The 67814-nt window shown below is 45.8% G+C and overlaps 11 protein-coding genes across 12 annotated transcripts; 6 read left to right on the top strand and 5 right to left on the bottom strand.

Moving 5' to 3' along the window:
• Positions 1-8621: 8621 nt before the first annotated feature.
• Positions 8622-15439, top strand: LOC128726508 (RNA-binding protein 1). Of its 2 annotated transcripts, none has more exons than XM_053820323.1 (4): positions 8622-8714; positions 9002-9270; positions 9338-9427; positions 14232-15439. In XM_053820323.1, exons 2-4 carry the CDS (start codon positions 9062-9064, stop codon positions 14305-14307), a joined length of 375 nt encoding a protein of 124 aa, XP_053676298.1. In that variant the 5' UTR covers positions 8622-8714; positions 9002-9061; the 3' UTR covers positions 14308-15439. The 2 variants fall into 2 exon arrangements, with proteins under 2 accessions (XP_053676298.1, XP_053676297.1); XM_053820322.1 differs by having other exon boundaries at positions 14208-15439.
• A 318-nt stretch (positions 15440-15757) lies between these two features.
• LOC128726124 (anaphase-promoting complex subunit 15B) lies at positions 15758-16567 on the bottom strand. The gene is made up of 3 exons (XM_053819914.1): positions 16369-16567; positions 16178-16274; positions 15758-16106 (listed from the first exon to the last, which is right to left on the bottom strand). Exons 1-3 carry the CDS (start codon positions 16486-16488, stop codon positions 15955-15957), a joined length of 369 nt encoding a protein of 122 aa, XP_053675889.1. The 5' UTR covers positions 16489-16567; the 3' UTR covers positions 15758-15954.
• Positions 16568-19862: 3295 nt separating this feature from the next.
• Positions 19863-62860, bottom strand: LOC128726868 (putative uncharacterized protein DDB_G0271606). The gene is made up of 6 exons (XM_053820710.1): positions 62782-62860; positions 38474-38669; positions 38160-38217; positions 37579-37739; positions 36878-37505; positions 19863-20357 (listed from the first exon to the last, which is right to left on the bottom strand). Exons 1-6 carry the CDS (start codon positions 62858-62860, stop codon positions 19863-19865), a joined length of 1617 nt encoding a protein of 538 aa, XP_053676685.1.
• LOC128726875 (uncharacterized) lies at positions 21513-22209 on the top strand. The gene is made up of 4 exons (XM_053820718.1): positions 21513-21654; positions 21725-21816; positions 21892-22012; positions 22094-22209. The coding sequence occupies exons 1-4, from the start codon at positions 21513-21515 to the stop codon at positions 22207-22209; spliced, it is 471 nt and encodes a 156-aa protein (XP_053676693.1).
• Positions 22806-23557, top strand: LOC128726874 (uncharacterized). Its single transcript, XM_053820717.1, has 4 exons — positions 22806-22959; positions 23034-23125; positions 23201-23345; positions 23427-23557. The coding sequence occupies exons 1-4, from the start codon at positions 22806-22808 to the stop codon at positions 23555-23557; spliced, it is 522 nt and encodes a 173-aa protein (XP_053676692.1).
• Positions 29220-31542, top strand: LOC128726869 (uncharacterized). The gene is made up of 4 exons (XM_053820712.1): positions 29220-29379; positions 30803-30894; positions 31080-31224; positions 31298-31542. The coding sequence occupies exons 1-4, from the start codon at positions 29220-29222 to the stop codon at positions 31540-31542; spliced, it is 642 nt and encodes a 213-aa protein (XP_053676687.1).
• On the top strand, positions 31681-35362 carry LOC128726877 (uncharacterized). The gene is made up of 2 exons (XM_053820719.1): positions 31681-31888; positions 34342-35362. The coding sequence occupies exons 1-2, from the start codon at positions 31778-31780 to the stop codon at positions 34603-34605; spliced, it is 375 nt and encodes a 124-aa protein (XP_053676694.1). The 5' UTR covers positions 31681-31777; the 3' UTR covers positions 34606-35362.
• On the bottom strand, positions 39545-40498 carry LOC128726870 (uncharacterized). The gene is made up of 3 exons (XM_053820713.1): positions 40224-40498; positions 39991-40135; positions 39545-39914 (listed from the first exon to the last, which is right to left on the bottom strand). The coding sequence occupies exons 1-3, from the start codon at positions 40449-40451 to the stop codon at positions 39748-39750; spliced, it is 540 nt and encodes a 179-aa protein (XP_053676688.1). The 5' UTR covers positions 40452-40498; the 3' UTR covers positions 39545-39747.
• LOC128726873 (uncharacterized) lies at positions 40572-41727 on the bottom strand. Its single transcript, XM_053820716.1, has 3 exons — positions 41598-41727; positions 41223-41453; positions 40572-41135 (listed from the first exon to the last, which is right to left on the bottom strand). The coding sequence occupies exons 1-3, from the start codon at positions 41725-41727 to the stop codon at positions 40993-40995; spliced, it is 504 nt and encodes a 167-aa protein (XP_053676691.1). The 3' UTR covers positions 40572-40992.
• Positions 43053-44002, top strand: LOC128726871 (uncharacterized). The gene is made up of 4 exons (XM_053820714.1): positions 43053-43212; positions 43282-43373; positions 43437-43578; positions 43665-44002. Exons 1-4 carry the CDS (start codon positions 43098-43100, stop codon positions 43841-43843), a joined length of 528 nt encoding a protein of 175 aa, XP_053676689.1. The 5' UTR covers positions 43053-43097; the 3' UTR covers positions 43844-44002.
• LOC128726872 (uncharacterized) lies at positions 44225-45179 on the bottom strand. Its single transcript, XM_053820715.1, has 3 exons — positions 44981-45179; positions 44664-44903; positions 44225-44577 (listed from the first exon to the last, which is right to left on the bottom strand). The coding sequence occupies exons 1-3, from the start codon at positions 45108-45110 to the stop codon at positions 44423-44425; spliced, it is 525 nt and encodes a 174-aa protein (XP_053676690.1). The 5' UTR covers positions 45111-45179; the 3' UTR covers positions 44225-44422.
• Positions 62861-67814: the final 4954 nt, after the last annotated feature.

Below are 67814 nucleotides of genomic sequence, written 5' to 3'. Positions count from 1 at the left end.
TTCACGCATGTACCGTTGCGTGCTGATAAGGGCGCGAATTCGGTGCAACCCAATGGAGGCGCATGGTGGTTGCAAACGATTTGCGATTCACCGTGTGGTTGGTAATTTTTGCGTCAAAAATCTTCAATCCGTGAGGTGCCAATCGTTTGCACTGAGTAGCCGTAATCATGTTCACGATCGTGAACTTCAACTTCGGCGGGTAAGGCTTGGTATTTTGTTTTTCTTTCCTTTTTTATGTTGCTCTACCACCACACCGACGTCACAAGCGACGCCCATTCGAGTGGTTGGCATTCGCCTTGGACGCCGCCGCCTCGGTTCAGCGCGTTTCAATCTTATCTCGGCTGGGAACGCCGCTCCCTTCGCTCCGTTTCATGGCCAGCGGCCGGGCGTAGGGGGCGCGTTGCCCTTCCGCTCGGTGTGACAATCCGCTATCGGCAACCGTGGGGTGAAGGATACTCGATCAGCAGCACGGTGGGATGCAAACGAACGGGAGCCCTTGGAGGTGGCCCTTGCCTGGCGCTGAGTGCGAGAAGTGGCTCGCGTTCAATTAGATAATTACATTGTAATCGACGTTTAATTCTGATTCCGATGCATTCCGACGTGATGGCTCTCGAGTCGGTTGGTGTAATATTTCGTCATTAAATTGGTAAGATACAGCTTAAGCGTGTAATGTGTGTGCACATTGTGTTTTGGAGGCAATCAAAAAATATTATATCATCAAGGTTATCGGTACACTTGTTTTTTACGAAATGTTCATATATTTAAAGATAATTGGTGTATGAAATGGATTTAAATAATTGATGATATCTTTTTCAGGTTAAATTTCTATTATGTAACTGTCCGCAAATTCGACCTGATCAAACCTGCGTTACATGCAATTGCAATTACCCTGATGTTATCACGTGGTATGATCCTGAAAAGAAAAGCCTCATCAAATCGATCATACACGCTAACACGCATCACGAATGGCAAGAGGCACGAATGGCACGGTAGCTGAAGATGAGAAGAAAACAACCGTGCACTTTCCAATTTTCAATTGACTGCCATCGCAAGGGAAAAGGTCAGCAAACCTGGCACCGAATAATCCATCTTCCTGACGCGTCACCCCATCCAACCTCACGGGGTTTTGCGGTGAAAATGAAAACTTAATACGATAGACTCAATCCTCACCTCGATCTAAGATCTCACCCCTTGTCCAACCCGCACGCGGAAATGTACCCTGTCATGGGCGCAAATGTGCCCCGAATGCGCATCAAACGGGTGCGATTGGTTGTCCGAGTTCGCAGGCCGAGAGTTCGTCGGAAACTGGCAATTTGAGTGGAGGCTCCTCGTTCCCGGTGGAGCTCGCTCCCTTTTCCACCCGCGATGGGGTCGGTTTGGACTTGCAGATTGCAGCTCGGCACTACGGGGCCGGTTCAATGCACTCGCACAAACCCAGCCCGGTGACGGTGACGTGAGACGGCGATGATGAAGCTGCGGCTCGACACACGATGCGGCAACCGCAGCAGCAACAGCAGCATAGGCAACATAGGCAGCATTGAAAACGACATCACTTGCTCCCCCGTGGCCAAGGTGGGGAAAATCTCGCGCGAATCTAAGCACGTCGCGAAAGCCGTCGGTTGCAGCGAAAATGCAAGAGGTTAGATTTCACCATGTAGGGGAGATTTGGCTCTCTCTTTTTCTTATCTTACTTGCAGTTCATTTTTTCATCCTCCGCTCTTGGTACGCGATTGCGATGGATGCCGTCTCCCCGGACGATCTTAGCCGCACGATCACTGATCTATCTCAACACGTGCGTTCTCGCTCGCTTCTCTCGCAGCTCTCACTCTCTCGGACAGCGGACACAATTTGACCGCTTGCATTTTCGAACCATTTGACGGCCCAGAATTCATGTAGAGTGGTGAGGTTGACGCGAAGAAAACGCGGCATTACCATTTTCTAAGTTTGCTTCACAGGCTCCTCGCGGTGCTGAAGCTGGGTGTTTTTTGTGGCCCGCGACATTGACTGTTTCATTCGAGGATTTTTTCTTACCGGTAGGAATTTCCGGTAAGAAAACTAATTCGTGACAAATGTTCTGTAAGGTCTATATACAAAATTGGAAACAAACCGAAAGCGACTCAACAGAGACTCAACTCATAGGTCTGTTTTGTTGAATATGCTGAATCAGTTTGTTCGTTTTCATCTTTGCTTAGGCGCGTCTCTGTTGTGCTATTCTTTCTCGAAAATCCTTCGGCAAAGGATCATAGGCAGACATGCGTTTCTGGGCATTTAACGAAACGAATCGGATCAAACTTGAACAGAATCGCACCGATCCGAGCTACCAAAAGGTGGCCCAGGCCACGCGGATATCAACCAAAAGAAAATGGAAAAAATCACCCCACACCAAGGGGGCTCGCCCGTTCGTGCAGGGCAACGTTCATTAACCCCGGTGCAGCCGAACCGTAGGGCTAGCCAATGGCCGACCAGTGTGCAAGTGCATCGTTCGAATGCCATTTTCGTCACCACTTTTCCTGCCTTCATTTCAGCTTCGGTAGCAGGTTTTTCGGTAGTGGATATATACGTTTTCTTCGTTTTCTTTCGTGGATCCTCTTTTATGTAGATCCCTCTACCTCGGTCACTACACATTCCAGACTACTCGCAAGCGAACGAACGTTCGGAACGGTGTAAGTATTCGGTTCGACAAATCAGTCAACTTATAATGCACGGATCTACACACGACGATGACCGGATCCGGCACCATTCCGTGTTTGCGTTCTGCGTGATTAACGGCGGAAATTACTCATGTTGACGTTTCGGGTGACAGCGAATTAGCGTTACAAGATTATGCTAGAGCGATCGCCCGAACCAACATGTGCTCTGGTACTCAATACGCTGGCACAAAAAATTTACCAAATCAAACTAACGCGATGTAAGGAAAACGTATTTTTTCAAACCGAAACTTTCAATATATGGCTCGCTATGGTTGGCCAAAATATATTCATAATTATGCTTCAAATCAATTCGTTAACTATATAGAATGTTTTCTATATATCATTGTTAGATCATCTTATTGGTACAGAATAAGGTTCGAAAGGAGTATTTATTAACATTCGAGATATGCGTGACAGATCGATATAAAAGATAATAAAAGTAAGAAAATTCAAACTGAGCCGATTAATTAAAATATTTGTAATAAAATGGCGTTTTTTCATGCTCAATTCTTCCACATCTGACAAGAACATTCCCCGTCTTATTGGATGGTGTGGAGATGGGACGAAAACGAACAGAAAACATCCATCAAAGAGTACAGGCAAATCGACAGAAGACGCGTCACGAACCCTCGGGCAAGATGGCGCGAGGTTCACGAGGGGTCGCATCCAACGTTCACATTTTTCTCCCGAACCATTTGCTTTGAACTATTTCCATCCAGCCACCCAGCCATCGTGAGCCAGCGGCCTTTGCCTCCGCCCGACCGTGCGACCATTGCCTCCAAGTGTATCGTGCATCACACGCGGTGAACGACATTCCGAACCACCAGTTGCATCGGGCGTTGCATCCCACCCCAAATCGGTGCACCAATCGGGTTGGTTCCGGTGGATCAGAGGTGCCCGAAGCCCCCTGGAAGGGGTTGCATTTCCTCTCCGGGCCGGGTTCAACGCTCCAGATTGACACGCTTTTCGATCGCACTGCACCGCAACACCACGCTGCTAATCCGTTGGGCTGTAACAGAAAGAGAGATACAGAGAGAAGAAGAATGAGTGAAATAGAGAGAGAGAGGCAAGCGAAAAGGGCCCGTTGCCACGGCGCCGTAGTGCAATTTCCAATGCAAATTTTCTTTCTCCTGCTGCCTGGCCGCCAGGCAAATCCGATGGCCGATGACTCGGAGTTAGCGACCAATGGTGGCAGGACGTAGCAGTGGTTGAGGAACCCTGCCCGCCACCATCGAACGATGGCTTCGGGAAGACTTTTTGATAACATACTATTTGTTTTTAATCGCTTCATGCTGCATTTTGAGCTTAAAAACAGGTATATCGTTTTTTTCCTTCTTTTTTATCGCAGCTCATTCACTGAACCGGCATCCGTAAAGCTATTACCTAAACCAACGCGCGTACGAGAGGGCAAAGACACTGGCAAAGAGATCACTTTCATTTTCCATTCAAAGCCACAAAACGTACCACCCGGCACAATGGGAAGCGGAATGGGGCAGAAAAATGCCTCCACTCTCACACTCACACAAGGGAAAAAAACGAGTCAACCCCACTGGGCTTCCTTCTTCGAGGGGGTAGTGGAGTGGCGCCCAAGAGCACCACAATCACAATTACGCTCGCTGCAACGAGAGCAAATGTGAGAATGACGGAGGAAAATTGCGGTACCAAAAATTTAAATCATCCACATCCGGCGGGGTGGCCCATTATCGGGCCAGGCCTCTCCGATTTTCCGACCCCACGGACGGACGTGGAAAGTGAAAATGGGCGCAGTGTGATTGAAAGTGAAAATTTCGATATCGAACCAGCCAGCTCCGAATAAGCGCACCCCCTGTCGTGGGTCATTCCGACTGTCAGCGGTCAATCAGCATGCGGGTGGGTTGTGGGTGGTGTGAGCGAGTGGTAGGCGAAATGGCTTTCCCGCAGTTCTGGGTCGGTCAATAAATTTCCGTGCCGATTCATGCGGTGAATTTCAAGCACTTTGGTCGGCTGATGGTAACATTTTATGCTCAGATCCGATGCACCGATGCAGTTTTGACCAAGGAGATGCATTCCGATGATGGTGGGATGAGGGGAGGTGATAATGAAAATGCCGAAGAGAAGGGTAATTTGGAGTGGTTCTGATATTAAAGGCAACTTTCTTGCAGTAAGAATTATTGGCTCACATTTCTGGAAAATCTAGTCCTTAATTCACATTTATCTAAGGGCAACAAACATTCACATTTATCTGTGCCAACAAAAGTTTACTGTAATTTTTTCGATCTATGTTAACAAATAAACCAAGGAACTTCGGACATCCGTTTGTGTCTATGCATGCCCCAAGGTGGACGACCTTTTCCTCTCGCACTTCAAATGCACCGTCCTGCTCCTGCATAACGAGGAAAACGCATGAAAATCGCACGAATCAATCTCGCAACGGCGGGTAATAAGAGCGACGCGCAACGCAAACTACCACGCATAATGAAGAGATGAGCACGGCGCTAATAACGCACATGTTGAATGGGAAATTAACCCACCCCGATGGCACCTAGCTTGGCAGCCAAACGGACTTCACTTTCACCCTCCCGCTGGTATAGCCACGGATCGCGATCAAATGTGTCCCGATAGTCCACCGAGTGCAGAATTCTTGAGCGTTAGTTCGTTAGGGTGACTGCCTGTTTTTTAGCTCCCTTCAGACCCATCCATAGACATGATTCATCCGCCCAACCGTGAGAGTCCTATCGGGCGGTTCTGGCTCAGTCTAGGACCCTGCGTATGGCATGATAGGGTCGCTGACAATCGAAAGTGACAGTGACTGCCGGGACTGCTTCTCGCGACGCGATCCGTTGCGTTTCATTTGCGGTGGATACTTTCTTCGTGATCATGCGCGTGCGTGTTTGCGCTTGGCGCACTTTTCCGCCCGCGTGTGGACCCCCACGCGGGAAGGGATGCGGTCCGTTCCTTGACCGGTTTTTCACTCGCAACTAGCGCGTCATCGTGGGCCGGCGGAGAAGAGCGCAATGAACATGTTTAATTAACATCGGAAAATTGCCTCCTCCTGCCTTGGCCGCTCATGATCCCCTTGTTGGACGGAGTCGTTGGAGTTGATTGAACTGTTACTCGGTTTGTTGGGGCTGAAAAGTAAACGTGAGGCGGTTAGCTTGCGTGCTTTTTTCCTTTCTCTCTCAAGCCCTTCACGACGTCATGATTGTTGCGGTAAAAAATGTTAATGTAAAAAATGTGGAGCTAACATTCTGGAGATCGTTGTGGTAAACATTTTCTGCCTGCCAATATTCCTTTAAAAGGACGGCACGTTTCAGCTCATTGTAGTTTCAGGAAGAAATTTTGTTTCCAAACAGGACTAAAATAAATAAGTTGAAAAAAGAACAAATTAATAACCCGTTCAATCGCGATCAGCACGCAACCGTCGCAGCATTCCAGTAGTGTCAATAATACCGAACCTGGACGCAACCTACTTGCAATAAATAATTTCCCTTCCCAACGGCCGATCGGAACGGGAAGCTGAGAGAGCTCAGAGGTTGGAGGGGTGCGATGAAATATGCGCTCCAATATGTTAGTATACATTCCTTTCCTTGACTGCCTATTGCGTGAGTAGGCGAGATGTGCACGCAGCCCCTGAGTTGCGGTTTGAAGGATCATCGATGCGGCCTGGAAGGTGAGCACGAACGGGCTACAGCGTCCCGTCGGCAAATTGAGACAACTCCATTAGCAAAACCGAATCCATTTCATAACGATCAGTATCCATTTTGGTCGCTTCCGGTGTCGCTCGGAAGAAAAAGTAAAGGAGTTTAGTTCAGTGAGCTACTGCCGCAACGAGCGAACGAACATTTTAAACGCCCTTTGAGCCGCTGACCATTAACAGTATGTTTAGTTGATGAAGTTAGATTTCTATCCGCATGAAAAATTGTATGATCAGTATGAAATTGTAGCTATTGCACAGATTTCTAGAGCTGTTTCTTGCACCTAATATTAGACGGTTATATGTATTTGACTATTGGCAAAATTATCAATCTCATTCGAATCTTGACGCATCGTTCGGTCAGTCTTCCTTCCCAGGCCGACTCCGTGGGTCATCGATCTTTGTAGAGCGCTGACTAACCATAGCACTTGCTGGCAAACTCTTGCAACTCGGTGGAGCTGACAGATGGGACCTAATGAGCAGTGAAATGCACTTTCGCTTTGCGCATCCGTCGAACAATGCTTAGGTGAGGTTGGATCTTTTAATATACCTCCTAACATCGTCGCGGTGATGAACCGGGTGATGCCACCGTCTAATAAACGACGCCGATTTCGATGGGCGTTGATAATGACGACGAAACTGCCATCGAATCGGCGGAGCTGATGGTGTGTGTTGCGTCACATCATGCATTTTAACCGGGGACGGGAATGTCGAGCGAGCCCTTGGATCGGGCTAAAGACGGCGTGTAGCCCTGAGCTAGACGTACGCCAGTGCGCTAAAAATAGCGAGACGAATCCGATGCGTCGAATGCAAACGCGCGTCCCGAGTCCTGGGGGGGCTTCGAATTAGGGTAGGTCGTGAAATCTCTCTCCCTTTCTCTCGGCCACGATGCTACATTTGCATAGCTGTGTGCAGACACTAAAATAGCCTTTTGCGTCGTCCGTCCGCCCGGCTGTCGTCCGTCGGGAGCGGTTTATTGCGGTAGGCCAGGGATCGGTCGGTCGCTTTGGAAGATGGTTTCGATGGGCCATTTGCGTCGGTTTGAATCAACGGGCCGCGTGACCGGTGCACGCGCGAACGATAAACCAACGGCCCAGCTAGCCGTGCTAGGACTCGCCTCGACATGTACCATAAACCAGCGGGATCAGAAGACGCAAGAAGATCATCCCGAATTGAACAGATTCGCCGGTTTAGGCATCGTTGGTGCAACTAGCCACTCAAACGGCACTGTCGCACATGCATCTTCTCGTCTACCGCAATGGCAGCGGCTGGTTGAAGAAGGATTGATCTACGATTCCTTATTTAATGTTGGGATAGGTCAGGTGAACTCTCGATTCGAGTTTATAAATAAATGCAGCAGGCGACGGGCTGCGTTACGAAGGACTGCATGAGTCGGGATCCCACAACCAACAAAATGTACGAGCTCGTGTGCGATAGGTGGCTCAGCCATAGAGTTAACGAGAAGCCGAGTGTTGGATTTTATACAAATCAAGACATGGCAAGAGGCGTAATTGTTATATATATTTACTTACTAGAACGCAACAAACATAGTTGATGGTTTTCAAATAATGCATGGAAATTAAGCTTTGAAAAATTTATGAACAGTGAAAACTAAAATATTTGACGTTGTTAAGTTAATCTTACATTAATAGTTCACATCATAGTAATCTTACTTTAATAGTTCACATTTAAGCTTAAGCAAACAATCATCTATTTCAATTCAAACAAACAGTATGAAACAATTTTTCACACACAGAGGGCGCTAACGACATCGTAGCGATGCACATTTTTTTTGTTCGATCCGCTTACAGGATTACAGTTCTTAGAAACTGCAAACCTGTATTTGATGGAATATATTTCAAAAAATATGTTTTTATTCTTTTTCATTGTAAATTGAATTCAATTAAAAATGCAAGTAAATAGATTACAACACATGACGTTCCAAATCAACATATGCATTCGAGCTAAATTCAGATTGCATGATTAATGGAATCTTCAATTAATCTTCTGTCATATATATGTATTTATCAATGAAAAAAAGTACAAGTCGATCATGTTATGATAACTTCAGCAGTTTTTTTTGCTGGTTTTTATAGTTGAAACTCTAGCACTGTGTTTTATAAACCAACGCCTGTGATTCCTACAGATAAATTTGTTTGCTGGGTCTTATACCAGAAAAATGAGCTGTCATTCTGATAGTCGAGCATGTCATAAGAAAAGCGACAAAATCTGGTGTATCAAGTTACGTTCAAGGCGCTCGCTTGCAATTCGGCTAAAAATCTACAGTTTTAAAGCTCCAATTCTACAAAAAGTAGATACTATTTCTAAGTGCTAAACGTGTGCTTCACGCTGTGAGTATTTATTTTAGATTTCGATCAAATTCACCCAGGAAAAACACATGAATATTGCTGACGACGCGCGTTGGTACTATTTGAGTTCGGCAGCCATCTTGAATAGCAGCAAAAGAGAAAATTGAAGTGAACCAAGAAAATCGTAACCGTTCCGAATTTTTCGTCCAAGGCCACGAATTATTTAATTGCGCCGCAATTTTGATTAAACAGCACAACGTTTCAGCACCACGTGTTTCTCCTATGACTGGTAGCACTTATATACGGTTTGTGCATTCTTATTTTTATAGGATTCCAACTTTTTCGCGGCTAGCTGTGGTAAATAATATAAATCAGCAACCCTGGATAAGATGGCGCGTTACCGTGAGTGGGACCTGCAGTGCAAGGTTTACGTGGGCAATTTAGGATCATCGGCGTCGAAGCACGAAATTGAAAGTGCGTTCGGCAAGTATGGACCCCTACGGAATGTCTGGGTTGCACGAAACCCTCCCGGTTTTGCCTTCGTTGAATTCGAGGACAAAAGGGACGCTGAAGATGCAGTTCGTTCCTTAGATGGAACGTATGTACCGTTGAAAAAAGACAAATAAATTAAGTATTGAGCTTAAAACGATATTTTCCCTTCTAAGGCGGTGCTGCGGAACTCGCATCCGTGTGGAGATGTCGTCTGGACGGTCCCGTCGGGATGAACGCACACGCAGGCCTCGCCGCTCATACAGGTAAGTCGATGTCTAGCGGATAATAGTGATACCTGATATCAGAAATATCAGTATGTCTCTACCGGTGTTTACCGTAGCGAATTAGAGTTGATCCTTGCTAGCGACACATCAATAGAGTTTAGTGCACACGTTCGGTGTGTGTACGGTTAAGATTCTCAATGGTACAGCTTTTGACCCGCTCAATGTTATCATATTTAGTGGAAAGCCAGTCTTAATTCCCGTTTTGTTGTTTTGTTTTTGAGTGTGTTTGAGAGTGTGTGGAAGCCAAAACATAATTCAATGAAACTAAGGGTGGTCTGCTTAGGGACATTTCCGCCTCTTGAAGAGATGAATTTAGAGCATGCGTTAAAGTGTTTGGAATACCGCCTTGTGGCAGGACGAAAACTGAGCCTGAGAGTTCTTCATATATACGTTAACAGATCGTGAAAAAGTGATTGCTGCAGTTAACGCAGCCATAGCTTGTACTTCATATGCAGTTGCTTTCGGTTTAGGAATAATGTGCGAGCGTTATTTTTTTAATGCTCCGTGTTACTTATGTATAACTGAGAACGCCCTCAAACGATATCCGTATGTAACGTAGACGAAAACAATCTAACCAATGGTTGATCAAACAAATTTCAGGGCATACTCTTCTATGATACTACTCCACGACAGCGACTTCCGCCACAGATCATCATCTTATCCAAATTTTGCTAGTAGCGCTACTAGTGTTAAGTCTACTACCGCAACCACCATCATCAATTCCACCAATTTTACCACCACCATCACAAGTACCACCACCAAAAAACAACCACTACTACTTCCACCACCACCACCACTACTACTTCTACTTCGAGCCAGAGCTCCCGAAGCAGCGGTTCGGTATCTCCTAGACTCGATCATTCGTCCTCCGGCGGCTACGTGCATGCGTGCGTGCTTCTACTTTCATCTTCGCAATGGCCTGCGGCAGCATTGGCATTGGCAGCGGCAGCAGCAGCAGCAACAGCAACACTGCGCTTCCATTTGTGACGGGCTTCAGCAACGGCAGCGGCCATCCAACCCGTCGGCCGCGAGTACTGCAGTTTGCTTCCTCTTCTACTACTGCCACTACTACTGCTACTGCTACTGCGCCGTCACCTTCCTCCACGCCCTGTCGTCCGCCGAGTGGGCAGTAGCGGCCGCCGCCTCAGCAGCGCCAACAGCAGCCTCAGCGATTCCTCGCGCCGCCACACAACCGGCGGGTGTCGTCATCCATCCACTACCACCGCCTTCCCCGTGGACGTTGTTGGTTCCAACTTGAGGCAACAGTTTCACCGCGACCGGGCTATCATGCTCGAATGTCCCTCGCGTGTCCTAGCTAGCTAGCACGGTTCTGCTGATGATGAGGGCAATCAAACTTGCTTCTCTACCAACCGCCATCCAAACATTGGAGGCGCTGTTCGACTGGCCAATGGGCTACGACAGTATAGGAAGCACATTCAGGACGTAATCATCGTCCTTTTGGATCAATCCAAATTCGGAATGGAACTCACGAACACGTACACATATGCATACACACACGTACACACATACGCAACATGTTTGCATTTTGCAAGGAAGGACGCTCCCTGCGCCTTGCTGCCGTTTATTACGGTGCCCACGCTCGAAGTACCTGCAATATCTTCAACTCTACACTACTCCTTTGGAGCGAGCTAGAACGGACCGGAGAAGGGCAGGATGAAGCCATCGAGAGCAAAGACCGCGCTGCCCGCAACACACTAGTGGCAATCCTTGTTTCACCATGTGTGGTGTGTCTTCCCACAAACGTACTTCGCTTTCGCTCTTCCTCCTTCTCCGGACACGGTTTCTCTCTTTTTTCTTTTCTTTTTCTCTGTATCTCTTTCCCAGCGGAGATCATCCTTCAGTCGATTGCGCGGGTTCCGCGCATTCCTCCCAACGAGCGTTCTCGCTGCCATATTTATTTGCCGGCCTCGCGAACGTGAACACCTCTCATCATCATCCCTGGGCTTCGTGCTAGACTTCTACGATCTTTTTTGCACCGCCAACTATATCACCACCGAACTACTTACCATCTATATCTACCGACCGTGCCCTGCTTCTGCTACTACCGTAACCACTCACCTCTACTGTACTACCACCTACTGCTACTACTTCTACTACCACCACAACTGCCTCCCGTGCACTGCTACCATCACTGCCATCAATTGCCAGCCCCCTGCCAAAAGGCGTCCTTGCAAGCGAGTGACAACATTTGCCGGCTCCTTCTCGACAATATCTCCAACGGCTGCAAACGTGCTTCTTCTTCTTCTGCTGCTAAGATCACCGCTATGCTCGGTGCTGCCTACCCCGTCAATGCAATTAAAGGAGGTCCATTCTGCTAGTAGCGAATGCCTCCGGAGCTCCCGAAAAACACGCTAATCCTCGTAATGCGCCAGTCGATTTAGGGCTATTTTATTGCATTTTCGCATCGGGTGAGATTCGCCAATAAGCAGTGCGCTGGTTGGCTACTTGAACAAAATTTTCAACGCTCGGTGCTAGGACCGTTGCCACGCGCCAAGTGCAACTATCGGTTGTAACTTGATGCAATATCCTTGCCCTTCGCACTACTAGCATATACTGCAACAGTAACTGCATCGCAACTGTAAGTTAATTCGATTCATTCCTTTGCATTGTGCGTAAATAATGTATCTTCAAATCTAGCAGAGCCGCGCAGCGCCACAACTGCGCGAATAACTTCCCCACGTTGCTAGTTTATCAGCCCTTCTTGTCGACATCACAACCTTCCTACCACAAACAACAACAATCACGACCATCTCTCTTCACCACAACAAACAACGTTTGACCTCTTATCCAACGTTTGATCCTTCCGCGTACGATCATCACCACCACCATCATCATCATGCCAATTCATTCGTCCGCTATGGCTGCTACCAACGGCTAGGTAATTTGCAACTTTTTGCGTTCGGAAATTCCCGTCTGTTCGTTCCACGACGTACGATAGCACCTTAGCAACTCGACGATCGGAACAACTTAAGACAACCAACATTCTCCTGAAACTATTGACAAACGGTGATGCTCTCTTCCAACGCGACAACGTCGTCTCCTTACCATTTGATCAGCACCGGTCAAGATAAAGGACATACCAGCAACGCCGCACCATGAATTAGAGTGTGCTCTTGGAACTTATTTGTTGTTTAATATTGCTGTCGGCAATCTATCTTGATTGCTCCACATAGCCAGGTTTCTCCAACGTGCTTTAGAATTTTCCTTTCAAAAACCGGCGCCATCTACTTCCCGTGAAACAGCCATCTCCGTACAACTTGTGCAGCCGCGATTTTCGCTTCTACTGAGTGCAATCGCGTGAGGCAGCTATATCCCAAAAATGATTGCATTGGATCAAAAAAAAATATTTGCTTTCTTCACCACACCACCACCACATTCACCATATAAATGCTCCACAACGCGCGCGTGTGCGCTCGCTTTCTCTTCTCATCTCTTCTTCCGTTACCGGAAAAGGTAGGATGTGTATGTATGATTTTTTGTTTTATTTATTTTTTCTATTTTCATGTACACTTTTGTTGTTGTAATATTTTATGAGCTGCAGAAATGTGGATAAATTTATCTTTCTTTTCATTGATTCCATCGTTGTCTAAAAGCTTAGCCTCATTTTTATGTATGAAAATGGCTATATTAGCTACAGTAACTTTTTGCAGCTGATCTGTCGCTGTACCATGAACAAGGATAGTAATGTTATTTCAGTTTAAATGCCTGTAAATTCCTTTTTCACGTAGCTGTTACCTGCTTTTATACGTAGCATCTTCTTTTGTTTCTGTCTTTGTTTTTTTGTTGTTGAATCATACGATCATTGGCAGAAGGACCGCACTCGAACTTTTCTACTATTTTTTATTCATTAAGAGCATTTTCCTTTTAGTCACAAGGTCCGCACATGGCCATCGCATGCTGCTGTTTTTGTGACAATATTGTAAAGATGTAAAGATCGATCATGGAAATGATGCGAAAGCCTTGCTGCTCCATATAATCGATTACTATACAATTGATCTGAGTTAATCAATTTTTCGTTGAGTTTAGTTAGAAATATAATGGAACGATTATTTAAAAAGGAGCGGGGCTTAACTACTGCTCAAACAAATCTTGGCCATTTCAACTAACGAACGAATGTTTTCATTGAAATATCGTTTGTAGCTTATAAATTAATAAGAAGGTTAAGTTCGAAATACAAGCGAAACTCTGCCGTAAGTGAAGTAACCTTAAACCGTGATGCTTAGAAAATAACATGTAGCACCAACAGAACTTGCCCGCAGATTCACACATAAACTATCCAACCGCCAAATGCATCATTCGGACAATAGGAACATTTCGTCCTGTGACGTCCACAGCATTGGTCAACCGTTGTTGCCGTATCAAAAACGAAAATGATTAGAGTAGATCGTTTGTATTTTCGTAGCTACGGATTTTTGTTAATTAACCCAACTCTATCCACTTGCGTAGCTTAGTCTGAAAACGTGTACCAATTTTTAACATAAGATAGTTTTTAGGAACCCATGAGTACTGTGGTATGCGATATTTACGCGAAGGCAAATGATAACGAGTCCTTTGCAAATCTGCCATATTCGTCTCTCTCGAATCACAAACAAGTGTAACAGAGAATAATTGCGTTATTTTCAACAAAAATGATTCCCTCCCATTTGCAACACGATCACATTGCCATCACCTCCTACCACTACCTTTTGCCGCCGTCCGCCGTCCCTTCCGGCTTCATTCTCTTCTTTCTTTTATTCAGATCTCGATCACCACGTCGTTCCAGATCACGCAGCCGCAGCATGAGCCGTGAGCGCGACCGCGATCGTCGTAGCCGCAGTGGATCGCGCGATCGCCGCTAAAAGGGTGTACTGGTCGGTGAAAGATGACGTCGGCCCCGAAGGAGACTATGATAGGTGACCAAGGAATGCTAGTGTAAAGAGAGACAGAGCGAGCGAGCAACCTATTCGTGCGGATCTGCTAGCCGTAAGGATTTCGGCACGCGTGAGTTTTCTCGTTTTCCGTTATTTTGTCATACCACGGATTGAAATAATCGGAATTAGACGATAAGCAACGACGATGGACAGAACAAACAAAAGCAGAAGCAAACCACTCCCACTCCAGTAGAACTGTACAACTAATACCCCCAGCTTTATTAAACTGGGCGGAAGAGAGACGACACCGTTACGTTCGTTGACGTAGGCGAATACCTTGGAAAATGGTAAACGGAGTTTTAGTTGTACGTAAGTAATGAAGCAAACGTCACTGAAGAAAATCTTCTCTATTCCGAGAAGGACAGTTATCACGATATCTTAAAGTGTGCGGTATTCATATTTTACAATTATCCCTTCTTATAAAAAAAATTCTTCTGGCAAAATTACGGCTTGAGGAGAATAATCTCGATGATGTGCCGGATGGCAAAGTGAACATGTACCCTACATTTATATTTTATTTGTGAACGGTTTCGTATTTTTTCTTTATGCCGTTACACATCTACCAGAAATATTAGTAATTTTTGATAGAAAGTATATGAACTACTTTTATTGCAAATTGCGAGCAACGCAATACTGCAAAACGCATTTTTTATTGTCTGCAGATTTTGAACATTAACACTTGCCAGCCAATAGACTAAAGGGCGAGAACGAAAATAGAATTTATGAGCACAGTCATGCCCCATGCCCCTGGGAGGAAAATCAAAACGCTATATTTTCGATTTTGAGTATTTTCTCTCCGTACGGTTTTATTTACGTGGCGAACTACAAACAATAGTAGAAAGTAATTTCGACGGGGGAAATGCAATGGTGTATATCGTGCGTGAGTGTGTCTGTATTAATAGGAGCTTTGCCCCAAAGGCTTCCTCATTTGGCTGCTTTGCCGAAAGTGCGACGCATCCCCATAACATCTTTTTTTCTCTCTGGAATTAAATACTTATTTAGCGATTTAGAATTTAAAACTAACGATATATGGTGAAAAATAGACGGTACAGGAAGTACAAATATACACATTGATTTTCCACTTTTTGGCAACATATCACTATGATCAACAATCTAAGGGTATTTAGATGACAGAGAAAGAAATCGAAATGATTTTAGGTAGCACCTGGCTAAGAAAGTTTTAGAATTTTGAACATGCTGTTGGATTTATACGTAACTCCGCGAATTCGTTTTATCTGGCTGACTGGACCATTAGTTGTTTTTCGAGTTATCATCCCAAAGCGTGTCATTCGATGATTAGTCCAAACTGGATCGGAGTATGAACGCAGAACGTCTTTTACGTTAATAAGTTATGTATATTGATTGATGTTCTGTTTAATTTATTACTTTAATACTCTGTCAGCGGATTACAACGATTTCAAGATTAAAAAGCAAAAGTTTCATCAGTTTCGGGCAGCCAAACGGCCTGATCCTGTGTGTCATCGCCAGTTATTAGTTGCTTTACCCTTAGCTTTATAAATAATTTGATTTGATTATCTTTAAGTTTGAATAAACATGAGCAATTAAATGACATTTCTACAACGCTCCCTCGGTCTGTAGCACGTGCTCGAGGTATCCTCCCGGTACAATCGATAGTCTGTCCGGATGATTTCCGCGCGTGTTATTCAGATCGTCCATATCATCATCGTCCTCGTCGGAGTTGTCTGAGTCATCGCTTTCGTCATTAGCTGCCGCAAAAGGAGTTCGTTTTAATTATAATGTTTCCAAAGGATATCTGCACGCAGCTCCACCGTCTTACCATCTTCGTCTTCGGTATCCATATTTTCCGTATGCTGCTCGTTAGAATTTTTACCTATTGGTGTTAGCTCTTGTCCAACGAAAGAAACTCGGTTTAGCTGAAAACGAATGAGAAGGAAACATATTTTAATATCTTCAGCGATTCAGTAGTAGAGAGCGCTGCTTCAAAATTACCGGCGCTGTTCAACTTACGCATTCAGTGTGTTCTGTTTCCAAAGCATTTACATCGGTATCGTCATCATAAGATTCCTCCACCGAAAACCAATAGTTGTACGCCGAAGACGGCTGCACCGATGGGTAAAACGGAATCATATTCTTCTTAAAGCCGCCGAAAATGGCAGTAATTTGAGAAAAACGAAGTACAGCGTTAGAAATTAGTCGACAATCTACGTGATACGCGAACCAAAGCCCAGCAAAACTAACTTATTGGCTGGCTGTGTGACAGTAAAAGCGTCAAATTTGCCAAACGTCAAAATAGCAAATTTGAATGAAGGAAAAGTCACGTTTATATTCACGTGACTATCACGTGGCGTACCGGCACAAATTTTGAAATTTACCGCGAGTCACTAAATTAGTGATTCTAGAAAGCTAATGAAGCTTCCCGGATTGTATCTAGATCATGCTTGGTATGATATTCAGTAATGACATGCGATGTAGCATAATAAAAAATAATTTTCCTCTCGTGTATTGTTAATCAGTTTATTCTTTTTTGTTATTGAATTTCATATAGTTTTTCAATTATTTTCTCTATCGATTTTCTCACGGCTTTGTACATAGTCGGATTTCATAAAAAAAAATGAAAACATTCACGACATTCATTCTCCTTTCTCTCGATTACAGCATCCGTAGACGTTGTGTTGTTTCCGGCTTGTTGGCATTGTTGCTCTAATACACTTTTCATATTACTTTTATGCTTTGTTTAGCTCTTTGTTTTAACGTGCACTTAAAGGGTTTTGCCAGAATCGGAAAATACGTTTACTTGTGTGTGGATGAATGTTAGCGTTTTGTTTTTTTTTTCATTTTTTTGACACTGAACATCTTAACCCTACTCTCCTTTACTGTTGCTATGCTTGATGAAATAAATGTTGCTTGTTCTCTGCTTCTCGTATTTTACTTCGGTTTGGTTTATAGCAGCACCACATGACTGACCGGAACTTGGGTGCAATTTGTTCCCGATTCACGAGTGCAATGTTTTAGGTTCTATTATGTATTAGCTACGAATTATCAAGAACTAGCAGGACAATACTCGAAGGGCACTATATTTTAAGTACAAAATCACTAGATGAAACTTAATATAGTGCCGACCGTAACACTCTGTAACCTAACCCTCACCTCATAGACTCTTTTAACGTAAAACGCATCAGATGGTTTCGCCTTTGAACGTGCTCGTGATGTGATGCAAGGAATAAATCAAAGAGAAAAAAATAATCAGAACTAAAAAGCGTCATAGAACATCTATTTTCTCGAGAGCAAACGCTCGAGAGCCGTCGACATCTCATCACTAAAGCTTCTTTGGGGCCATTTCACTTTTCGAAGGTTCCGATCGTTCGGCCAGTTGGCCGCACCATAAATCGAAGGTCCACGATTGATTGATTACACTTAGCCTCCTACGGGTGACTAGAATTTATTGAACTGAGTTAAAATTTGGCTAATTTTGTAACCGATCGCAACACACATTCTCTTTTTCCGTATTTTGTCCTTTACCTTGAAAGGCTCGTCCCGCACCCAGTTTCTTTGTGTTCTGTTTCTTTTTGTTTCTGCAAAATAATTCGTTTAGCCTTATCCAGTCATTCACACATGAGGATCAAATGCTCTGAATTTTCAGCTTTGCTCGATGAACTGATGATTTAATTCCTGTATTCCACCCCTGCCTCCACGTACATAATTGAGTGTTATTTTACCTCTACCGTAAACTATTAAACAAATAAAAACAAGTATGGCAAATAGAAGAAAAATAAATATTCTAAACAATCGCGAGCCAGTGATGTCGTATGCATTGCAGCAGAAGCTACTTTGGCTATCTTCTAGCAAGAAGGCTGCTACAACATTATTCTTATGATTAGCTGTCCCCACGGCGTCCTCTGTATTTTTGTTCTATTTTGGCATTCGAATTAAAAATAAATGAGCCGCCGAAAAACTAGTCTTGTTACTTCTCAAATGAATCCTGTTTCCTAGGCACAACACACCAATGCTTCACTATCTTTGTCGTCTGCCTTTTACTGCTTATTTCTAACTGGTTGTTCGCTCATTAACGTTGGTTATGAATCGGTTTGTTGGTTTTTGTTGTTGAAAGATTTTACCCTACACTACAAACCATTTAACTATAAACAGATTTTCCCCCATCGATTGTAACTGGCGGGTGCGACGAGTACCTCTGACATTTGGAGCGTCCTTCTGTGGTAGGATGAAAAGTGTATGTGGATGTTTGGTTACAAGTTATTTTCCTCCGGTTGATGAAATTCCATTACGAGTGTCACAGCACACAGTCAAACACTAGCTACAGTTGATAATAGTTTCGGTCACATCAGCCATTGTCACGTGTGAGCGATTGTTCCGATTTGTCTTTGTGTGTGCATCCATGCACACCGTACACGTCCTTGTTCCTACGCCGTTTTCCATGCACATTGCACTCGAAGGTTCGCCCTCTATCGGGAAAAGTAAGCAAACAGCAACCCTACATACTGTGCCCTTCGAGCGACTCACCCCTCCGTCCATTTCGCCTAGTATCTAGTGGTGAATCTTGTTTTGTTGGTTTGTTTGTTTAATAGTTAGCTGCTCCGTTAGGTTCTCTCGCTTAACTAACGATGTAAAAGGTGGGAAGAAGTAAGACCGTAAGCCGCATCTCGACACAGTAACCTTATCCCGAGGGTCTTCGCATGGCCTGCTGCTTGTTTTCTTGCTGTTACCATGTTGAGTTACATTTAGTAATTTATTATTTTAATTTATCTTCTTTCCGTTCTCTACTTCATAGTTAGCCTATTTGCCCAGAGTTTGATGGGGAATCTACTTTTTTTGCTTCTCCTCTACGGCTACACGTTTGTCTTTCGACAGACTGCATCGCTTCCAGGACGTTCGAAATTGACGGTGCCGGTTTGACGAAGATTTCTGGAGTGGATGTGCTTTCAGGGTGGAATCGGCGAAAGTTTAGGTTACGATACATATTTACCATCCTGCATCCTCAACTGGGCTTCCCCCAAGAGAGCATGGTTGAGGTGAAGAAAGTGGATGAGAAGGGAAAAACACTCCCGTACGGCGGCCTGGTGGGTGGTTCGGTTGAATGATGACATCGGCACCTTAAGATGCCGCTGTGTGAACTAGATATGAAGTGTTGCAAGTGACGCCAATCGCAAAAAATGCCAACGAAACAGTCCTCCACGTGTTTGGTATTGGTGACCTAGATGGGTGGTACAGAGAAAGTGATGGCGGTGGTGGTCTTTAACATCACTCTTTTGATCGGTCCTGACGGGTCCTTTGGAGAGGAGGCTTTAAAAAACCGCCACACTCTTGCTTCGGAAGAGTAGCCTTGTGTTTCGAGGCGTGATCGGGATACAGTGGATCGGATTGTTCGAGTGTGCGGAACACGGTGGTGCGGCGAGGGTGCACCGGAAGGAGTGACCCAAAATCACCCCCTGACGTGCCTTCACCGTGCAGTTGTTAGAGGAAAGCTTTCACTACTTGTCTAGATATCACGATAGTTCCTGCGAATACTGAGTCTCGAGCGTTGGCCGGCGGGCGGTGGCCCGGGACAGCACCGCCCCCGGACTAGGTCCCGTTCGAAGCGGAGTTCCGGTGGGACCACCGCCGGCAGTAGCGGCAGTGACGGCGGTTGGTGGACCTGGACTTCCGTACGCCGAACCGTACAGCTGCGCGCACGAGTCCTTGATGAGTTCCTGCGTTTCGCGAAGCTGCCGCTGAACCTGGGGCGCCAGACGCTGCACGGCGATGGCGGGTGGAAACCGGGGCTCTGCGGAGGCCATTGAGAGAGGCAACCCTCCCACGCTACCGCTTGTTGTGCCGGATCCGGAGCCAGACCCACTGGCCGACGCTACGGCCACAGACGCGGACGCCAGAGAGGCCGCCACCGAGGACGAAACGTTCGAGATTCCCACCGACACCGGTTGTGGTTGTTGTTGGGCTTGCACTTGCTGCTGTTGCAGTTGAAGCTGCGTCACTGGTGGAAGCTGGTGAAAGAAAGCGAGAAAGAGAGATAGTGAGTCGTCGTTAGAGTAATGGAAACAATGTGCAAAGTAATGGGCAATAGGGAAATCCCTTTATTTCCTTCCAAAAATTGTCCTAACATTCTCCAGCTCTCACATGGTATTACAGCGAGACTTTAATCATTTTATGATCGTTCTAAATCGAAACGACGGATGGGCAAATATATGATTCAGGATCAACAATCTGCTCTCGGTGGTCATAAATTCCGGGGTAACCATTACTTCAGCCTTCAGTGAGCGTAACTTTGCATATAACTTTTTTTTTGTTCGCTTCTAACTCACCCTCGTAGGTTAAATGAGAAAAAGAATTAACATACAAAGGGCAAAAATAACAAAACCAAGATGCCCATCCGGAATCGCCAGACTGGCAGATGTCCCAAAAAAAACAAAATTGCTACTCTTCGAATTCCCTTGAGATTCAACGATTTTTGTTCGCTGGAAAGATGATCTTTGTTGCTGCTTTGCTGTGCCGGCTGATTCATAAAAAGGCACACGAAGCAGGTAGAAAAGAGAACTGGTAGGCTACATTCATGGTTCAGAAACGAGCACGAACGTTCTTATTGTTCATGGGAATGATCTTCTCGACGAAATGAGGATCTATACACAGAACCTGTGAACGAGCCCGATAAAGAAAGAGAAAGAGAGATAGTAGGAAAGCGACATAACGTTCGTTGAACGTTTGAATGGTTCAGCAGGCTCCAAAACGACCTTTGCGAGTGTCTGAAACAGCTGGTATTGAGAGGAAAAGGTCGTGCCCTCTTTCCGCGAACCGGCTGCCCTTGCCCTGCCACCGAATGGCGACTTGTTGGAATGTGAGGGCTATGATTGCTTTACAACCACATCCAGTCCGGGATGGTTCGTTCATGGATATAAATGAGGATTTTCCATTGAAGGCATCCCAACGTGTGTTTCTTAGTTCTCAAATATGTTTTGTTTTCCTTCTTCACGCCGCGACCAAACTCGAGCGCTGATTGGACGCTCTTCTGATGAAGGACAGGTGGTCTCATGAGATGTGCTTCCATCGTAAGGCACAACCTTCATCGCCTCTGGCCAGACAGCATCCGCTCAGTATCCTTCCTTTACTGTTGGTAACCGGTTTTCGGGATAAAAATCGCCACGATGAGCCTGTGCTCGAACATCAAATTCCACGGATACCTAATCGTGGTGTTTTCCACCCTGCTCACTGTCACGGTGCTGATCAGTTCTATAGCGCTTAAAGTGATCTACTCCAACCAGCAGGATGCCAACATTCCCAATGATCGTAAGTTGTCAGAGAACTTCAGAGAGATGCCTTTACGGTATTAATCAGTTGATCGCTTTACACTTTCCAGTGCGGGACCTAATTGAATACGGGTGGTACGATTTCGTCGGTGACATCGTACATTTGATCGCGATCGGAGTGCTCTTCTACGGTATCAAGAAGGTACGTCAAGAAGCGATCGCTCATGCTAAAATGACGCAACTGACCAACGATCATTTTTCCTTCTCATGGATGCAGGAAAATCGCTTTTGCCTCATCCCATTCCTGGTGTCGATCGTGTTCGACTGGATAGTGTACCTAATCGCGAATACACGCCGCGGTGCCTCACTTCCATACCAGGTGTGGCTGATCACGACAGGTTAGATTCGGTTACATTGCGTTGTGCAGTTCGAGCAATTCTCACGCATCTTTTCGTTCTGTTTTCCCATTTCCGTTGCAGCGCTATTCCTGTACGTTTTCGTGACACTTATCGGGCTTTACAAATGCTTCCAGCTGAAGCCCAAGGAGGGTGCATCCAACAGATCGGACGAGTTCAATAAAACGATGTGTTTGTGAATAGTCCTTATCCGTGTTTGGTGTCCTTCGACAGCATATCAAATGTTCGGTAGTGAATGTGCAAAACATGAACAAGTTCCAATCCATCATCTTACATTGCGATTATTTTAAAGCTATCAAAATGAGGAAGCTGATTGTGGCGATGGGTACTGTTGTGTTCCCTACCGTAAAAAAACACGTTGCCGTAGATCAGAACTTCAATTCCGGGAAGGATGAAAAAATCAATCGGAGTCTAATATGTTTGCCTGTAAGAAGCTGCTTGAAGCGAGCAGCATATGTCGACGATTCGTAACACGTAACATTCGTTTGAAGATACGGATTATGTTGCTAGAAGTAGAAACGCGTTATGACCGCGAGCCACAATCTTGTGATTCGGCTGACCGACCGAAACGAACTGAGTTTTTGTGAAGAGTTTTCTCACGTAAAAAACGTCCATCTTCGTACCGATAAGAATTGCCACCGAAATGAAATGCGTTTGTTAGGCATTATCACGATCGAGTAGAGCATTCGAGCGCACCACCATCCAGAGAACAGAGGTATCGCCAGAAACATATTGTGATCGTTGCTAGAGTACAGCGGCTAGATTGCTCTCCGCAATGACTAAAGGACGAACGTGTGGATGGCTTTGGAGCCCCCGTTTTCATGGGATCGTGGTTGGATTACTCGCCTTGGCCAACGCCACTTGTTCCATCATGGCTTCGACCTATCTAAGGATAAAGTTCGAGGATTTCCAGAAAGTTCCAGATAATCGTAAGTTTGTTTGAGTGATCTTGCATGTTCTCTAAGACTCTTCAACAACTTTTACTATTTTTTTTGCTTTGCAGTTTCCCTGTACTATCGGTACGCCACGATTGATATCATATTCGTAGTTATCATAGTCCTGGTGGTTATCGCCTACTTTATTGGCATTGCCAAGGTAAGACATCGTCATCACTGAACGTTGGAACGCACGTAGGTATATACAAGTGCCTTTTTTGATGTCAAATTGCAGGTTAATGAGTACTACATCATACCGTTTGGCATTCTGCTGTTGTTGGATTTTATGGGCTTCGTGGCGACGGAAATGGCCACCACGCTCAACAGCAATACTCCCGAACTTTTCCAGGGTCGAACACCTGGTACCCTACTCGAGATGGGTATGCAAACTTCTGCCAAAATGATTCTGAGTCTTTTAACGCGTACCTTACACTCATCGCGCCTTTTTTCTTTGCTTGCAGGTGTGTTTGGTTATATGTTCGTGGTTGTTTTTTACTTGTTCCGGAATCTGCAGCGCGACCGGCGAATGCACGAGGAGCGGTTACGTGGATATCGTAGTTTGAGCAGCAGCGCCGAACACATTGCAATGTGATGGAGGAACCTACGGGATCGAGACGGATGCGGCGGTTTCAGTATCGACGCTTATTTATGCTACCGTAGCCAATGTTATTTGTATCCAACTGTACATGTTCTATTAAGAATCCGATCGCGATCAACATAATAGTTATTATAGAAATAGTATATGCATAAGAATAAAACACACTTGTTCCGCAGAAAACAAACCATAACTTGAAAGCAATGGCTCTGTCGTATGAATACGACGCTAAATAATCAATCTTGAAAGCTTCATGTTGAAACCGCTAATCAGCTCGTTTGATAATATTGCAGCATCTTGTCGTTACTGACGATTCTAATGGGAGTATTTTTCGGAGGAAAAAAACGTGCGTACTATGATCTTACAGGATGATTCATCAAGAAGAAGGTTAAATGCTATCGCCTCGTTTTGAAAAGCAGGCAGCATCTGAAACACCATTGAACACCGGAAGCAGCGTTCCTATTCTAGCATGTACCCATGGATGGTAGAAGAAACATAAGCATAACACCTACGCGATAAGCATCAATTTAGCCAAGCCGCATTGGGTTGGAACGCTTTGCTTCAGTCGGTGCCCGAACAAACACGCGGAAACACCATCCAGTCAGCTGCGTGCGAACCGTTTTTGGTAGTTTTTTTAACCAATGGACAACACGATGACGCTGCGTAGCTTTTTTGACTTCTCCGCCTCGATTCGAACCCATGCCAAGGTCGTGGGTTGTATAATGATGGTGGATGCCATCGTCTCGCTGTTGATAGGAGTGTGGTGGCCTGGTACCCTAGAGCTTCCGATCGAAGGTAAGATATCAAATCAGGATAAGACGTCATCTCACAGCACTCTTTCATATCTCCTAATCGACGGTGTTTTGTGTTGCAGAGAAAATAGCCGAAAATGTGAAACTATCGCTGCTTGCCACTGGCGTTCTCGTCCTGATCTTTACAATCATATATTGGGTCGGGTTCCTTAAGGTAAGATGAGTTTCCTCCCGTGACGTTGCCAAAGAGGGCGCCGTTCTGGATGGTGAGCTTTAATGCAAACTTACTGGTCTAATTTTCCAGCGGCAACAATGTTGTCTTGCCGTCTGTCTGGGCTTTCTGGGCGTATGCATTACGCTACATTTCATCGGATTCCTCGCTTTCTTGCTCGAGCTGAACATCAAGAGTGCCGGCATCATGATAATCGTGCTAGGTAAGTTAAGATGGAATAAAACTGTTCCCAAACACGGTAACCGCAATTTTCATCTCTTTCCATGCAGCTATTAACGGCTACTCGCTGCTGGTGACATATCAACTACGCAGATCATTCTTGAATGTAGGAGAGGATATTGGCATTTCCGTTCACATGTAATAGTTTCATTTGTTTACTAATTATATGCCGTTCTTGCAAAAGACGGTCCAAAAAGAGTCGGAGCCAAAATGGTAGGCTATAAAAAGCAAAAAATAAAGAGAAAAGCTCGCCCAAGCAAAAAGCTTTTTCAGTTGCGCTTATCTGGAAGAATTTGAGTTTTCTCCAAAGATTGTCGACAGGATTTTTATAGAATCACGGTATTCAAATGTTCCTGATTCAGTATCGATTACAGATGAGTACCTTATTACCGATTTGATCGTGTATGAATCCACTCGTTTTGCTATTTTATGCCCAAGTATAAAACGTGTAAACATCTTTTACTGATGATTATTTTATATGAAAACAAATCTTGCCTAGTGAATCAGGGAGTAGCGGGGAGACGAAATTTGTATAGATTCTGCCCAAAACAGAGCATTGTAGACACGAAAATTATAATTATTTGATGTCTGAGCTGACAGGACAAACACGATAAGTAGACGATGTTTGAATTTGTTCAGTGCGATACTGTTAAGGATATTCAACGTGAACTAGTACTAATAGTGAACTAAAGAACATTCGTCATCCATATTTGAGTGATGCTGCGTCAAACGTGTTAAGCGGTCCGTGTGGTCTCACGCAGAATTGCAGCAAAAGTTGATTGGTGTTCAATGTGATAACAAGAATAAGCACAGCTGCTCTTGCCCTAGTTTATAGAGATAGGCAGCATTTAAAGCATGGTCGTGCATCGGAGGTTACTTTCTTATTCTAGCATAGTAGATAGTAGTAGTAGATAGTAGAGGAAACATAAGCATACCACACTCAATGGTTGCCATTTATTTAGCCGTATTAGTTAGGTTAAAACACTGCACACAAAACACATGCCCCCGATTGCAAAATCGTGGTTGGTTGGAACGCTGTGTTCCAGTCAGTGCCCGAGCATAAACGCGGAAACACCCTTCAGCCGACCGCGTGTGAAACTGTTTTTGGCAGATTTTTGCAACCAAGAACCAGCAGGATGCCGCAGTGGAGCTTTTTCGATTTCTCCGCCTCGATCCAAACTCATGCGAAAGTTATAGGTTGTATTCAGATAATGGATGCCATCGCCTTGCTGTGGTTAACTTTGGCGGCTGTGTTCGAAATCGGCTATAGTCAGAATGCCAGTAAGATACTCAATCCGGCTGTTACATACTTCAAAACACTACATCGTGTTCACTAATCGTCATCATGTTGTAGAGACACCATCCCTAATTCAAAAACTCCTGTTCTCGCTCTACCTCGTTCCGGCATTATTCTTTACGTACATATATTGGGTCGGCTACCTGAAGGTAATATGAGCTTCCTCGAGCTGTGAAAACGAATATAGTGTGATTCAACGCAAAGCTTGTGCTCTCACGTTTCAGCGGAATCAAAATTACCTTGCCAGGTTTGAGGGCTACCTGATCATGCTCATTATTTTACAGTTCATATTATTTTTCCTTTATGCGCGCAATCTGCTAATCATCGACGCATGCATCATGCTGTTTGTGATTCGTAAGTGGAGACATGATGAAATTGTTCCTAAACATGGTAATTGCAATTTTTACTTTTTTTTATTTTCGTGCAGCCAAAAACGGCTACTCGCTGCTGGTCACACACCAACTATACAGATCGCTCACGAACGAAGGAGCTCAAAATGTTTAATGTTTAAGAACATTCTTGTTAGCCATTGCGTACTCAAAAAACTAAAATCAATGAGTTCGTACACTAACTGGAACCAAGTACAACCAAGCAAAAGGCAATGTAGAGTGCGTTTGATGGTTATTTGCAGCGTAGCCCTTTATTACGGGAGGATAACAAAAGGCCAATTGAAAAAAAACTGTGATGCAAAAATTTCATAAAGACCATCAACAAGCATCTTAACACAGCGTTGTCATACAACCAATTGTATGCCGTTGGATCGGCACAGCATTAGTTTAGATCTGCAAAAGGTCCTAACTCAATTGGATCTTGATTCTCCTTTTTTCGCCGTTTAATTCGACAAATGTAACACATAATCAAAGCGTAGTAAGATTCAAATTGTAAAATAAAACACTAGGAACAATTATCTCCACATGCCTTTATACCAAGATGCTTTTATGCTACCAAATTTTGTATTTTAATTGAAGTTAACATGGCTGAGCTTAGCAAGTGTTTCCGAAGAAAACAGTAAGAAAAAAGACATCCTTCGTGATATGATGATCTGCTATGTATGCCACACATTACTAACTCATCAAGCTACCATAATTCAACTTTAACGAATAATGCAGATTTATGTGATGGTTGGATAGTGCAATAATTTAGTATTGTTTCCATTTTTTCTACAAAAATTTTTGTGAAAAAAAATCTGCCACTTGCGACAAGTGCTGAAGTGGTCCATGGTATTTATATAGCCGGATAATTCATGATCTTCCGCACAAATACAAGCAAACGCGGAAAACTCATCGCAATCGCAGTTGTGTATCGAAAGTAGAGCCGCTAAACTACGTTGCACAGAACAAAGTACGACTACTCTTCAAAAACCTTACTTCAAGCCCAACCAACTCGAGCTGCTCTACCAACTCCCGTTCCTTCATTGAATGAGGTTTAGAAGGTAGGGTGGGTTACAACACCTCTTCACCGCAACCGCGCCAGTGAGTGTGGCAAACCGCGTGGTCGGAGGTTTAAAGCAGAGGCGAATAACCGACACAGATCGGGGTTTGATGAATCCATCCCGTACATACCAAAGTGATCGTGTCGTTATGTCGATCAAAACGGGTTTTGCGATCGCAACGAAAACAGGAGAGAACTGAGAGAGCCGGAAATTCGTTTTTCCCCAGCCGATTCGAAAGAATATGTAACTGGCAACTAGCATAGGGTTGGAGTTCTTAATTGTAATCGTTAGATACCACAATCGGACGAGCCTGTCGTGATAGTTTTAGCAAAACACCGATTCCGCGATCCACGCCGAATCACGACTCCTCAACCGCGAAACTCCGCGACGTGGTTACGGTGCGAATGAAGAAGTCTTGCGCAACATGAATCACTCGCGTACGCGGTGGTGTGCGAACGAGCGATGAAGAAACGTACGCGTTTGTTTGGCACTATGGGAGGTTATCGAAACAAAGAAATTCGTTAACTTAAGCAAATTGGGATAGCAACTCGTTCGATGCAATAAAATGATTCTTCCAATGTATTCGGTGTGCTTGGTGATTGAAATGCATGCTACACGCCCGTGAACCTGGAAACCCACGAACTCAATCCATTCGCGGATGGAAAACATTTCCCGACGCTTCACTTCACTTTACTTCGCCTTCTAGTGAGCAATAAACATGCTGCGGCTGTGAGGAGGCCAGCAGTACCGCATCACTTCTGAGGTCAGCATCATTTAACGCGAGAGAAGCTTGAGACGTAGAAAGCGGAAAATAGCGAGAGAACGAGAGCGCGCACGATCGGACGGCAGAGTTGATGAAGAAAAAAAACCACATAGCCCGCCACGATCGCAGCTCATGGGATGCACTTTGCAGGCGATGCATCTCGCGCGAGAGTTTCGCTCCCGTCGGATGCGGTGCTATTGCTGTTGGTAGTTGTGGTGGCGATAGTGACCGACACACCAACCCCACCAACACCAAAAGCCGGGCGTGTGATGGACGCAAACCGCATACACCGCGCACGCACCCTCACGACGTCGTCGAGATCGCGAGTCGCACTCGATCGCGCACATAACTCAGTCAGTCGGTTGATCGTACAGTCGTGTTTGCGTTTAGTGCTGTATTTTTGGTCACGAGCCGCGTGTTTTGTGCATGAGTTTTCCTACTCAGGTGGTGTTCTTGCGTGAATCAACGCCTCACCACAACGTCCATTGATCGCGCGATCAACCTTCCGATCTGTGCGCGATCTCCGCGAAGCGTCGTTGCGAGTTCATCGAGTTTTTATCCGCACGCCTTTTGACGCAGTGTGTCACAGATTTCGTGAACCGGCCTTCTTCCAAGTGGCTCCATCCGGATCGCGTCCGGCTCTAGAAGGTGCCTCGGTGCTGATCCAGTCCGGGGGGAAATAAACGCTCATCATCGCGTCGGTCGTGTTCGCTGGCCCAATTGTGTGTGCCAAGGCAACGGTGGTGTGCTCTACGACGCGCGTCGTGTTACGAAAAAATAAGGTTTCGAGCTAAAGTACATCGCCGTTTGGTTGGTGAAGCGCCATTGTGGCCCTACTGTAGAAGGTGAATACGATCCGGTGGTCTGGTGTAACGAAAGCAGAAACAACCAAGAAAACAGCCGCGTGTTTAAGGGAGGCAATAAACCCCGCCGCCATAACGGAGTCCCACGAAACGGACCGAAAATGCTCGAATCGATGATCATGAACCGCATCTTCCGCCACTTCATGAAGTTCCACGGGTACTTCATCTCGTTCTGCGCGATCTTCTTCACCTCCACGATCATCGTGAGCTCGTTCATAGGCCGCGACTTCATTGACGAGCCTATCTTCGTGGAAGAAGAGTGTAAGTTGTCAGGAGTGTTTCTGGGTGTGCAAAAGGGCATCAACATGGGGGTGAGTGGTATCGGAGTGCTTAGCCAGTCTCTTTTCCCTCACGAGCTCGAAGATGCGACAAAGAAAATGATACATGATTTGGCACCATTTCTGCTGCGGAGCGCACCTTTCGATTTCCATTCGGTTTCACTCCTTATGACCAACCCTTGCGCAAACGGGATCGTCCGTAAAACGGGTGTGCAATGTTGGTTCAGCTGAGGTTCCACCCTTTCGCGTGGTCATGAACTCGAGCCTGGGTGTTGAGAGGGGGGGAGGGAGTGAGGGGCTAAGGCACCTTCCTCTTCTGCCACCCCTGTCAAGGGATGGAAGTAAATGGAAAAATAATTGAAATAGGTAAAAAAAACCTTCTCAATTTTGTTTGGAAATTGCAGCTGCTTTATTTTTTTACACAGTTTCACTCCCCCTTCATTGCCCTACTGGCCAGTCGGCCCTGTTTCCGGGCCGGGCATCAGGATGGGCACCATTTTTTTCTTTTTCGCATAGGTCCATTCCCGCGTTTCGGACCGACCTGCGGATAATGATGGTTGGTTGCAAAGAAGGTTTTGTTATTTGCGTCGTTTTGGGCGCCTGCTTTTTTTTCTCTCTTTCTTCTCGCACTGGGTTCACAACCGACGATTTGGCAAAATACAGTAGTCGCGTTTGCCAACGGAACGATGCTATTTCCTGTGCTTTGCCGTTGTAACAAACGAATGCAGTGAATTAATATTTATTAGGAGTGATTTCGGATTTGTCCCGAATAGCAAATTGCGACATGGTTTTGTAGTTCAGTAATTTTGAGTGCGCTTTCAGCTTGTTTTTGGGAATCAACCAAAAAAAAAAATAATAACCCATACGCTACTAACAACGGAACAGGTGGCATTTTGCAAGCGATTGCAATCAAACGATCGCAGGTGATTGATTAGTGTCGAGGGAAATTGCTAAACAAGGTCCCATTTTAACATCTAGAGAGTGAGTTTCGTTTGACTTTTCCGGCCACGTGAGCATTCACCCGTTTCTCGATCGGGTAGGACCATTTCCAAAGCGTCGTCCCAATTAGAGTTAGTTTGTAGCACCCGTTTGGGGCGCACCTCTGGGAGGAAGGGAAAGTCCTGGCTGCAAAATCGCCCCCACAATGAAGCGCGAAAGATGCCGACATGCTCGGGCTACGAACGGATCGTGTGGGCTCAATAGCAATGGGAGCGGGAAAGAAAATGCCACCCCCCCGGAAAATGCCATGCCGTGTGCAGCGACGCGATGATTTCGCGATGACTCGCAAAAGCGACAGACAAACTTTCAAGTAATGAATTTATCTTTACATTCTCCTTCCGTCCATGTCCTTCAACGCCTCTTGGGGCAACTGGAACTTTCGTGGAATTGTCCGTTCTGGCGAACAGTCGAGCCGGTGCAGAAGTTTCCCGTGTTCATTCAGCTCGAATCCATCCTGTGGATGACGGCCGCCGTGTTGCTGGTAGCTGGGCTGTACAAGGTAAGATCCTGAGACAAGAGGGCTAATTCTCGTTCATCCACACAGCTTCACAATCCTATTTTCGTTTCATGTCACCCAACCCCAACGTATCGCGTGTTCGTGGCGCATAACGTTCGGAATCTTAACCACGATGTCCTGATATCCTGATTGCCAACAAATACACACCTGCACACGCACACGCACAGGAGAGCAAATACTACATTATTCCCTTCCTAGCGCTCTTCGTCGCCGATGGTGTGCTGGTGATCGTACAGGATACGATCAATCTCTGTACCGGCCGATTATCCGAGCTGGCTACGATCGAGACACGTCAGCTGGTCGTCATGATCCGTAAGTACGCAACCGGCCACAGTCAATGTGAGGTATCTAATTCTCGTATCCCTATCCCAATCATCACCACCAGTGGCGAACTTATACGTCGTGGTCAGCCTGGTCGTGCTGTACAGAATGTTTAGCAAGGAGCCGTTACCCACGACACACAACAATTTCGTTCGGTTCGACAACGAGCAGGACGTGGAAGCAGCCGTCAGCGGATCGATCATCGGAGTCCCATCGGCACCACCGTCTCCAATCATTTCCAACGGGGCCACGTTAACTTCGAACGGAATCGCAAGCCCTACCGGTGTGGGCACACAACATGCAACCTAGACCGAGAGTGTCCGAGGGTTTGAGTTGCCAGTTTCCCGTGAAACGGGAAGCATGTGGCAGCAACCCTCGTTACCGGTCCATGCACTAGCCTTCAAGGGGTGGCAATGGCAAAGCAAAACTAAACTGAAAAAATGAAGATCCTGCTAGTGAAAGTGTTTGTACATACTCGATTTGTAAGTGACGGTTTTTTTTCGGAACGTTGTTCACGTGCGAGTGTCGGCGAGTGATCGATCGGATGTGGGATGGAATTCGGGTGACCATAAATGGCGGAAAAGGGTGGTTCGAGGTCTGTAGCAACACCAGCAGACTCCGGCAGACGAATTCCACGGATTCCGTAAACGATTGTGTAAGTGTACGGGTTCATAGCTGGCGGTTTTTGCTGTAGATGAATTCCAGACACCTCCAAATACCTTTGTGTGGTGGGTGAAAGTACGAGTTTGATGGCAGAAGACGTATTTGGACACGCATAAAACACATCTTCATTATCTCACGCAAGATCACTTGTCAAGTGTCCGTCATCTTTTGTGTATTTTCTTGCATTGTTGGTCAGGAAAAAAGAGTGTCAAATTTGGAAAGGTACCTTGGAGAGTTGAATAGCATTGAGTGTACAGTAAAGAAAACCTGATTACTTTTTTCATAAAACGCGTTGGAGTTCGTGCTGAGGGTGCTACGAGTGTGAAGGTTTTAGGAAAATGACCTTTCTGCGAGTTAGTGAAATATATCGAAGAAATTATACTTCACGCAAATTTCCCGCACTCGATATGTTTTGGAATAATCGACGTTTAGTTCCGATGATGAAAGATCGCTCCCACACGGATCCACCTTGGCGTGGAAATTGGTTCAAGCAATCCCACAAACGTGAAAGCGACTAATTTCAAAGGGTCTTGAAAAACGGTCGGAGCCGAGCAAATCAAATCGGTGCCATAAAGCACATAGTATAGGGGTTTGGTAGCGGACGTTTCGGGACGATAACATGTGCTCATGCGTAATTCGTTTCATTCGATTACAGCAAGAGGGTTTTTAGAGTTGATTCGCGAAAGTCCGTTTCACGCCTGCCCATGATCTACTTTAAACATTCGCGTTGTTTAGGAATCATCCTCCATTAGCATACAACGGGCTGCTGTTCTGACCTTAGGGCTTAGGGCTCAAAGTACGATAGTACCCGGAAGAAGATAAACGCACCGTAGCACGCGATTCTGGTGTATTGGTCTGGTCGTTTCGCTCACCTAACTGAGTCATTCCTGAGTCTGCAATAGTAGCCAGAGCCACTGAGGCCTACTGAGGCACTGTTATTTACTATTCACATACTTTTTGCTCGCCACCAGTGTCCGTAATCCGGTGCTTGCGTGCCGGTAAATCTGTGTCCGTGTCGGTCATTTCCAGCTAAGCACCTCCGGTTCCTTCCACGCACCTCAAACCGTCATCCCTGCTCCACTTTCCCTGACGAGGTGTATGGTTTCCATGCCGTGGCAAATTTTTGAATTCGCTCACAAATTGTAATTATCCACTCGCGCATTGTTGTCGCGCTCGGATTGACTCTCCACCTTCTCCGGGCGCTCCCTTCACCGACCCTTTATTGCGTATCACGCAACTGCACCGATTAGCGCCGCGCAATGTCGTCTTTATGCTCGTCTGATGTTGTTGCGGTGTTTTTGTTCGTTCACCATCTCTACGCATTGTTCCGCCCGGTGAGTGTGTGTGGCTCCAGCGCGGCGTTCTATTGTGAGGGCACTGGACACAAAAAAACACCCGTATTGACCTCTAGCTGGCAGAGAGCCTGAGCGGAAAAAGTGAACATGTAGCATTTGTTGCTGCTTTAAATTTTCCTACCCCCGGTGGCGAGAGTGGGTTCCGGTATTGTTTAATCAAGGAAGCAACCTGCTTTAATGCTGCGTGTGTACTTTTGCGAACAAGCGACTCGCGAAACTCCCGCAATCCAGCTTTCTTTTGAGCAAAATCTCAAGCCTCGCTTGCTCAACCCGGCAGTCGAGCTGGAAACCGTACGAACAATTGTGGCTTGGCTGGGAACTGCTGTTTGTGTAAAGATAACCTTGCGTGCATTCTGATATGGCGTGAAGATCGCACTAGATGCGGGAAAACACGAAAACAAACCCCTTCCCTTTTCTGGGCCTAGCGTGCCGTGAATGCGCGGTCAATCTGCTGGAAAAATGCTCCCGGGGTGCTTTCTCCCAGCCGGGCAGCCCTAAACCTTCCTCAACTGGGTCGGAAATCCCATCAGCCACTCGCAATCGGGGAAGTGTACCCCGAAATTAATTCTTATCATCTCGGACTGCGCCCTCTATCTGCGAAGCACGTACGGGTATGATACAACGCATTTGAGGATGCTGATAAATGTGGCAACGTTGAGCTCGGTTGATTAGGTTCCTGTATCCGTCTTATCTGTTAATCCTCGGTGGAGCAGTGCATCCAGGGATGGGAGTTGGCTGTTCGAAGTAAAAGATGAAATCATTTCCAATGAAACAAACCCACCGCCAGCTAATGAGGTCTATGCAATCGAACCGGCAAAGTACGACAGGTTTTAACTTCTGAAATCCTCAGGTCTGAGCATTGGCATAACGCACGTGTTTTCTCAGAGAAATTCCACTGTGCTGCTCATGGCTCGGGTGTAAAAAACGAAACTTATTATCGCCAGCGGCGCCATCGTCTGCCGATATGCTAACGATGTAATTCGTTCCAGTCTCATTGACACCTACCCCACGGGTGGCCGTAGAGACAACGACACGTCCGCTTCTAATTGAGCCTCATTGAAATCTTTCTTTTTTATACCACTTCTTTCAGCTCGCTTTTGACGACGACGATGAGTGCGGAAACGAGAGCGATCCCATTCCATCGCTAGTAAAGGAAACTGATCTACCCCACTCGAACCGGTCCCTTGGACGCCAATCGTCGGGTAGCCAGAGCAGAGTAGCGAAACGCACTCACGTGCTTTACCACAATTGGCCAATTAGGGCAGACAACATTCCCGACAAGGCAATATTCCGGTGGAAACATTCGTGCCTGTCTGCGTGCGTGCACGTCAACACATGCCAACGGACAACGTGATCCCATTTTCCGCGCACCCGAGGACTTAAGTGATCCTTCGAATGATTCATCTGCCCACCGAAAATCGACCTCCAAGGCTCAACATGCTGCCCAACGTTTGAAATGTATCTGTGAATGATGTGAACACCCGCCGGATGTAAACTCGTTTTTAAGGTGTATTTTATGTATTAGCATGGTTTTATTTTTATCATTATTGAACGGTTACGGCCGAAACGCAGGAAAGCTTTGGCGTAGGGCTGGCGCAACATTATCATTGTTCTATTTGTAGTATTACGGTGCGTGAATGGGCCTGAGCATCACGCGAGAGATAGAATTCGTGTCGGAAGGGCGCAGAGCGCAAGAATTGGTAAGCGAATACTGATTCAGATATAGCGTTACTCAATTTGAGAACCCCGGGCGGTCTGTCCTTGGCGTCGGGTCGGTTTTAGAGCAACGAAAGCGAAAATGTAAAATACCCCTAACAACGCGGGTTCAGTAGTAGGAACCCAGAACAGATATGCCCTAGGGGAAGAGCATGGAAAACCGAAACGCACCCGGTCTAGTAGGTAGAACGGATGGTTACCGCAAGGGACGCCGATACAGGGGCGCCAAGTGTTGGGTAATTCGAGAGCGAAGATTTAGAACGCTAAAGGTCATGAGTAAAGTGCACCCGAAGCCAAATAAATAGATAAATAAGCGATGAAACAGACGTAGCTCGAAGGAGCAAAAGCGAAAAGACAAAGCTGCGGCCCGCGAGGAGAAAATATAGTAGACAATCGGGTGGAAAACAAACGAAACCGTTTTATGTTTTCGTTCTATTATTTCTTGTTGCTTGTTTGTGCGCACATTAACAAATGGCACATGAAAAATGAAACGTGTTCGCACTGCCGGGTGGATAGAGAAGGAACACTTGGCTTCATTCCGTGTTCAGGTTCTGCTCGTATTTCTTTTTCTCACCCGATGCGAGCTGTGATGTTGTTTTTACGCCGGCAAAAGCGAGGAAAACAAAATACAAACACCGAAAGAAATATAACTCCCCCCATCCGGTCAGGTTGCGCTCGGAAGGGGATCTCTCTTGTTACCACGCCGAGATGCGCACGAGGGCGGCCCATTTGTGCGAGGGCAATTGAAGTCGCGTGGTTTGGGTGAATTTGAGTAGATTTTTCATTAGCATTGGTACCTCCCGCAACTGCCCTCCTTCAGCGGGGCATTAGAAGCAGATTATGATCAAGTGTGACATCATGGAAAAACGTGAGCTCATCGTGGTGCGACCCCAAAGGGAGAAGGCAACTTCAGGCTCTAATCAGGTATCTATGATACACTACACCTTCCTCTGCTCATATGAAGGTGGAACGGAACCGGGACGCAAACGAACTTTGCACTGAACCTGGTCGGAGGGGCTCATTTCCCAGTGCCACTGACATTCGCCATCCAACAGCAGGGGGAAATCGTTTGCGTGCCGCTGAGATGCTTCAATGGTTGATAGGCCGTTGGGAGACGCACGCCACCGCAGGAAACTAAACCTTTTCGAGGTGCACCCTGCTGGGGGTGGTGGTTTTTTTTTATCTTAGCATTTCTGTTTCAATACACCAAGCCGATTAAGCCAGCCGAACCCGCTGGCTGGGAGTGGGTGGTTGGCGTTTCACTTGCCGTGATGGAAAGCATCTGGTGAGTTGAAAGTTCGACTTCACGCCAGGGAGTGTTCGAGAAACTTGGCCAATCTCTGCTGCCGATCCCAGTTCGGTGGTGCCATCGCGCTTTTTCCCAAGGGGAGGCATATTCCTTTCATTACTGTCGTGATTTTTGGATTATCTCGACATGTAAACGATAAAAGTAGTATACAAAGGTCAGACTTAAAACCGTTTTTACCTCTTGCGGGGGCACTGCGGCAGAGATGAGCTAGCTCACTTGGGGATCGATGCCTGGGGAGCGAAAATAACAAAATTTTAATGCATTCGCGCCTTCTCTGGGCCTAGTTTTTTCGCCCGATTCCCACGCGTAGCTCAGCAGCGTGGCATTGTGCTGTCATGCGCAAGGTGCAAGACGATACGAGAGTACGTTCGCATGTAACACGCGTCTTTCTCAAGACTCGTACAAAAGCAGAAAGTCCCACTCTTTGTCTAGTGACGGTTCTGCATACCCAACGTCGGGGTATTGAATGAGGTTTCGCCTTCAATCGCCTTGTGCCAATTGTTACCCTTCGAACAAGAACAGATGGGATAATCTTCGGGATTTTTTGTGAACATTTATCACACCGCTAATGAGTCTCATGGAGACTCAACTATCTACTCACCTGCATCGGGTGCCGCAGAATGTCATTGTAGTAGGACTGGGGAGGTATCGATTGCTGTGGCTGCTGGAATTGCTGACTAAGTGTTTGGCCTTGTTGCTGTTGCTGCTGCTGTTGTTGTTGCTGCTGTTGCTGATAATAGGACATCTGTAAGCACTGTACCGGCGAAGGTAGCGTGCGGCCCGAACTCGGACGTAGCTGGGGCGTCGTCTGGGACGGTTGTATCACACCGTAGTTCTGATGGATGATGGATTGTGACAGCAATTGCCGCTGGCTCGTAGAACCATCCGCTCCGATCGGTACACCTCCACCAACGCTGACGGCATTTCCAGTGCCGATTATACGCTTCGGACTGTTCATACCGATGCCGAGGTTCGCGTGCAGGATCTGCTGCTGAGATGCCTGCGAGCTCTGCATGGTTTGAAGGTGCGGTTGTTGCTGCTGCTGCTGGTGCTGGAGGTTGTGCAACTGTTGCTGCTGATGATGGATCAGCTGCTGCTGCTGCTGCAGATGTTGTTGTTGCTGCTGCTGCTGGTGAAGATGATGGTGCTGTTGCTTCAGCAGCAGCTGCTGCTGGGACAACAGCTCGGCACTGAGCGGTTGCTGGAACGGTGGCCTCAGTGGAGGCTGTCTGCAAGGTCGATTCTGAAGCATTATGTACAGGTCGCGGGGCAGATCGGTCTAGCTTCCGATGATGGGCTTACCTGAGCGGTACCTGCCGGACCGGTGTCCCCTGCAGGGACCGGCTGGTGGAAGAACACATCGACGTGGTCAAGCTGGCCGACTCCCAATGCTGCACCAAAGCGTTCAGACGAGCCTCTTCCAGGGCTTGCTCCGTTTCGCTGCTCGAGTCGTAATCTGGGCCCTTTTGTCGTAGGAACGATGGAAGCGAGAAAACCCAAGCAAAGGCATTAATAAGATGGGGCAGGTCATTTCCGAGCGTCGTTGCAAACTTCTACTATGGATCCCACGCAATGCTCAGGTGTCGCCCTGAACGGCTTTTCTTTCTTTCTTACAGCACGCATCCCCAAAATCCCGACACACACGCACGTGCCTCATACAAAGACCCATAAACAACGCTGATTGGATTCCAAACTCAATTACTCTTCGCGCCGGAGTTCAATCCGAAGACTTGCGTGTCTCACAATTGTTCTCACATGTTGCGTCGGGCGGAAAACAAAAATATAAGAACAACGATACGAAAAGCAAACAATACGCACCACGGAAAACCGAAAGAAAATACTAAAGTAGCGCGGAACAGAAACAATTCAATTTCCAGACCTACCTCTTCGATTTTCTGATCCAGCATGCGGAAGAAGTTCTGCTGGCTGGAGGATATTTCCCTGCGGAACCGGGTGGGACGAGAGGCCGTCGGCAAAATCGGGCAAAGGGCAGTTTGCAATTCCATTTCGAGGATCCGTGCCGATGGTAGTGGAAACAGAAAGGTCAGAGGGAACAAAGAAAGAGCAGAAACAGCATTAGCGCCACCGGAACGCGATGGAGCGGTTCCCATGGAAAATGGGACGCTTTTCTTGGTGAATTTTTTATCTTATTTTTGTTCGTCCTTGTTTGAGAAACGGCGGAGGCGTATATACTTACTGACTCTGCAGCAGTGAGCCGTTCTTGCGGAGTATCGAAACGATCTCGCCATTCGGTGGTTCCGGCGAGCCATCGTCCCGCAGCGAGTGCTCCTCGTCCAGCTTCTCTTTTTCACCGTTGATGTCGCCCCGGTCACCCCGATCGTCCCCGGTCCGCCCATTCTGTCCGTCCTCTTCGTCCGCTTCGGCATCTTCTGCTAGTGGTGAAGTCGAAGGTGTTGGTTTTGCGTGTGTGTGATTGTTGTGTTGTGTTGAAGAAACGAAGATGAAAAAGAAAATCGATCAATTCAGGAGCAATGAGCGACGTGGAGTAACGACCCGCTGCCACTTTCCCAGGACCTTTCCAGGAGGTATTCTACGCATCCGAACCAATGTTGAGAAATGTCTGCATTGCTGATTCGGTGGTGCAATAATGCTCACAAATCGGTGCGCTTTGTAGTGGCATCGATTTCAGACATGCAGCCGTACCAGAGCACTTTCCGCTAGTTGACCTTTGCACTTTAGCGAAAAGAGATCCTCCCCTCTGCATGCCCGAGGAAGAGCAGAAAGCGAGATGTGCCAATCGATTGCCATTTTCGCGCTACTTCCCCGGGGTAGTCCTTAATGATCGGTTATTCCCACGTTCAGGTATTTTCCCACAAGCACCGGTGACGGTGTGGTCACGTTAAATCAATATACCAAAATGTCAAAACTTCATGCAGCGATGGCTGTAGGACCGTCGCGCCGGGGGATGAAACTTTTGCCCGAATTTTCCTATCGCAAACAAAGCGCATTATGTATTACTCCCGATGGATAAGTTTTCGGTGCGTCAACCGTACAACTCGACAGATAGCCCCATCATTTATCGTTAGGAATGTAAAATTCATGCATTTGTGTGATGTAGAAGAGTACGAAGCTTTCAAATAGCTGAACATGGTGACTCGGAGTGCCGTACTCCCTCGTAAGGAAATCGATTAAATTTTATAATATGTTGCAGGCATGTTCCAATCTCTTGCCTTTGTCATCAATTTGAAGTAAATGAAGCTTTCCAACCGTGTCGATTGGTTCAAGTATTCTCATAACAATAGGTGACATACATAATATATTCGATTGATTCATCACTGGTATTATAGTGGTAAGTAGCAGCAAATCGCTTGCTCACGGGCTTCAATACATTTAGGTGGGAACTTGTGCGATTTGATACCTTGACACACTGATGTTGCATTTCTACGACGGCACAAACGACAGTAAACAACTCCCTACAGTAAGCGCAGATGGAGGATGCATCACAAATCGTCAGACGCTTTCATCAGTAAACGTGGCCCGCGGTTCCACCACCGGGAGCGGATATACGCAGTGAGCGTCTCCCGAACTCGATGCGGGAAGAGCGGATGATGCGCGATTCCTCAGATTGAATAGTTTTCCAAGGATATACAGGGTGTAGTAGAAGTACACTAGCCCGGCTGATATGAAAAAAAAACAAACAAACTTCACTAGGTAAGCTGGCGGGATCGAGACAAGTCTTGTTCACACCCTTACCGGGCCAAACGATCGCATCTTCACTAGTGCGCAGAAAGCAATCGTCAGCATCACCTTGCCACCAATAGAACACGTCCTTGATGACCACAATCAGAGTCTCTATTCCGAGGAAGATGCCGATCGGGTACAGCAGATTTGTCACCTCCTGTCAATCGGTGTAGAAACTACTGTTTAAAAACCTGGTCAGATTCTGCGAGCCATTGAAACTCGCTACACCTTCGTAAATAGCCTACCCGCCAAAGAGCTGTAAAGAGCAATGCCGTCGAGATGAGCCACACTATCAGAAATATGCCATCTGTGACTAGCTGGCGGCCCATTGAATCATCTTCGTCGTTGATCTCGTGGATCCATTGTTTCAAATCCAGAAACCAACGGTTGATGTGTAATATCACGAAAAACACTGATGTACTTAAAATAAAAAATCCGTTAAACTTGATGTATTCAAAGAATTTTGGCTCCATCCTCGGTGAGTCTAGACCGAGCTCCTTGCTTTAGCGCTCGGGATGATGGTCGGCGTGAGACTGATAGCGGTTCCGAAGTTGCATGAAGGCGACGCACTGCACAGAATCGCTTCAGTCCGGTGGTCCTAGAACCGTTCTTATCACTCTGTTTACGGCCGTTATGGGGTTTCATTCTCCGAGATTTGAACCGTGAGGTATTTTACAGAAATCTTCCCCAGTAACGAGCATCGGCTTGATGATTAATCACAAATGGTGTCTGGTGTTGTTCAATTGATAGGGAACAGGATTAGCTGCAGCAACAATCACACGTTCATGATTTACGTCATTTCTGTTGAATGCTATTGCTTTCGGATCCTGTGCATGCGGCGCGAGATAGCAGGCGTTCATGATGGCGCAAGAATCGCAGCAAGTCACTTTATCATGGTGTGTGGTTTTTACTTCGCTCACGGTCGTGTTATTCGCTTAAACTAACTTAAATTCGAGAAACAACTTTAAACTAGCCTTAAAATAATTAAAAATCCCTCTATGACACGGTGAGCTTCTAGCTGTAGGTGTCATCGGGCTCGTCGCCGAAAAAGAACTTCACCGGACGGTGAGCCTGCTCAACGTCCTCCTCGTCTTTGTACTGGCTATCGATCGCCCGGTACAGGATGATCAGCGTGTAGCCCACGTACATCGGCACCACTGCACAAAACAGAGAGGTTGGAACAGAAAACATCATGATTAGGTCACCGACCAGCCGCACGGGAAATCGGGCTCTGTCTCACGTACATAGGAACACCGCCGTCTCGGCCGACAGGATCACCTCGATCGGGCTCCGATGTTCGAACCTGCTGACCAGCTGCACCAGAATGAGGCTCCACTCAACCAGGAAGATCGTTGCAAACGGAAAGATGGCCTCTTTGCGATCGCAGATCAGTCCCAGCAAGAAAATCAGCCCAGCGACGACCCACGCGATCGAAAACAGCAATTGCTCAAGTGGGCGCGACCGAAAGAAAGCATCTGTGAGGTCGTAAGCAACCGAGGCATCATGTGCGGAATATACAACGTAGAGGAAAAGTACACTCACAAAACAGTCCCAAAATTGTTACTAAAAATAATTCCCACAATCGAGAGGGGACGCGTAAATAACCGGTGGTCACTTACATGCGCTTGCGGTGCGACTCAGCTGATCGTCGGCGAGAATGGTTGCGACGAAAATGCACCCGAAAAATAGGGCAGCCACGGCGATCGCGTACCCGTGGGCTTTCACGTACCGCCTAAGGGCGTGCTCCATTGTGTTTTACTCCCTTCTGAAGTTGCGCGTGAGCGCCTCACAGCCCAAGTTCACGGTTCGCCTTGGCGTTACGTTTCGACTGCTCGCAAGAAAGTTCTGTCTCCCTGAAGCACCAAGGGCCAGATGCTGCTTTCGTGACCGTCTGCAGGCAGGCCGGGATAGTTGAGCTAATGGGAGGATCCCTTACACTCGATCACACCGAAACGTACGATCGTACACAGACACACACCGGCACGGGATCCGCTAAGAACCCGTTTGTAGCGGTCAAGCTCTCGCAGCTCACTGGCATGCGTGGTCAACATAACGGCTCCGTCGCGACTTACTCGGATCGTGTTCCGATAATCCGGATCAGCACACGAGGCAAGCACCAGCACCACCACTACAACGGGGTCGCCGAGGACGCGATGTCTCAGCGATGACGACAAAACAACACCCGGCACTGGCTCTGAATCTTTTCCCGACTTTCCCGCGGCTGTGGAATTTGAAAGAGGAGGGGAGTGTTGTCGAACCACCTCGCGAATCGCGAGCAGGCGAAGTACACGCGCACACTCGTACCCTGCGTTGGGAACCTGATCGTACCTATCGCGATGCCCACTGCGGGGTGTGTAACGGTAGACCAGAGGCACAATGGCGATAAGAAAATGCGCGTCGAATGTGACGGCTCGATCGGGATCATGCGTAGCTCTGTTGCCCTCGAGTCAATCGGCGCGGTAGGCAGTGGCAGAGAAAAGCATGAAGTTACTGTTGTAACTCATACCACTCTACGATGCACCGGGTGCTTTTGAAAAGAAGAAAGTTTTGTCTATGATTTACATATTGAAACAGATGCTTGCATTATTGTAATTTTGTTTATCTTTGTTGCCTGAGAATCAATCCGATAGTTGTACAAAACGCGTATGGTCTATTGCGAGTGCTTATATTATGAACGTTGTAATAAGTGATTTTATATTTAACAAAACATTCATTGGTATTCATGTAACGAATTAGGTTTTCTATTGCCTAACTGATGCTGGAAAAAGCGCATTATGCATTCTAGGTTAAACATTCATAACGAAACAACTTTACGCCAAGTTTCAGCAACGCCAGTAACGTTCACGCACGTGTTGGTGAAACATTTCCTCACATGTTCTGAAATATTTCATTTCTTATCAACTTGATTTCAACTTGATCTCAACTCTTGGAATAGTATTCTTAACCAGCTAACAACCGCTTGCGCAAACTGACAGATCGATCTTTTTGCGGTAAATAAACAGTGATTCTTAAGCGATTAGGGTGATAATTTGCAATTACGGACGGAAAAATCGATAGAAAATAGTGACAAGGACTTCGCGAGTGTGCCGAACGTGCGGTGGAGGAAGGAGTTAAACACAATGGACAAATATTTACGGTGGTTTATCAAGTACCAGATGTACTTGATAATAGTAGTGACTATGACTATGGTTGTGATGTTCACACCGATTATGGCGGATCATGAAGCACAAGAAAGTGAGCAGATTATATTCAATCAATTGTTTTGCAATGTTCTTATTACTTGCTGTCGATTATTATTTTCAGTTGAAAATCTGCGCTTCGGAGGATATGTAGCTTTGCTTTTCGGTATAACCTGGGCCGCCGCGGTTATTTGTCTCGTTATTGCAATAAAAAAAGTAAGAAAAATAATGAATCTTCTGAATGTTTTCTCTAGAATACAGACTTTTATTTCCCTGCAGGAAGACAAACGGTTTATATATCCTTATGCGGCTGTGCTGGTGTTGGATCTTTCTCTTCTAATTCTAAGGGAATTATATCGCGCTATATTCGATAATATTCATATCCACATTGTAGGCATAGCAATATTTATCGGAGCGATAAGTGAGTATTTTCCGTAAATGATTATATGGTGAACAAATTGTAACGTGAATAATTGAATTATTTTTTAATATAATGTTTGGTTTTAGCTCTTCCGTACGTATGTGCGAGCCTGTTTGCATTACACCGGTTATTTACGGTGGACCCAATCGTGATACAGCAAAGTGCAGGATTTGTAAGATTCGATCGTAACGAAGTGACTGGCGTCCGGCAAGATCGTCCTACCGCTACCAGCAGTCCGGTGTCACAAGTCATGGTGATGGAGTAGGTTTGCAACAAAGATTTGATCAGAAGCAGAATTTGCATCAAAAACACCTCCAGTGCAATAGAACAACTATCGAGTGCAATCTACTGCTGGCGTAAACGGAAATGGGCAATTTCCGGATGATTAGACCACATAATGCAATGATAACTTGTGAGTACATGATTCAACTTCTATATGTGGGATGACTGGAATACGGCAAAGTTACCTTCTTAATAAACACTACGAAAATAAGGGTAGACAAAATCCGTTATAATTTTACTTCAATCAATCCTTTTGAAAATTTCACAGTGATTTGTTTATGCACAATTTTACGCACAATGATTTTTACTGCTAACAAAATTAAAATTAATTAATGTTTGCCGATTTTTTGTTTCGAATTGCTGGTGTTCTCGTACGGATGTTAATATAAAAGTAATCACATACAGTAAAATATGCTGATAATAACCATACTACGAAAAATCAAACGATTCGCAATGGAATGAATCATTTTGCCCTGACTAACTAAAATTTCCGATACATTGATATTATACTAGAGTAGCGCAATAGCTTCAGGGAGATTATAACTGGGTATGCCTTAGTGGGTTATTCATTGACAAGAGCAACTTCATCTTCGGTTGCAGCTGGGTTTGTGACACCATTGTTGAACCTTATAAAGTTATCACCAGCTTGGGGTTTCGGGTCAGAACTAAACAAACGATCCAGGGCGATGAGCGTCATGAACAAGTAGCATGTTACAACTGCAAGACGGACATATAAGCGCATTAATTTTGCGTATTTCACATTGAATAAGACATCAACAGGAAATTGATCACGAAACACTTACACAGCACTACGAACAGGACTGGCAAATTTGAAAAAACCATAGTATACCAGCGACGATCGAGCCATAGCATGACGAGATCCCGGATGGCTAGGAGAGTTACATCGAATAGGTATAACAACGCAAAAGGGAGCATACACTGCTTGACTTCGCGATGCACAGCATATAGAAAGGACAATCCAGCGACGAGCCAGAACAATCCCAGGATCAGGGCTGTGCTCCCCATAAAACGGAAGTTGTACACTGCGTTGACGGGTATAGTACGAAAGAGACGAATTAAGCTGCTCCTGTTGACTCAAAGTAACGCAAATGTAACTTACAAAATTCCATCGGGTAGTAAACGTCATTGTGTTCGTAAATAACAATCGTTAAAAGCACGGAAAATAGTAGCGTTAATGTTCCGATCATGTAGCCTTGGAATTTGATGTAGAACCGTAGATAACGTTCCATTATAGCTATTGAATTATGGGGCTTTGGAATTCGTTTATTGGTAGTTTAAAAACTATTGAAACTCAATAATACAGATGGAAGTTTACTCGAACTGAGGCTTCCACCGTAAAATGCTCACTCCAACTGACGAGCAAGCTCTCTCAAATACTCGCCTTGGGTATGGCAGACGTATCACGCGTACAACTAGAGAGGTCAGCCTATTGCTGATAAGACTATTCAACTTGCTTTACAGCGGAATCACTGTACAACTGCAGTTAAAGCAGAGGGTGTATTCCGAGAGTACCGCTAAAGTTGATCTTGACCGAGAAAGCGGAAGAACTTTCGTATCATGCACGAGCGGTGGCAATTATCGGAAAACAGCTCAACATAACGTCGATGGCGATAATGTGAATGGATTCCACCCCTTCTTTCTTAGAACCTTAATGCGATTATTCCATCAGATGATGTATGAGGCTAGGTACGTAAGTGGAATTCATAATACATGCAAGAACTGTCGCGTCACATAGGAATCTTTTACTAGAATATGTTGAACGCATAAACTGAGAAGTGAACAATGCTTTTATACGAAAATCCCGTGCATAACACATCCTCGAACCGATTCTAATTGCAATGTTACGAAGCTTGATTAAAGCAACCAGTGGCTACTAAAACTGTCGCTTTACCCCCATTCATACAGCACCACACATCTTGCTTATTTGCTGTTTGCTGCTGAGCATACACTCTGTTTCAATCTCCCCTGGGTATTTAAGCAAAGGGGCCCGAAATGACGAACGCTGCCTGGGGGAAAGTGCCGCCCATAATTAGTTGCCATCGATGCCGTCGCTAAGATATGTTAAACATGGGTGATTAGTCGACAAGGAAAATACGACCATTGCTCTGAAATTAGTAGCGAAACATTTCCTGGGCCCATAACCCCCAAAACCAGAAGGTGAGCTTTTGGTACGCAATCATTTCACGCTCATTTACTCACCCGAGGGAAACATTAATACAAGCCACCTATTAGAAGGAGCATCATTCGCCCGCGCTAGTGATCGACGATAGGGTGAATTGAATTTGAGATTTCTACATAAAATTAATCCTAGATGGTTGGTGGTGGATAAGGAATATTTATATATCCAATTGAAAAGAATGGGAGTTTTCCATCACTTCGGGCTTTAGCATGCTAACAGTGGCGCAGATTCATTTGCCGCAACGTTGTTTGATGTTTCATATCAATGCGATTCTGGGTAAAGATTACAGACTACTGAAAGATACGATGTCGAGCTCGAGAACAATATATTTTTGGGCTATTCCAAAATTCAATACCAAATGACAAAACGATATACCTTAATTCTAGTATAGAACATTACATAATCGTTTGCATAGCAACTGGCGAACGCACTTTCTGCACGTCGCCTATTTGTTATGTTTGTTCATAAAAAAAACATTAATTATAAAACCTACCTTTTCTGCTCTGGCTTATGCTATTTTAACACAAAAATTAAAAGAATTGTTGCCTTCTTATTCCGTACCGAATATGCCAAAAGTAGCATCAGAAAATCGATTTTCTTGGTACCTGCCGTACAGTACCAGTCATTTCAAGTATAACACCGAAGTGTCACTACTTCTACACAGGACATTCATATTTTAGCTTACAAACACATTTATAACCGTTTTCCGAATAACTGAAAGGCCCGAAGCATTAGTTACTGCTGGCGTTGGACCCTTCCGTTGGCTGTAGACATGTGATACTTGTAGGATTTCTACGGTCGAATTTCCTGTACAAATCCGACCTAGGGCATACTATCTTTTCAGTCCCATTAAAGCAGGATAATCGTTAAAGTTTAAACGACCTCTTCTTTACCCCTACGCCTCTATTGATCGTGGTTTCTCAAGAAAACAATTACTTGAGCCCGAGATAGCTCAGTTACATAATTTACCATTTCGATCGAAAACGATCCGGTGGCTCCCATTGAAATGTCGACTAGTACATCACCTAGAACGTCGACTCAATGCTGTCTGGAATGTATCCAAGTTCATAGGACGACAAAAAGGTGAAAACGAATCATTCTAAGAAGCCTGGGATTTGCTTCGTAGCAATTTTTCTGTAACACTTTGTTAAGGCCGGTAGCATAAATTGCAATTCCAGCATATCATGCCTCGAATGAGCAGTGTTTGAACTGCTATGGTAACTACGTGTAACCTTCTGCGTTATTGGGAACGGAAATGGAACAGCTTGCTGCTGTTTGTTAGATTGCTGCACGGAATCGATCTTATCATTCGACTTTGCGGAGGCTGCTAGCCGGTCGGGTCAACGACAATAGCCCTAAGGGACGGAAATTCCTTCTCGGCAGACTACCCGAAGTGGAACCGTCATCGTTTGGAAGGCATTCCTTTTTCCTCACTATGTCGGTGTGATGTAAACTTGAAACGTGACCATCGTTTGCAAGTGCCGTTGATGTAATTCGACACCGTGCCATCGACGGATGCTTCAGCACCGTTTCAAATGTGGTCACTCGAATGTCTATTGAGTTTTCGCGTACGTCCTTGCAGTCACCCTTTCTTGTTCAGTGCCCTCGTTGGAGACATGCGGGCACGCAAGTTCCCAGTATGCGATACCCTCCATCAGGCATCACTTGCTACTCGGAGCGTGCCGGTTGCCAAAGGAGCGAGAGTTTTTTTCCAAATCACATGACATATTTATGGGACGCCAGTGGAAAATATCCTTGCGAAACACCATCACAAATAATGCTGTTTAACATGGGGCATTTTGGCTCACAGGGTACGATTTACGAACCATTTGTACTTTTTATTGGCCTACTCATTCGCTCACACCGTAAAATGTGATACATTTGAACACCGTGTCATATAAATAGTATAGCCCCGACATACGGGCAAGCGAAATCTTTGCGAAAAGGACTCTACCTGGGCCATTTAGCGCCCAGCGTTGATGTTTGGGAAGCCCGAACTAATACCTTAACTTGCAGTTATTTTTCAGCGAAGAAACCACTCGCGAATGATTTTTGCAAATGATTCTTTGAGTAAATCTGGTTGGAATGGAATGGAATGCCTCGCAAGATGGCGTCACCGTGTCGGCCATAGTTTGAAGATTCCCAGCTCTGTCGGGACGAGCGGCGTGTCGCATCGGATTGTTCGTGCCGATTTCAGCGTATGCGGACTCGTCACCCTTCCATCGGCCGGTTCGTCCTGAAACCTCTCGTCCACAGGGTGTAAAGTAGCAGAAGCACTCTGCACTCCCGGTCAAAAGATTCTTCTAACGCCACCAACCAACTTCACCGACTCGACGCTGTCATCGAGACAGTGTCAGGCGTGCACCGGGGAATGCATCTTGTTCGCCCATAAACTATGCATGTATGCAGGCGAACCCTCGCCATCGTTCCTACTCCGGATGCAGCAGAGTCCTCGGGCTCATTTTTTTTCCAGCGTGCTCCCGAACCCTCGTGCATGCATCATGCGATAATAGCGTTTCCTGTTCTTGTCTTCGTTTGATAGAGCACAAATGTGTCCTTTCGTGCATCCGTAAGAGCGTCGTTCGCCTGGACGACCCTGTATGTGTGTGTATGTGTGTGCATCCCTGTTTGCATCTGGCTTCTTGGTACGGTGTCTTGAGGCCGCATCTCAAGAAGGAAACCGCACCCTGCACCAACAACCGTGTCCACTAGTTCGTTGTTGTACGGTCGTTTTAAAGAATGTCACCTCCTACCGCAGCGAACAATGGCCAGCGCTCGGCTGGAACTAGCAACACCAGAACACGGTAGCAGTGAACGGGAACTTTAATCATACTCTCCGCGATGAACCGACACGCGACCTCGTGCCCCTCTTTCCGGTACGGTTGGATCCACACTCGAGCCACACTTGAGCCCCGAGGACTGGGCTGGTGGACCAGCGAGGTTCTCGTCCTTCACTCCGGGCATATTCGCCGCGTCTCCTGTAGGCATATGTTTATCCTTTTCGAAAGTTGATAAGCACGCCGGCGGCTCGCGCGCGATGGGACAGTTGCCGTGGCTCAGATCCTTTTTGAAAGTATTGTGAGGCGGTGCCCGTGTGCAAAGAAAACGATACTATATTGCGAAACAAGCACATGTAAAGGGGATAGAGAGCCCTCTCACTGTAGAACGGGCTTGCGTCGGGAACAATCGGTGCCCAAGCGCACTACCCAGTGCAACTACTCGTGTAGCTATCAGTTCCGACGATTAGTTTATGGATTGCTTCTCGAGGATGTTGTTGCCTCCCGGTGGCCCTCACTTAATAGCGAAAAACGATTGTTGGTGGAACGCCATTCACGGCCATGGGCGGATTAGCAGCTCAGGGATCTGAGATGGAAATAGAACGAACGTTGGCCAACTTTGTTCCGACCCTCTGGCCTGACACACTCGGTCCAGAGCCTAATGGATATAAGCTACCATAAAAATGAGAATACGCAATTATCCGTTATGAGCCGGCCTTGGACCACCGAACCGGTTCCGTGGGGCCTGGTAGAAAAAGGTCACTTTTTAATCAAGGACATGCGGCACGTTATCGTTGCCGGTCGTTGGTGCGGTTCCGTTTATCATCCGGACAGAGGCACGGAACGAGATGAGACTGGAATGCCATTTCGTCGGTATCATCCATTTAACGGCTCAATTAGTGTGCATATTACTGTCCAACGGCCTACCCAATTGGGGATTTAGGGGAGGCCAATTTTTATCTTAGTCAGTTTTCTTGTTTAGGTCAAATATTTTCACAAGCTTTCTGACCTTGATCTCAAATATGTGTTGTGCTTTTTTCAACTCGCTCAATCGCGTGCATGATAACGCGAATATCTCATTCTCAATTCACTCTGGGCGACAATAACCTACATAGTTGTCCTAGAAGCGTAGAATAGACGAAGGCATCCTATCGACAGCTAACGGTATAAGAATGGTGTTGATATTTTGCTCGTTTTGTGCACCTTCCAGTCATACTTTGGAAGTGAACTGGACGCCTGAAAGCACCCCAAATATGTAGCTAGCTATGAAATTATGTCGCACGTCTCCGAATTTCAACGCACAATCTGCGAGTGCGCATTACGGGGCAATATTTCACCATTAGTTGAACGCGCTCCTCTTTTTTCCTATCTACTCCAATCCCCTGTTGGAGGACTCATTTACTCCAACTATGGACAGGCGTCGCCGGTCGTGCGACTCGATAAATTTCGTTCTTCTGCATTCCAGCTGGCGTGGAAGGCCTGAGGCTCACGACTGACTCACTTAAATGTCAGCGGAATTTAATGAATTTAGACGCGCCGAGCGTCGGGCTTGCTTCCTGTGCTCCCCAGGGGGTGGCACTTTTCCCTGCCAACGCGACATCGGTACGTTTTCCGCTACAAGAAACCGTCGAGGTGTGCTTGTGTCAAACGTACCACTAATGGTTGGGAAAAAGGCGCCCGCCGGCAAGCCCAGGCAAAGCATGCAAGCGGCGGATGGCCGGCTGATGGAAAAGGTGGCTGGTATATAATTAGAAAACATGTAAAATAATTTCATTACATGATAGTAAGCCAGAAATTAATATAGCGCGGTGCAACCACCACCGGTGAACGAAGAACTCCTGCACCGCAGGCTTCCACCATAACACATCCTGCTCCGGGCTTATATTGTGGCACGGACGGAACGTGTTCCGTCTTGGCGTTGTCTTGAAGCGTGCCGTTCGAAGCCGTTCAAATGGTTGTGGCTGGGCGGTGTTGACGTGAAAATTCGCATGAAACGGGCCCACTACAATGAAGCATACTTAGGTGTGGGCGGAAGTTGACTACCTACAGGCTTCTCGGTTTCGGTTGAATCGCGCGTTCGTGTTTTTTGAAACAGTGTCGGCAGTGAATTCTTAGAATCGCTCAACTTTGGCACATAACTTTGACCGAAACCACTGAAGTTTTTTACCATCCGTGAGAAATCGTAATGTTTGGATGATGAAAGTGGACGGCTCAAACCGGGACCCACTGTTGAGCAGAGGGCATTCTGGAAACCATTAACTTTACCGCCTACAACTACAAAACGCAAAAGAAACTCGTAGTACACAAGTTAGGGTAGGTGCTCCATTGTCGAGATGTTACATGAGCACGGTAGCACAAGACTAGCTGTTATTTGCTTTAACGGGTGCGATGCGCTAGATTATAGTGGCCGTAAGCGCGAAAATTCACGAGTTTATTATTAGACCTAACCCGAAGCAGCAAATCACGTTTCCATTCGATGGTAAATCTCCTTAAAATTGATGAAAAATCCCTTCATTGGCGGTTCATTGAAATTTGTTGGAACAAACAATCGTTTTATTTTTAGCGTCACCATGACGTGATCTTTTCGTGATTTGTCCTCACGAACCATTCAAAACGGTTTCATTTTTCAATTATGGCACAATTATAAATTAGCGCCCTTGATGAATGACTTAATTTGCATGAACTTTGGAGGCGGATCATACTTCAGCAAAGGGGTTCAACGTTGTCCCTTCGAAAACGCCCTTCGAAAACGCACGGTAGCTACAAATCATGCACCGTATCAGAGTGCACATGCTTTATGGAGTGTAGTGTGATAAAATTAAATTATTGGCCACACGTCACATGCCAACAAGACGGGTAGGTGGTCCGTTTTGTCGCAAACATTCTCACACGAGCGAAATGTTAGCGTGCTCGGTAAGGGTCAGCGTGTGTTTCTGAACTCTTGGATGACCTCAACCAACTAACCGTGGAAAACAATAGAGAGAGAGAGAGAGAAAGTGTGTGTGTCAGAGAGAGAGAGAGAGAGAGATAGAAAGGGAGGCAACAAATGGAATCGTTTCTTCCCAAAATATCCCATTAATGGCTTGTTATCACGCTGGCCAGCACGAAAAGGACCGAGGCGGTCTAGCTGAGGTTCCGCTGGCCATTGTCAAACACAGGCCATAAATGTGCGTCGCTAGCTCGAAATTAGTAAGCTTCCCCGCGTGGGGTAGTCTAACCGCAACTGCACGTCGGATTACCGCTGAATTTTAAAGCGCGATGGAAGCAAAAATCGCACAGTATAGAACACACCTTTTGCGGATCCGGCAATGGCCGCGCCGAGATAATCATTATGGTTCTATATTAATATCATCGTCTGCGGCGCAGCTATGGATCTCTCGGCCATTGTCATCAACCGTACGCAGTGCCAGGTGTGATAAACGTGTTTGCGTGTGACATTGGTGATGAGCTTTTACACCCCGAAGGACTAAGAAAGTATGGTTCAGATTCCCAGGGGTTTCTATGCAAATCAACAAGATGAGATATGGATATTTATCGTACTAGGTCATGTAAACCTCTTTTAAAATTTTTTTTCTATGTAAAATCCATAGATAAAAGGGTATTTGTTTATTGTATAAGTAAACTTAAACTTGTGTAAACATCCCACAGAAAAGCTGCTGTACTCGGTTTTTATTGAATCTTTTTAAAGCTATCACATTAACGATAAAATGAAAATTGGTCTCGTCTTCGTTTTGCAATCATCGCCATGTTATCGAGCACAAAATATCGTGCTTATCGGTTCTGCGCTATAGCAATCGATAGGGAAGTGAATATGAAAAAATACACATAGACATGCTACAAATTCCACCCACTCGCTAGCTGTCAGCATAAAATTGAATCGCTTATTCCGCTTTTTGGTTCCCGCTCCTTTTCGTATCATACACGTTTCGTTCGGTGAATGTCGTATCTTGGGTTTTTCTTTTGGCTTCGTTTTTGGCCATTTTAGAAAACAACCGACAATGTGCGCGATTCCGGAACTATCTCGGTCCGTTATTCTATAAATGATGGATGGAGGAGCGAAAATCAACGTTTCGCTTGCGTGCTGCAATTCCAAAGTCAATTGATTTTTCTCCCCACTCTACCGTCGTCTCGCTGGCTTTTCGTTTCGACCCCTGATACTGATCGCGATGACGCGATGGCGCGATGGAGAAGAATAAATTAAATTTAGGTCAATCCCACGAAACCTGCGATGGCATACACGACACAAGAAAAAAGGATGTAAGCATATCATGTCTCTTTTTTGCCGAAAGATACCGCAACGAGAGATACCGTTACATCATCCATTGTAGATGAATGATTTTTTCGTTCGCTTGGTTTCGGTGTTAATGATGCAAACGACATACTGAGGGCTTACAAAGCTTTTTGAATCGACAAATCGGAGAGGAAGGGGCGTTAAAGCGATAAGCATGCGGCAGCATTTAGATTTGGAATTAATCGCGCGTTAGTGTTTAATTGACACCAACAAAGAACTTACTGCATTTTCAACATCAAACAGTGAAAAAGACAACATTTTCAGCTGAAAAAATACTTTTCAAATTTTACTTTCAAATGCCCCTTCGCCGGTTCTGGGTTCGATAGGAAGTGTGTTAGTAGATGAATGAAATTCCAATTCAAAACCCTGCGGTTTTGGTTTTGCAAGCAAGCCTTAACGTGCTCGAACGGCCTGCTCGACCGCTTTGAAAATCGTAAATCATTTGACGCCGATGCCCTTGAGCAGCAAAGAACCCTCCGTATTTCATACTTTCGCATTCGTGAAGAAGTAGCTTTCTACTACCATTCCAGGTATGGTCTTCTTTGCTGTACCCAAATGAGCTACCGAATGGAAAAATCGAATCAACCTTTATTCTCCCTCCCTCTCTCTCTTTCTCCTACTCTCATTCTCTCTATTTCTCTCTCACTCTTTCTCACTTTCACTACTGTAGCTGTTGTAAGGCCCTTCTCCGAAAGGTTGTGCACTGGTCCAGTGTCTGATGTTTTATTTCTGAAAATATGTAGCAGGATATTGGAGATGAAATTTAATTTGCTCTTCCTTTTGCCAAATGGCCCCACGGTCCACCAGGAAGGTAGTGCTGGAGGATATTTTGCAATCGCCCCTTTTCCAGTCGGTGCGGAGAGATGAAAAAGGCGACTAAAAAGGGTGGGTATGCCGTTGCAGCGAATATTTCGAATAAGGGATGAGACAATACAGGTTGGTCAAAGTGGGCATTCCCTTTACGGAACCGGCCTGTTGATGATCACGTTGTCATTACCTTTTCCGGCCGCGTTCCAGGTGTTTATGTTTGTAGAATGGCCTCTTTTTCCACCATGTTGCCATGTTCCACCCGTGTATGATGCCATCATTACTGGTTGTTGATTTTTGCGTGCGAACGAAACCAGCACTCGAACGTGAGAGCTCACGTTTACTAATCGGCCCGAGGGGCCAAATTCAGCTCATTGCGCTCCGCCTAACAGGAAGCCACCCCTCCCAATAGGCTGTCCATCGAGGAAATGGACGATGCGTAAGCAACGTAAAAAGGATATGAAAATGTTAATGGATTTCCGCCCCCTAAGGCGGCCCGTGTTGCGGAGGTGCCGAACTCGCCATTCTTTCTCGCAATATTCACCCTGCTCAACTCTACCATACTCTTATCAGGCAGACACAAGTTTTCGCTTTTTTGTTTGGTGTGCTTATCGGAGCCGACGCATGCGGTCGATTTCCAGGAGTGAGTTGAGCATTCGTTTGCGCCTGTTTGCCCTTTTTCGCTCCGGCAATCAGCCGGACGGGTGGGATAATTTCGGCTACATTCATTGCTCGCGTCGAATTGATTCGCCAACCCGTTCTCCACCAAAATGGGAGTGTGGATCGATATGCGGATCTTGGAGAGGGTGGCGTTGGGCAAATAATTCAACACTCAAGCCAGACGCCGGTCACTGTCGTCGGATTAATAACCCCGCAAGGTGGTGTGAATCGCGGGGTGGCCTCGTTAGCTTGAAGGAAACGATCTTGACGCACCACCGGGATTCGTGTTGAATGTGAAAAAGGAAACCGTGCGCTTCTTTCAGCAACCAACAGTCGGTGGTCCTGTTGACGTTGGTTCATCTCCACCCGCAGGATGTCCAAGAATGAGAAGGGAGGTATAACAAGAGCGTATCTCGGACTCAGACCGTACCCGGCCCTTTCGTGACGATGAGCAAACAAATAAAGGGGGCAGACCAGTAACGTAAACAGATGATAATTAGGGCAACGAATTTTCAACTCATCTCGTAAACGGTACGCAGATGGGAGGAGTGAAAATGGGGAACGAGGAATCAGCGCTATTGGAATATGCACATGGGTGAGAAGAGCACAATTACAGCAGCACCCTGCAGGCAAGAAAACGAGCGCCACCGATCGTGCTGCCCCTTGGGGTACATTTTGACACTATGTTTAATTTTCACGAATTGCTACATCCCAATCGATTCGAAATGGCAATCAAAAACGAATGAAATAAACTTTTCCCCGGCAAGCAAACAGACGGAGGGATTGTTACACCAAAGGCAGAGGAGAATTTCCTTGAATCGTTTAATGATGATGATGTGTGTGCGCTTTTCGATACACAATCTTTCCTTTGCCATTCGCAAAAGTAAACGTAAACTCGGATAGGAAATAGTTGATTCATCGCGGATTTTCAATGGAACAGTTTCGATTGTATTATAATCCGTAACGCATCAGTTAATGAAACGAATTACATCTTGTTAACAACGAAATCGCGCCGAATAAAAATAGACCACCAGCCATTTCGCACAATAGACATTTAGATGAAATACACTGATGATCTGATTATCAATGTCTGCAGACTGAAACTGAATCTAAATATTATAAATGTTGTTCTTTTTTTTTAACTTTTAAATAATTATATTTTATACCGATGGAGGCGCCTGGTATTTATATACCGATGGAGGCGCCTGGTGTTTCATACACGAATCAAGGTGCGTGTCCTGGAGGTGAAAAATTTTAATACTCTCTAAAAATTTCAATATTTTTCCAATCTGTCTCATCATTGTTGCTATTGTTATTTGTTTAAAGACGGCCTGCCCGTATTTAGAATCTGTCTCATCAAATATGTAGAGAATTATTCGAATCACCTCAACATTTTCCAACAGCGGTTTCTCGGTAGGTTTTCTCGCATTCGTAATCCACAAAATCACAGTGGATCCAAAGGAGAAATATATTACAAACCAACGCATACACATACAGACACTTGGAAAAAGCTGTGCTGCGAGAGAAAATGAAGAATCCGTATCCATGATTTAAGAAAAAAGGAACACATAAAGAATGAATGCTTCCAAGCAAACACGGTGGCCGACAGCTGGTGGTACGTGAGGCAAACGCGTACAACATTATTCAATCTATTTGCTTGAGATTGAAAAATTGGATAAATTTGCCTCTTGCGGGTTTGGTTTGATGGAAATGTAAACTCCATTCATCCGTTCATTACTCCCAGGTCACCGGTTCTCGGTTCTTGGCGATGTAATCCCGCAGTCCATATGGGAAGGAAACCCAAGTATCTCTTCTTCACTCTCTCTTTTGCTCTCTCTTCCTCGCTGTAAGGCTCATTCAGCAACACCTTTCGCGGGCTGAGAGTGTGAGTGTATCACCAATCGGTGGCACGGATTTCTTGGCGCCACTCGAAATGGAAATGGAATGGAAAACAAATGTCTACCAAGTTTCTGCCCCGTCTCGGCCCGATCGATGCCATCCAAAGGGTACAGGACCTGGAGCGAGAGTGAGACGCGATCGCGGCTTATTCCACCCAGGCCATTGTATTGCCCACGGTTGCTCGTACCATAAATCACCGCCCGGCGCCATTTCGGCCGTGGTCGGGACGAGGACTGAGCCTCGACGATGGTTCGCGTTGCTTCATTGCTTCATTTTATACCACCCGAGAACCGCGAGGACATTACTTTCGTTCGCTTAGCATCCAGCGAAAAGGGAACTGAAGGCGTGTAATCGAATCACAGCTCCGACAGGGGATCTGATAGCAAGCAAGAGGAGGAAAACTGCTAAAAATAGCAGCTCGCTCGTTATGCTCATTCGCAATAATTTTTTACTAGCCGAAGAAATAAATGCCTCCTGCTGGCTTGCTGTGCAAAACGTAATCGTCTTGCTTCGGTGGCGTTCTTCCATTCCGTAGCGTTTCGTGGTCGAGTTATTTCTTACCATCGCTAACTGGTTTTCCTTTCTAGGCTCGGTGCTCGAAAAGGCTCGCACAAATGGTTGTAGTGCAAAAATAGAATATCTCTTAGGAGCCATTCCATCGGTAGGCCGGTGGGAAGAAAACTAGGGATAAAAAAATTCTGGCAAAGAAAAGCCACCTTCCCCCATTCACCCACCATTTGGAAAAATGTTTGTTTTCATCCAAGTTTGTTCAGCTGGCTCGAATGGTGCGGTTTCGAAGATAAACTAGATCAGAACCACCAACTCTGGCGGGGCTTCGCTAGTATGGTCGCCTTTCTTTTTATAACTTAAATGCTCTTTTCATGCGTTTGTGAGAGGATTTCCTCCCCCCTCCCCCACACTCGTTCGTTTTTAAATGATGGAGCTTGCCTTGGCCTCGGTGTGGAAATAAATAAACGAACCCATCCGATATTGGATCAGCCACACGGAGGAAGGTGCAAACTTTCCTTAAAACAGACAAACAGACGCACCAGCAAAAAAGCTACACACAAAAACAAAAACAAATAAAGCAACCCTTTCCACGGGATGGGGCGACGTGAAATCAATGGAAAACAGAGGCCCTCAACGATCAAATCGATTTCATTATCTTACTCGTAGCCGACGGGCGGTTGGTGCAGGCGTCTGGAGCAGTAGATTTGCCAGTCAACCAAGTTTAACACGAAAGTAATTAAACAGAGATTGGCTTTTAATTTCCTCACTCACGATTGGTGGAAACAAATGCTAGTAAAAGTAGATGATGAAACACCCACCTGGTGTGCGATTAATTCATTGCTGTCGCGTTCGGCGCTTAACGGTGTGAATTGTTTTATTCCTTTTCAAATAATGCGTCTGACGCATTGCGATGATAAATAGGCGAGAGCCAAAAGGAAACCACTCGTAAAATGGCAGTGAGGAAAAACAAAAAATATGCCTATCATTCCCAAGTGCCATGCGAACGATAAACCGGCCCCATTTTCCACTTACACGTGCAGGGAAGAGGTCGTTTATTTAAATTTCCACCTCACTGAGTCGCTATTCCCCAGGTTCGGTTCATAGCTCGGGACTGGGAAAACCCATCTGCACCGCAAAGTTTGCCGTCAACCTCGAGGAGTGGGGTTGGTGTCCCGTCAAATCAGTCCGATTCGAGTTTGTGCTCATAAAGGACACGTATCCCTTCCGCTTGCTCGTTTTGCTGACGTCAACGAAAGTGTTCTCCGTCTCGGCTCGGTAGAGGCCTGATCTACAAGCTGATCGGGACTAAGGGTAAAAAGGTTCACCTTAATAACTTAATAGCAACAATTTCTTCAGATGGCACGAAAACGGAAAGCTTTCTCAGAAACATCTCGAGGCTCGTTGCCGCGGCGATGGGAGGAAATATGTCATGCGAAATGCTTACAAATTTATACAAAAATTAAAAAAAAACTTGTTATTTTTTCTAAAATACGCATGATAGCATTCAAACCAATTGGGTGAACCGATTTGAAATAAACGCGTCCATTTCAGAACTTCAAAGCTACAGAGATGCGTTCTTTTCAATCGAATATATCGCCAAGAAAAGGAAACAAAGAGCACTGCTGATGCGACGCGAACTGACAATGCAGTGAATTATTTAGCATACGCAAGAACGTTTATCATCGCCTCGCCGGGCAACCTTGAAAATACACACAGTGGGAATTTTCCACGCCCCAGTGACTGGTATAAAGCGTGCTGGAAATTGCCGGTAAGGCAACGAAACCTATCGCCACATTGACGTCTTTTGGTGAGTCCTGTTCCTTCCTCAAACATCGAAAGCAAGTCTTCATAACGTGGAAGAGCCACTATTTCGGCAGGCAGGCGACACCGTGTAGAGCGGGCAGATCGAAAAGATCATTATAACTTTTCGACCGCGTCAGTAAACGTGCGTCCGTGCGTGTGTATTGGAGAACCTCACTTTTCCTTTCCACTGCTGGCCATAATATCACCTTTTTGTTTTGGTACTTGCTTCGTAAAATGTCATGAATTTCTAAAACCGATCTGAAAATGAGATGAGAAAAGCTTCTCGAGCCACCCAAAACAGTGGCTAGCCGAGTGCCATTTTATCGTCCCTCGCGAAAGCAACTCAGCATGAACGATGACGGCAACGTTAGATCGTAGGTCCGTGAGGAGCTTTGTGTGGAAGATTTCATTAAAATATACACCCCCTGACAGGGGGATGGAATTGATTCATTCATTTTTCAAAAACCCAACCTCAAACCGGTGGCACTTTCGGGAAAAACGATGCTTTTACGTGCCTTCGTGGGTTGGCTATTTTCGCCCATTTTGCGCAAGATGCCTTTCGGAAGCCGTTTGTCGAGTAGTTCATGGTAGGGTATGATTTATAGATTTCCGACCAGCCTGGCTTGTGCTTCCGGTGCCCGATAAGCATAAGTGGACAAAGATGAGCAGTGATGTCGACGACCCTTAGCCCACACAAGGTAGGTCCGACACGAATCTCAAGAAACTGGAGCGCTCGGAGAGAATGGCATTCGGACTTTGTTTAAAAGAGAAGCTATTCACCAGGATATTACACTCAATTTGAAACAAAACAACGAATAGTTAGGTAGAAATTGTGAAACACATGTTGCGGTAGGATCGGCCCCTTTTGTGAAAAGCCACCTTCTGGTGCCCTAACTTCTCTTTCTTCCTTCCCACTGACGATTTACATCTGCTCAGATGCCAGGCATCGACCTGAGGCCGGGGAAAGCAAGCTTTTCAGGCCAACGAGAGCCTCATTAATCTTCCTTTACTGCCAGCGACTGTGGCGCACCGAAGACAAATTAGACCACTCCCCAAAAACTGTCCCTATTTTCTCTTTTGTGACGTTTGCAACCCGTGTTGATGACTTATCGTACGAACGACCAGACTGAGTTACGACGTAAATGACTATCCCCAAGGTAGAGAAGGCTTTAAAGAAGGGTTCGCTTGTGGACCAGATTAAAAGTGACAGACCCCGGGCGCCTGTACATACGCTCTGATCGGCCATATTTATGAACAAATCGAATTATTAACACTTCCCTCCCAGCCATCTTCCTCAATGTCAAGTGAACCGTTTACACCGAAAGGAGGGCTTGGTCACTGCTTCAACAAGGACACTCCAGCAGCACATATGGAAAGAGCTGGATATGACCGAGTTGAAGAAAGATAGGAGGAAGTTTTCAAGGGAAGGGTAATGGTAGAGGAATGTATGCTCTTGCTCTTTTACGGCCGATCGAGTACAAGGAAAAGCAATTCCTGTCTTACAGTCAACGCGCTATTCACCGCCGTAATCATCGTTCATCTCGCTAAGATGAAAGTTGATTCCGGGAAAAGTTCGCCACAAGCTGATTTATGGTCAACATCATTGATTTATGACCCCATGTGCGCACGTGTGGGTCCACATACATCAAATAAGTGTTCATTATACCCAGATCTTCACCCCAGAGGTAGAAAAAAGTCGTTTGTTTTCAAACGTTTGACATCTAGTAAAACCGACATATTCATCATGATTAAGAGCGGTCTACCACTGAGGGCTGGGTGGAATTAGAACCGGTGCGGTAAATCAACAGGTTTCTTCTATTATTGTTTCGCATAACGAAGGCTGGTTTCACACAAACGCTCATGGCGAGGAAAAGAAAAAGATAGGCTATTGCTGGGCACATCTGTAGAAAAACATCGATCCGCATTTCCACTTTCGCTTTTCATTTCGATCGATGTCAATATTACGATTATGGCGCAGTGTAAACAATAACAAAAGCGTAGAAAATGCCATTTCCAATCCCACATTATTATCCATCACCATGAAACCGAACGGCTGCAGCCAAGTCAGATAAATAGCACTCGCTAAACGGTACAGTTATTGACCGGAAAAACATCCCGGCTCACCTGAGACCGACATTTATGTGCGGTCATTATTCTGCTCCCCAGGTTCCCAAGCCCAGCGTTAGTTGCTTGCAGGGAAAATTAAAATAAAAACGATCAGCCTTGCGAGACCACCACAGGGTTCCGAGCAGAAATTCTTCGTGGAAAAGAAAAAGGAAAACCTTCCTTTTCCGCAAAGGTGACCGCCTGTGGTGGTGATGGTAGCTTCGCCAGCACCAAATCATGATCCCGTGTGGTCGAGACGGTGGTGCCGCTTTTAACGGGCCCGACCGATCAATAAAGCAATTTTCACACAATTTAGCACCGCCGAATCCGTGAGCCAACCCGATGGAGTAGATATTTTAGGGTGACCTTCGTGCTTCGGTTCTCATCGGGTGGCACAGGTTCGAAGGACTCTGATGGCTGTCCAGGCTTTTTTTTTGGTTTCAAGCCCAGTGTTCATTATCGTTAAATTACATTCGCTCCATTTTATGGAATTAGTCTCCGTAAGGCCCATAAAACAGTTGCAGACAGTTTGTTTTGATAATAACCTCTCAATCAAAGTTAACAAGCGCCAGACACCGGGTCCAAGCGTGCAATGGAATGTTGGGAAAACGTGGGACGAACACCATAAACCGGTGTGAGATTTTTTGGTGTTCGCCCTTGCTTACGTTTAAAGGCAAGCTTTGCTAAATTAATTTACAAACGGAACATAAACGAATGTGAAAACTCTTATTTTAAACCTGTTTCAAAAAACAACAATAATCCTTTTGTCGAACCATACCTTTTCAGTTTGTAAAATGACAACAGAAATAAAAGCAAAATTAAGCAACACATAAAGCTAGGCTAACCCTTGCCAACCATATGAATCAGAACGGCACAAAAAAAGTAGTGATAAATTTCGCGCGAATTTTAAAACTCTAATCCATCGTTGTGCCTTTGTTCTGAAGCATTTGCTTCTATTATGAAAAACGTCAAATGCGTCTACATCGAGATGAACTTTCGGACCTAGCCAATCGTTAACTAACTGTAACCGGGGGGTATCTCGTTTTTTGAGCGTTTATCGCCCGCCATTCTCCTTTACACCGCTCATAAAATCCCTGTATTGGAAAATGGCCTCCAAATTTCGACCATTTACTATACTCTCCCTCCTGTAACTCAGAATTCCATAGGTTTTGTGTGTGTTACTCTTTTATATCCACAAATACCTGCACCTTCGTTGGGCCCAACATTGATTTGCAGACGGATGAAGCCCCATCGAAGCTTGGCAAGAAGATTCACTAGGAGGCAAAACCGAACAAGCATTGCGAAAAAATACAAACGGAATACTCTGGGTTCAAAAGGGGGGCGGCAGGCTGCCAGTTTATGGAGCATCTTCTGCCGAGGTTGCCGCCATTTTATTTTCGTCCTCTTTACGCTTTCCCTTCCTATCGGTCCCATAAACCTTCGCGCCCTTCGGGACACGCAAGGTTTGCAGAAGCGAAAGTTAAGCGCCCAAAATAGAGAGATCTTTTATCGTCCAATTTTGGCTACAGGTTATGCACACCAAAGGTTTCATCCCTGCCTGTCGGATGGCGAATCTGGCCACGTATATTTTTCTCTCTTGCGCTAGCCCATGGTTTTTTATGATTTTTCCTCATATTTTCCCTTTAATCGGTCCCGTTTGATCATGGTACAGTCGATCAAACATGATTTTGTCCCTAGCCAACCCGAATGTCAACCGTTTAATGATTTAAATACAGTAAATTGGTGACCTTATATGGAACGATAGCTGAGAAGCTCTTATTTAAAGCCCTTTGAGAGTCCTTTGTCGTATCTACTATCCCCTCAACATATTACCTAAAATAAGCCTCGCGTTTTCAAACGTTACTTACTATGGCCGCTTTTCTTGCCGTTCGATTTGCTCTTGTTTTTCCTCGGGTAGAGATGGATCTTGCTCTGTCCGCATCCCATTCTGTGGCACTTATAGCACTTGTCTAAAAACGTAAACGACACACACTCACACACACACACACTTACTAACACGTGCTCCTCGATTCAGTAGGATTCGGATATCGGAACGCAGACCAGTTTACCGCCCATTTGGAGAGACTGCTATAATCGAGGGCACCTCATGTAACACCACGACACACTTCCCTTCGGAGCAACTGCTCTTGCCCATAGCAATAGGAGCATTCATTTGGTACAACTAATAATTATATATCGCAAGAATATCACTGTTTAACCTGTTGGGTAGCACAAAAAACAACACAATTTTAATGCACTATTTAATGAGGAAGGTTGTGGTTGTGCAGCACAACGCTAGGAATACATTGCAAAAAAGAATATAGATACACGAATTATTCCATGATTTTGCACAATATTATCACAGCATACTGTTACAAAACACACGGTAGGGCACGCACGAATCCCACAAAGAGATTATTTTTAAAATTATCACATTCTTTCATACACAGTAGCACTTTCATTTTATCTGCTTCGAAAACCGCAACATATTTAATTGTGGGCAGTTTCCAACAGTTCTGAAAATATAGTAAAATAAAATAACATTATTAATTGGGTAAGCTTCGAATTTAGCATACATTATTTTATCAGCAGCATTATCCTAATTAGGAATTCAAACAAAAAGAGCACTATAAAGCACGCAAGTCCGTCGATGTATCGGAAGTACGTCTTCAAAATAATTCGCACGTAAATAGATGTATTAGTACGGTGTGCATCCCCGGGAAGTAAACGACGGGTAAGCGAAAAAAAAAATCGAATAATAAAAGGGAAAAATAATAAAAGCATCCCAAGCTAATGGAGTAACGGTTGGTGGATCATAGTCTACCATCACACCGAGTCAAGTGAAGCGTGGCTAAACCACCGATCGATGCAAAAACGCCCCCGGAGCCTGTTTGCGTAAGCATTTTTATGCTCTTCGAAGGCTCCACGTTCCCCGGTGCGAACGTAGTTGCAGTGCACTCGGGGGAAATTACTGCCCGGTTGGTGCCAGGTCTCCGCCTGTACAAGGTTCGGATCCTTCCGCAATGATTTGTCCATTTCGCCTAATGCAATCTACTCGCGCGATGGGAAACCAGCAAACCAGCGCTTTTGGACCGGATGGGACGGATCTCGTTTCGCTGGCGGGACACGCTGGAAAACAACAGTGCCACCACCGGCAACACCACTCACTCGGTTGTTGCCCGAGACCGGAAAATTAATTAATCATTTCGTTGCGATAATTTAATTGAATTTTCTGTCCTCCCGTGCCAGGGCAGTGATTGATTGCAGAATGGGTGGCACGCGTTCCAGCGTGATGGAACGCGACCGAACGCACTGAGCGTGGTGCTGAACGTGAGCCAGGCTGGCAAATGGCAGCGGCCCCGAGAGGATAAATCAATAACACTCGTCTACCTGATTGAGGCGTTTCCGCACTCCATACCGCACGCGGAATGAAGCACGCGAAAGAGAAGATGGGACTGAAACCACGCACTTTAATGTTGTTCGAAAATAATGTGACCACTGAAAAATATCTTACACCAACTCCTACAAACGCATGCACTAAGTGATATGTTGACTCAATTAAAAACCTGACATCAATTAAGCCTCTTTCGAGTGAATGTGACACATAAGCAACATGCATTGACGTAACTGGCTACTTCACGAGAAGCGAACCTACAAATGTATACCAACGTATCGCGACGATGGAGACGCATGGTACTTCACAGCTCACTTCAATCGAAATACATAAAGCGTCTTTCAAAAATTCATTGCATGATGTCAGCGAATCGTGCGCTTGAAAAGTGCCAACTCGTCTGCGACGATTTTCGATATTCATTCGTTGCACGGCTACGGAGAACCCATTAGACGCGGTGAAAACCCGTTGGTCATTGAAATCGATTAAATTTTATTTATTGCAGGAGCGCCATAATAAAATCATTGCTTCCACCACGAGCGTACGCCTTCATTGAACACTGTGTCCGTGTCCTTTTGTGGCACCGTCGAGCGATTCCGCTTATCAGTGCTTATCGGTGGCATGCCACCGTCCACTAAGAGGCCACCGTGAACAAAGCTGACCCTGCCACCTGCCAGTGTACACTAATAACTTCAGCTTAGCGCGTGCCAACACCGGCACTGGCATCCATAATTTATCATCTTCCCGTGCTCCGCGATCCGATTCGCGTGTCTTGATTGCAAATGGATTCGCCACCGCTTTCTTTTGAGCACAACCACTCGGCTGCAATAGAGACCGAAGGGAGGTGAAAGTGCGAACAAGAAAAATAGCGCGCCAAGGGAGCCTTCGCGAGATGAAAGCGCGACAACACAATCCGACAATCCCCAACAACGGAATGCTCTTTTCCGGAGTTTCCTTTCCCATTTATATTCTTTCCTCTTCCGACGTGCGGCGTTCTGGAGAACACACCGGACAAACAAGCACTACGCGATGCCCGAGGACGGCGATAAGAAATTGGTGCTGGTTCAGGAGCTCAAGATTAACAGCAAAACATAAAGCTATTCGCCAAAGACCCGAGCCCGTTTCTGTTTGAAAAGGATAACTTTTTGCAGTTTTATGCGGATGACGCTGAAAAAGCATGCCACGTCCATTTCTTTTCTTCCCCACGAGTGCGAGGATGTGTGCATGTGTCTGTGTGTGTGAATGTCAGGATATCGACCGCATGGACACACACACAAAAAACAACACCGACAAGGATAAATTTCCCCATCTTCGTAATGGCATTGATTGAAAACTCGACTATGCTCTGCCGCTTCGTAATCACACGTTTGTAGAATGAGAAAAGCTGCAAGAGCTGTGGGAAAAGGATATTACAGAAAATGGCCGAGCCGCTGCTGAGAGCGAATGCCACAGACCGGTGCTCCAAAGGTCAACGAACTTCGAAGCCAGCGGCCATAGGCGACGCATGGAGCTCACTCACAGCCCGCTTTCATATCTCGTGTCCCGAAACATCACAGAATGGCGCCCTTTTCTTTTAAACGAACCGTAGGGTGAGCTGCACACGGAAGCGAGTGCGCTGGTTAGCCCGCCCTCGAGCTAGAAAGCAAGGAAGTAACAACAACAAAAAATGCTTTAAATATTTATCAACCCCGACGATGACGCGGAACATCCGTCAGCCATCGCGCACACCGTCCGTGCAAAGGCAGTACGCTGCTTTACGTCACCGAAGATGGGGAATTCTTTGGAACGAACCGCGCATTGCCCTTTGCGCGTCGCTGTCGATGGTTTTGTTTCCCTCAACGGTGCTTGTTTTTCGGTGCAAAAATCATCGCAGCCCAAACGTTCCGGCGCATGGTGTGATGTGGTGTTCAAAAGGCAATGGTGGAGCACGGAAAATCTCAGTCCCGACGTGACGACGCGTCGAAGGAAGGCAAGATGCGGGTCAAGATTTGATTCCGAATGGGAAATGTTGGCTGCCACTCACAGAAACCCAAGGGCTAATTAGAGAGCGGAGGATTTCCAGAAAGCCGCAACGGTGCGTGTTTGCACGCTGACGTGCCGGAACGAGGAACCGGTTTCGCACGAGTCCTGCACGGTGACGCGATTTGGAGGCCCAGTTCTCGGAAGCACACGTTGGATAATTTTGTGGAGATTTTCCGAACAGCAATCCCGACCGATGATCAGCGGGACGTCCGTTCGTTGTTGCGGAAATCGATCGTGTTCGAAGAAAGAGACCGTTAATGGACAACGAAATGTAGCCACATCGTTGAATAAGTGACACTCTGCAGGGTGTTATGTGTGTTTTTCTAATGTTTTTCCCATGTTCTGAATCATTTATTCTTCAATAACTTGTCTACCGAAATATGTCGAAGCAAATGATTATTGGAAAACATGTTATACGACGGTGATTATTGAGCAAATTCAATGTGTGGAATTTGATTATCCTTAAAGTATGTTTGTAACCACGCACACATTGTCTAAATGACGTAAACATGGTCGATAGCTTGTTATGAGATTAATACGAACGTTTATGAACTTTCGGCTACCAATTTCAAACAGAAACCGTTTCACCGCTCCACTAGCCCATCATCGCAAAACCGAACGCATAAACGCACGTGGCCACAGAGTGACGGAAACCGCGTGCCATCACTTCAATGCGACTGATAAAAGACATGCTGCTCGGTTTCGTTTGATGTGTAGCAGGTGGTGATGGGGTTTTCCTGCCGCGGCTATCGGCACTTTAATTTTATTTTCGAGACAGTTTCGTTGGCTCATTTTGCCGTCCATTTCCATCCGTTGGTATGAGCGTTTTTGTATGCCAGAGGTGTGCTTTTTTCATATTGGCTCTCTTCTACCGCTCAGTCTAACACAAACCATCGGGTTTTAAAACAAACACTCTCCCATTAACGGAACACTTGAGCGCCATTTTTTCGCCGCACGGTGAGTGCAAAAAAAAACGACAAACAAACAAAAACATAACTAGACATCAATCGGTGAGGAGGGAGCGTCTGGGGTAAAATTGAGTGCAAAGTGTTAACACGCTCCACGCACCTTCGCGACCCCTCAAAGCCACCCTCAAACGGGAAAAATGGATCACGACTGATTCGCGATGGCCGAAATCAATAAAAACGTCAGCAAAAAAGCCATTTTCGGTGGCAGACGTGTGGCCGACAAGGATGGAAAAGGGTGGAGGAAAACTCGTGCACCACTCGTGCGCAGCACGAGGGTTGTCAAGGAGGCACTAGCTGCACTAGCCGCCGGATGATACCAGAAGCATCAACCGCGACCGCGCTTTCCTTCGCGTCTCACACCCGGACGTACATAAACGAGTGCCATATGCTTGCAAAAGTGGGTGGACTTAATGCTCGTGCGCGGCGACCCTGCCCGGTGGGTGTGCGGGCGGACGAAGGACTATTTTTAGCTGCACTAGGTATAATTAGATTTCATACCACTCGCTATGACATACGACCA

Source organism: Anopheles nili, chromosome 3, assembly GCF_943737925.1.
Source record: "Anopheles nili chromosome 3, idAnoNiliSN_F5_01, whole genome shotgun sequence".
Lineage (NCBI taxonomy): Eukaryota > Metazoa > Arthropoda > Insecta > Diptera > Culicidae > Anopheles > Anopheles nili.
This window is presented reverse-complemented; position numbering and strand designations above follow the sequence as displayed.

Bases quoted from the DNA above. Each gene is read 5' to 3' on its own strand.
- LOC128726508 (XM_053820322.1), top strand. From the start codon at position 9,062: ATGGCGCGTTACCGTGAGTGGGACCTGCAGTGCAAGGTTTACGTGGGC. The intron at 9,271-9,337 runs GTATGTACCGTT...TTCCCTTCTAAG, and splicing joins GTTCGTTCCTTAGATGGAAC to GCGGTGCTGCGGAACTCGCA. The intron at 9,428-14,207 runs GTAAGTCGATGT...TCTTTTATTCAG, and splicing joins AGGCCTCGCCGCTCATACAG to ATCTCGATCACCACGTCGTT.
- LOC128726124 (XM_053819914.1), bottom strand. From the start codon at position 16,488: ATGATTCCGTTTTACCCATCGGTGCAGCCGTCTTCGGCGTACAACTAT. The intron at 16,275-16,368 runs GTAAGTTGAACA...ATTCGTTTTCAG, and splicing joins AAACAGAACACACTGAATGC to CTAAACCGAGTTTCTTTCGT. The intron at 16,107-16,177 runs GTAAGACGGTGG...CTTTTGCGGCAG, and splicing joins GGATACCGAAGACGAAGATG to CTAATGACGAAAGCGATGAC.
- LOC128726875 (XM_053820718.1), top strand. From the start codon at position 21,513: ATGAGCCTGTGCTCGAACATCAAATTCCACGGATACCTAATCGTGGTG. The intron at 21,817-21,891 runs GTACGTCAAGAA...TCATGGATGCAG, and splicing joins TCTTCTACGGTATCAAGAAG to GAAAATCGCTTTTGCCTCAT. The intron at 22,013-22,093 runs GTTAGATTCGGT...TTTCCGTTGCAG, and splicing joins GGTGTGGCTGATCACGACAG to CGCTATTCCTGTACGTTTTC.
- LOC128726874 (XM_053820717.1), top strand. From the start codon at position 22,806: ATGACTAAAGGACGAACGTGTGGATGGCTTTGGAGCCCCCGTTTTCAT. The intron at 22,960-23,033 runs GTAAGTTTGTTT...TTTGCTTTGCAG, and splicing joins CCAGAAAGTTCCAGATAATC to TTTCCCTGTACTATCGGTAC. The intron at 23,346-23,426 runs GTATGCAAACTT...CTTTGCTTGCAG, and splicing joins TGGTACCCTACTCGAGATGG to GTGTGTTTGGTTATATGTTC.
- LOC128726869 (XM_053820712.1), top strand. From the start codon at position 29,220: ATGCTCGAATCGATGATCATGAACCGCATCTTCCGCCACTTCATGAAG. The intron at 29,380-30,802 runs GTAAGTTGTCAG...TCTGGCGAACAG, and splicing joins TATCTTCGTGGAAGAAGAGT to TCGAGCCGGTGCAGAAGTTT. The intron at 31,225-31,297 runs GTAAGTACGCAA...CATCACCACCAG, and splicing joins TCAGCTGGTCGTCATGATCC to TGGCGAACTTATACGTCGTG.
- LOC128726877 (XM_053820719.1), top strand. From the start codon at position 31,778: ATGTGGGATGGAATTCGGGTGACCATAAATGGCGGAAAAGGGTGGTTC. The intron at 31,889-34,341 runs GTAAGTGTACGG...CACTTCTTTCAG, and splicing joins CGGATTCCGTAAACGATTGT to CTCGCTTTTGACGACGACGA.
- LOC128726870 (XM_053820713.1), bottom strand. From the start codon at position 40,451: ATGGAGCCAAAATTCTTTGAATACATCAAGTTTAACGGATTTTTTATT. The intron at 40,136-40,223 runs GTAGGCTATTTA...ACCGATTGACAG, and splicing joins TCTTTACAGCTCTTTGGCGG to GAGGTGACAAATCTGCTGTA. The intron at 39,915-39,990 runs GTAAGGGTGTGA...TTTTCATATCAG, and splicing joins AGATGCGATCGTTTGGCCCG to CCGGGCTAGTGTACTTCTAC.
- LOC128726873 (XM_053820716.1), bottom strand. From the start codon at position 41,727: ATGGAGCACGCCCTTAGGCGGTACGTGAAAGCCCACGGGTACGCGATC. The intron at 41,454-41,597 runs GTAAGTGACCAC...ACGACCTCACAG, and splicing joins GAGTCGCACCGCAAGCGCAT to ATGCTTTCTTTCGGTCGCGC. The intron at 41,136-41,222 runs GTACGTGAGACA...TGTTTTGTGCAG, and splicing joins CGAGACGGCGGTGTTCCTAT to TGGTGCCGATGTACGTGGGC.
- LOC128726871 (XM_053820714.1), top strand. From the start codon at position 43,098: ATGGACAAATATTTACGGTGGTTTATCAAGTACCAGATGTACTTGATA. The intron at 43,374-43,436 runs GTAAGAAAAATA...ATTTCCCTGCAG, and splicing joins TCGTTATTGCAATAAAAAAA to GAAGACAAACGGTTTATATA. The intron at 43,579-43,664 runs GTGAGTATTTTC...GTTTGGTTTTAG, and splicing joins AATATTTATCGGAGCGATAA to CTCTTCCGTACGTATGTGCG.
- LOC128726872 (XM_053820715.1), bottom strand. From the start codon at position 45,110: ATGGAACGTTATCTACGGTTCTACATCAAATTCCAAGGCTACATGATC. The intron at 44,904-44,980 runs GTAAGTTACATT...CCGTCAACGCAG, and splicing joins TTACTACCCGATGGAATTTT to TGTACAACTTCCGTTTTATG. The intron at 44,578-44,663 runs GTAAGTGTTTCG...TCCGTCTTGCAG, and splicing joins AGTCCTGTTCGTAGTGCTGT to TTGTAACATGCTACTTGTTC.
- LOC128726868 (XM_053820710.1), bottom strand. From the start codon at position 62,860: ATGGGATGCGGACAGAGCAAGATCCATCTCTACCCGAGGAAAAACAAG. The intron at 38,218-38,473 runs GTAAGTATATAC...CCGGTTCCGCAG, and splicing joins GGCTCACTGCTGCAGAGTCA to GGAAATATCCTCCAGCCAGC. The intron at 37,740-38,159 runs GTAGGTCTGGAA...CTACGACAAAAG, and splicing joins TGGATCAGAAAATCGAAGAG to GGCCCAGATTACGACTCGAG.